This window comes from Lynx canadensis, chromosome C1 (assembly GCF_007474595.2).
Source record: "Lynx canadensis isolate LIC74 chromosome C1, mLynCan4.pri.v2, whole genome shotgun sequence".
Taxonomy (NCBI): domain Eukaryota; kingdom Metazoa; phylum Chordata; class Mammalia; order Carnivora; family Felidae; genus Lynx; species Lynx canadensis.
Genome location: NC_044310.1, coordinates 72,800,870 through 72,872,958, shown reverse-complemented (window position 1 = coordinate 72,872,958; position 72,089 = coordinate 72,800,870). Strand labels below are relative to the sequence as shown.

The 72,089-nt window shown below is 38.1% G+C and overlaps 1 protein-coding gene across 3 annotated transcripts; it reads right to left on the bottom strand.

Moving 5' to 3' along the window:
* Window positions 1–26,990: 26,990 nt before the first annotated feature.
* Window positions 26,991–66,060, bottom strand: SH3GLB1 (SH3 domain containing GRB2 like, endophilin B1). 3 transcript variants are annotated; one of them, XM_030327321.1, is made up of 9 exons: window positions 58,002–58,034; window positions 55,163–55,304; window positions 52,385–52,513; window positions 50,117–50,250; window positions 48,673–48,765; window positions 39,226–39,315; window positions 38,738–38,838; window positions 32,045–32,270; window positions 26,991–31,678 (listed from the first exon to the last, which is right to left on the bottom strand). In XM_030327321.1, the coding sequence occupies exons 1-9, from the start codon at window positions 58,017–58,019 to the stop codon at window positions 31,571–31,573; spliced, it is 1,041 nt and encodes a 346-aa protein (XP_030183181.1). In that variant the 5' UTR covers window positions 58,020–58,034; the 3' UTR covers window positions 26,991–31,570. The 3 variants fall into 3 exon arrangements, with proteins under 3 accessions (XP_030183181.1, XP_030183182.1, XP_030183180.1); XM_030327320.1 differs by lacking the exon at window positions 58,002–58,034 and adding an exon at window positions 65,802–66,060 and having other exon boundaries at window positions 31,053–31,678; XM_030327322.1 differs by lacking the exons at window positions 55,163–55,304; window positions 58,002–58,034 and adding an exon at window positions 65,802–65,885.
* Window positions 66,061–72,089: the final 6,029 nt, after the last annotated feature.

Sequence of the window (72,089 nt, the reverse complement as noted above, 5' to 3'; positions counted from 1 at the left end):
GTTTAGATTAATTCTAAGCAGTTAAAAATATCACAAAGATAGATGGATTAATGAAGAGTTCACTGGATTTTTACTTCTAGTGTAGTGCTATTCAACTGAAAAAAGAAAGGTATAGAGACACAGAAGGCATGACAATCAAATTTTTAGGTGACAAAAACCTGGAGGGGTGACTAAAAGTGTGGATGTCTGAATAAGTACTCTTAAAAAGTTCTGACATATCAGAATCAATTAAGTCCAAGTTGAACCTTCACTTAGTTTCAGAATAATTAATTAAGCAAGTGTACTGTTGAACAACCTCTGATTTATGTTTTGTTTTTTTTTTTTTTGTTTTTTAACAGTAAGGTTGTTTTAGTCAACCACAGACTCATCATGAGCCAGGAGCACAATGTGGTTGCTACAAGCATGAATGCAGCTGGAGGATTTAATAATAGATGTAGCACATCTGGAACAAGGGAACTTATGACACCACAGTCTACTGTTCAGGTCTAGTCTTGCTCAGAAAGAATGGTGTGTGGTTTGGAGTACCACATTACTTAGGGATATATTCATAAGTTCCCTGTTCTTCCGTAAAGTATGTCTTTCGTTTTTTGGTAAATAGGCTGTTGAAAATGCATTGAAAATTATTATAATCACCCAAACAGAAGAAGTTTTAAATAATGACCCAGACTTAAGAGATGAAAGCCAGAATACTCATGGATAGAGTTTAGTCTTCCTGGATTTTCCTGGATCTCATCATTACATTCCATAGATTTCACCATTCTGTTCTTGAATTGCCTCCATAACACAACATCCTCTTTCTTTAAACTCTTCTCTAGTTCGTGATTGCCCCACTGACAAAGACTCTCTCCTTGACTAAACTTTAGTTAGGCCCCTCTTAGTCCTCCTTTCTGCTAGGCCTTGTCTTTGGGCCCTGTCTTCAGCCTGCCTACGCCAGTTGTAGAAAGAATCCTGTTGAGTCTATCTAGCAAGAATCCCCCTACCCTTGATTTCTCCTCTTAGTAATTTTCCATCCACCATGTCCCTCACCCCCTTGACTCTGAATCCCTAGCTGCCTTTACCACATTCAGAGTTGAGGCTCTCCCCTACTGTGAGAGTCCTGACACCTATCACAAGAGGCCTGAATAAAGTCTTCCTTATCATATAAAGTCTTCCTCTTTCTCTTCCCTTTCTCCTTGATAATTCATCTACTCCTGTGGTTTACAACTTCTGACTTCTTTGATAACCTAGAAATCTATTGTTGCACCTGGTGCTTTGAATGCCAGTGCTGTGTCCAACTGTTGAGGGAAAAAGGATAAGAGAGTACAAATGCGTTTAGTAGTGTTTTACCTATGTGATCTTACTTAATGCCCACAATATCCCTGTTTCGTGTGAGTAGTTGTATACCTATTTTTCAGATGTGGACAATGAAGCTCAGAGAGCCTGAAGTCAGACTTTTGTAGAATGACAAGTTGGTAATTTGCACCTTGGCCTTCTGGCTCCTATTCTAGGACTTTTTTCACCATAGCACAGAAGCGGCGCTCACCCAGAGTCGGGTTTATGCTCACCCCAGGCAGGGCTCAAGCTCACCCGAAGCGGGGATCAAAATGAGGAACAGTGAGATCATGGCCTGAGCTGGAGTCTGATGCTTAACTAACTGAACCACCCAGGCATCCCACAGTTCTTTCTTTTTGAAGCTAACAGTCTAGAAGGCGAGATGATAAAAAGGCAGATGACAGAGCCAGGTTACAAGGACTTGATCTACTATGGGATGAGCAGTTTACCTTAGATACTTGAGGAGGCAGTATCTGACACTGGTGGGGTCACCTCTCCTGACACTTGGTGGGGTCTTGGAGGAGAAGTAGAAATTTGACTAATATAGCTGTGCCTTTTATTTCACTTTGCACATTTATATGTGTTATCTTCCTCCCCACCTCATGTATGTGCGCAGTAGGCCCTCAAATTGTTGAATGCAAACTTTGAACAGGACTATGGCTGTAATGCAATCAAATATCCACACTTAATTCTTACATGAAAATCTCAGTACATCAAACAGATGGTTTTTCATTACTTGTATCAGAATACTTATCAGTAGAACATGTTGCTTCTTTATTTTGTAAGGGAAGAAATCACGTAGCAGGGAAGTTTAGTTACTTGTGGAAGGTCACACGGCATTCAATGTCAAAAACTCCGTGTTGGATCTGTTCTTTGGGCTCCCAATCCCTGGTGCTCACCATTGTAGCAATCAACATCCGAATGTTCCCATCTCTTCAAAGAACAGCTGGAGATAGAGCCTGAGCAAGAATAGACATGTATTTTATCACTGTGGGTGAGAGAAGGGTCCACAAAAGCACATTCAGTATAGAAATGCTAATAACTTATTAGGATCTCAAAATTTAGGCAATTTCTTACCACCTGGACATTAATGGCTGCAATCAGTTATCCACCTTGGTCTGACCCTGGGAAAACCTGCCAAGTGCTGTCCCACCCTACAGAAACCACTTTGCTGGCAAGAAGAGAAGGGCCATTTTTTGTCACTGAATTCATAGAGGGGGAAGCAGTTCATTCTAATAGTTCTGGAATCTGAAGTTTCATAAAAGGCACCGTATCTCTCTGACTTTCTCATATGTCTTCATCTGTTCCATTGACTCTCTTTGATGGAATATACCAGCAGGTGCTGCAAAGTGCTTTTTAATACTTTAGTAAACAGTTGAGAGAGAAGCCTCATTACAGATAAAGTGAGGAGTGAAGTTGGACAGCCCATTTATCTTACTTGAAATGAAATAAGTGCCATTGTTCAATTAGGCTAAAATAAAATCTCTCATGTTTCTTTCCTAATGTCTTGTTTGGGGCAGAGGTGTGTGGGGGTGGGGGGAAGTAAGCGGCAGGATGAGTAAGCTTCTGAAATATTGCCCAAGATGTGACAACAGAAAAATATCCTCTTTTGAGGAGGGGCGATGGGCATGGGGGCAGGGGAACAACAGCCTCAGCAGCTGCTCCCGCAGAAGTTGCTTTGCACTGATTTCTGCTGGCATGTCCAATTAGGAAGCAGGGGCATGACACAGCTAGGGACCCATCAGAGAGAGCTAGCTCAAGTCCTTCTTCACTGATGGAACTTTAATTAGCATGTCTCAGAGAGGAAAAGGGAGGAGGGAGATAGATGGCAAAGGAATATCGCTGGGGGTTTTAGGAAGGGGAGTTTGAAGAGTCAGCTTGATCCCTACCAAAAATGTAGGAAGATTGCATATCTGCTCTTATCCTTTAGCCATTAATCATAGCCAATGTTTTTGCTGATTTTTAAGGGGATGGAAGGGGGAAAGTGTTGAGCTGAAGGGTGGGGTGTAGGTGTTGGGAAAGCATGGTGGTTGTGGAGGAGAGAAAGAAAGCTTGTCTTGTCACGGTAGTTTGCACCTGGCTCTTTCTCAGCTGCTGTTCTGGTTAAGAGAATGCTTTCATTTGTTTTCTCCCTGTGGATACACATGCTTGTTTTCAAGAAATGTGGGAAAATCCCGTTTTTGCTCCCAGACTGTTCATCTGGTAGAAGGCTATGATCTTTGCTAGGAGATATCTTTCCCCCTGACTTTTTCTACTTTGCCTGAACCAAATCAAATTTAGTGTAAGGTATCTGATACACTGGGGGGAGAGAAAAGGCAGCGAGAATGAAAGCCAAAGTTCTGGCTCATTCGTTTGAGGTTTCAGACCTAGGTAGAAATATCCCCTCCTGCTCTCAATAGTAATCTTGTTTTATATGTGATATCCAGGGTGATAAGTCCTTGTATTCTACTCTTTCTGCTATGGCTCCAGTATTTTTCAAATATTTTTATCTACATGGAAAATACAAACTATTCACCTATTTCTTCAAAACTTTTTTTGTTAGCCTAAGAGACTCATGCATGAAAGTATTGCCAAATGGTGTTTTGATTCAGTTCCTGATTAAGTTCTTAAAATAAGAGGATTTCACTTCCTCAAACTTTCCTCTACTTCAAAAGGCAACCATGTGCCTCTAGTTGGAAGGATAGCAGCCTCCTGGTCAACTGGCCCTCAGGATGCTGAAAACCAAAGAACTATCACAATACTAAAATCTGGGCTCAGGAGTACCTGCTTGTCCTGGAAGCTCCAGGACAGTGTCCTAGAGCTGCCTCTCTTAAGGCCTCAGGAAAGAGAAAATGCTTCAGAAATCATTTAGAATACTTAACTCATCATATATAATAGAGCAGAACGAAAAATCTGGATTTGGTTTATGGAATGGTAAAGAAGCAATACCTTGTTCAATCCTTGTTATTAGGATAGATTAGTTTAGAGATTAATTTACCGGGAATGTGCCATGAAACAACACTAAGAGGCAACTGTGAAGTTCTTCATACAGTTATCAGCTTCTGAAGGGAGAAGTCAAATCAGATGCTTGTTCAGGGTGGGTCGAACTGGCAAGAACCAGGCAACACCCAGAGAGCAGAACCAAGTGACCAATGCCCAATGTCTCTTGAAAACCACTTTTAAATTTTAGGAAACTTTACAGTCTTTGGGAAGGCAGATATGGTAGCATTGCAGTTATAAATTGCAATTGTTTGTATGAACCTCAGCCTCCTATAATCTGAGCTCCTTGAGAGTAGACATCCTGTTTCTTTCATTTATTCAGTAGGCACAGAGAGTGTAACAAACATGGCTGAGCTGAACTGAACTGAAGTCAGTGGATGGCTGGACATGTCCCACTGTTGTAGACTATAGCGAACACAGTAGTTTCTACTTTCTAGCAAATTCAGTAAGAAACCTTCACAAAATAGGAGGCTGAAAATCCCCCTGGAACAAGAAGCATATTTCCCCAGAAATATTCCTATCACTACAGAAGGGTGTGTGGTCTATGTTGGAGGCAGGGGAAGTTCCTCAAGCTTTTCCATAGCTGCATCAAGGAACTTCAAATTCATAAGTTATTTGACCATCATTCATAAGTAAGATAATCCAACTCCAAATTCAGTTTCTGCATTCACCAACCCGCCCTTAAATTTCCATTGTGGGTTTCCTGATAACTTTTAACCAAGAAGGGGATGCCCCAGCCAGGACTTTCTTTTCAGACAGGACAAGAGAAGCCACAAAAAGTTTTCACAGTGTCTTCATTCAAGATATTTAAACCTCCTTTCAGAATAAAAATGAAAAGAAGTCACAGTTAATGGGCAACAAAAAATGGAGGACTGAGTGTATAACCACGAAAGGGTTTTCTGAAACCAAAATGTGGATCATAAAGTTGGCAAACTCAATACTCCAATGCAACCAAGCCCGTGTGTCAAATTAGACTTTGGGTCTCCTCTTGGGACTTCAGGATGGTGCCTTACAACCCAGGGAATGCCCACCCACTGGAGGAGAACAAATGAGTTCTTAACAAATTAAGGGGCCCTTAAGTTTAAGTTAATAAATTTCTAGATCTTCAATTTCCAACTGTACTCTTTTCTAAATTTGACCTGCCAAGTCTGTGTTCTGCTGATTCTTCCCACCTCTTATTTTAAATTACCTTTTTACAAATGAAAGACAAACCTTTTACCCATCTTAAGTCTTATAATTGCCCCAGAGTATCAAAGAAGAGGACAATTCCAAGATACCTTGCTCCAGAGGGGAGTCCTGTAAGTGCCAGCAGGACTTATTGAAAGGAGAAGTCCCTTATTTCATCTGAGAGGCGAACTCTTGGCAAGGCTCTGAGGGCTTGCTTATCTACCCATTCATCCATCCATCCATCCCTCCTCTAGTTAAAATTCAAAAGTGAGACAGCTATCACGGCACTGAGCTTTAACATGCTTATTTGAATTGAAAAGTAAAGTAAGACTTTCTGACAGAAAGTGATTCTGTTTGGGACGGTTGGTTTGGCAATGAGAACTGGGTTTGCTAATATATATGGTAGATATTGTCTATAAATTAACTGAATTAAGTATGAAGCTCCAAGATTTTGACCAAAAAAACATATTCAGAGCACATAGACATCATAGAATATGATAGAATATGTTGGAAGTTAAACATATGATGAACATTTCTCAATGTCAGCTCAAAATCATGGAGGGTCACATAGATTATTTTTCAAAGATTGTAACGGAATGTGCAAGGAAATTTGAAGACAGCTGCTCTGGGGTTTCAGCAGGGACTAGGTTAAGCTAGATCAATCGGAAGAGGTTCATTGAAGTGGATTGGTTTGGGTGTTAGCTAGGATGGTTCAAAGTAAAAAGGCAGGGTAAGGATACCTGGTCATTTGTTCAATGTTGACAGCACATGCAAGGACTTCGAGGTTATGCCAAATGTGTCCAGTGGCAGGATGATAATATGACTGGTGTCACTTCAGGGCAGGAACCAATGGGATGGAAGGGACAAATACTTGGGCCACCTGTCTCAGCCTGGAAAAATTTAATATCATTCTTGCTGGGGAGTAGTAGGGGAGTAGATTGGACAGGTGAATGAGAAATAGGGCAGGTTAGAAAAGGTGTTGAAAACCCCATGAAGGACTTTTGTAAAAATGTTTTTATTTATTTTTTAAGAGAGAGAGAGCAAGTGGGGGAGGGGCAGAGAGACAGGACCAGAGGATCTGAAGTGGGCTCTGCACTGATGGGCTGACAGCTGCGAGCCCGATGTGGGGCTCCAACCCACAAACCATGAGATCATGACCCGAGCTGAAGTCTGACGCTCAACTCACTGAGCCACCCAGGCGCCCTGAAAAACCCATGAAGGATTTTAAACCACATGAACAAAGCAGGATTTACTCAGTCTTAGTCCCTCAACTTTTCTAAGCAGGGCATGTTGCTCTTCGGGATTCCCATAAAATTATTTCCATTTTCTGTTAGAGGAGGTCTCTCATGTCATGGCAATTGTTTGGTTACAGGTTGGTCTCCTCCATTATTAGTCTGTGAACTCTTCAATAACATTGGTTATGCCTCATATATCTTTGTAACCCCAAGGCCCAGCACGTCTTCCCTCAAGTGATAGGATCTTATAAACTTTTTCATAAATAAAATAATAAACAAAGGAAGTCCAAAAGGAAGGCAAAAAGGGATGAGATAGGAAAAGAGGCCCAATATGCCATATAGTCCTGTATACCAGGGACTGTGTGCTAGTTCTCCAAAGTCCTCCCAGCTGAAGGGAAATCCTTTCTCCTCTGACCAGCTGTTTTGCTCTGTCTGTAGCTTTGCACTTTCAGGTTGGTGTATTATCACTAATTTGTCATTATTATGTTGTTAGGTGTATGAAATTTGATATAACTCACACATTGGTAGCGTGCAGTAGTAAAAAAAGCAACACTTCAAGGAAATACCTAGGTTTAAAAAAAATGTTTTTTTCCTTGAAGCCTTGGATCACAGCAGCTGACAGAGAACATCTGAAAGTGCAACCCGAGAAACATAATTTGTCTCTTTTTTTTATCTAGTTCTTAAATTATTTTCACCCTAAAATCTGTCCTATCTATGGAATCCTTCATAATGGACACTACAAGTTGCAAACTCAATACCCATTCCTTGCTTTCTTGCTAAGAAAACCCTAATTTCCTTTTCAGGCATCTACTCTTTTCCTATATGACTTCTGGAACTGCGTCCCCAGCTCCTAGGATAGATCCTACAGATCTAAGCTAATTATGATAATCTCATTTCCCCTGCTAGTGATTGGTTTAGAAATGACCAGAGAAAGTGAAAACAGAAGTGTCCTTGTACAGTGGGAATTTCTGCAGAAAGGCCCAAATCTCTTTAGCCTAAATACAATTTAAGGGAAGGAAGAAGATTCCCTTTAGGGCATTGACCAGACATTAGGTAAAAGCAGAGATTTTTTTTTTTTTTTTTAAGCTGGTGAGGTCAGCAAGGATCTTAATTTATTTCTCATGGTTTGCTTAGACAAGATAATGCACTTAGTACTGCTTGGTCGGTCTCAAATGCTTGGCCAGCTCTCAAAGAGCATTTGATTTGGGGAAAGGATAGAACAGGGCATTCCCAGCCAGCCTTATCAGGACCAGACAGTACTCAGAACTGCAGCCTCAATTGTGTGTGTGCCCTTTTGTGAAACCTTTAAAAGGCTGGATCTGCTTACAGAGCCATTAACTACGGGGTCCCAAAAGTCACCTTACAGGGATGGCTGAGCATCCCTCTCCTAAATGCATAGCAGTCATCAAGCTGGAGCCTTTCACTCTTAACCATTGCCAACCCACAACATACTTAACAGATGCAGGGAAACTCACCAAATCTGTGTGGAAATAAAAATTTCTATTTATTCTGTTAACATACCATTAACTGACCCTAAAATGGGATGGTCACAGGGGGCAACTTGGAGGAAGTAGGATTTTGATTCATTCATTTCCTCATAAATTCAGCCTTTCTCAACTAGGGTTCCCCTTTTGAACTATAGCACACAAACAGTGATTTGAGTGACTGTTTTCTCATTCTAAGAATGGTACAAAGCTAGCGCCATTCATGAGGCATGGGAGAATAAATTAGTTCATGCAGTGGATGGGACATTAGGGCTTAATTCTCTCATGGAACCACAGTTCATTTATTCATTATATTTATTGAATGTTTACTATGTGCCAGATACTCTTATAGGTACTGGTTATACAGCAATGAACAAAACAAAGTCCCTGTTTCATGGAGCTTACACACACACACACACACACACACACACACACACACACACACACTCTGTATGTATATAAATAATATGTATGCTATATGCTTGGGTCTTGAAGAAAAGAATGGAATTTGGATAGTGGAAGGGAAGGGGGAGCCATTCAATATGATCTAGGAAGTCCAGACCATCTGGAAAAGGATCCAGTACCTGGATGGTTTCTGCTCTGGTCATTTCCACCAACAGGAAGGGCTAAAAGGGCAGGCTCTCCCCATCTCTGACTGCCAACCATCATAATCTCTAAGCATATGCCTCTTTGTCCATGGGGCCATGGTCAAGCTCCACTTTTGCGGGGCTGACAGTACAGGAGCCAGATGTCACTTAGGTTATGACCAGGAATTTGGTAATAAGGTTGGGCATCTTGAGTCACCAGAAAAGTAGACACCAGAAAAGTACATGGTGTGATTTAGGGATCCTGAAGTCATCCTTCTCACAAATTCTTTCTCCAGAGCTTGCTAAGGAGCTCCAGATGCTACCCTTACTTTCTCCGTTAGCCTAGGGCAGAATTTCCTGAACTTTCTCAGTTTATGGTACATTTATTTCTTTTTCATGGTTCTCCTAGGTCAAAAGAAAGATCTAACAGTTTTATTTATTAAGTAGTTAAAACCAAATACTGTAACTTAGTTTGTAGTAGTTCCTGCAGAGTCTGGCAAATGTCTCTATGTTTCCCTCCAAAATTTAAAATATCCCACAGTACCCCAGTGAGTTCACTGTGGAAAGCTTGGCACATGTTTGTGGTTGTAGACTCGATGCACTGAAAGTCCCTGTTAAGATATAAGTCATCTATCAACCCTGAAAGCCAAATGTGTGTCTCTGGTTTGTTGGAGAGTGGTCTGAGCCTAAAGAGATGGAACACATGATGGTTCAATTTGGATGGAGGGAAAAAGACGTAAAGGCCAGGATATAAAGTGCTATGGGAGTCAGACCTGTGGGGGGGGGGGGGAAAGGCTGCCTGCCAGGAGGAGAAAGAGAAAGCAGTGAGAGTCCCACATGGGGAGCCTGCAGAGCCATAGGAAGTGAAGGCAAGGAGGAGGGTCATGAAGTAGATGCAAATTATCTACTGCTAGTACACACTGCAGCCCCCAGTATGGACCCAGTCAAGTGAGAGCCTCTTCTAGGTGTGAGAAGTCACTCTGAAGGGCTGGCTCACCCTCTTCAGATGGACCTGCGCTTTAGTGTTCCTGAAATTCCGAAGTTGCCCCTCTTGGCCATACCTCTCCCACTCCTATATGGACTTCCAGGACAGGTAGGAGATATCATCTTGACATCCCACTCACTTTGTTTCTACAGGTGAACATTTACCAGGCTCTACCTTGAGAAAATGCTCAGGTGTGAGGGATGAATGAAATGCAATTTCTAATTTTATGAGCTTAGAGTTCCAGCATCCATCTGGAAGACCTTTGGATCTTCCCTGTCTTCTTCCCTTTTGGCTGGGAGTATTTAGATTCATCAGGTGTTAGAAAAGTATGGGTCTCTTGACTAGCTCTGTTGCACATATTCTCTTTGAATTTTACCAATTAATTTCCAGATTCCATAGGGAAAATCTAAGAGAGAACTACCAAATTCCAAAGGCTCTAAAATGACAATTCCAAGATGCACCCAATATTTATGTATCTCTAAGAAAGAAAAAAGTGTTCTTAATTATGGTTGTGAGATTTTATTGATTTTAAGATATAACTTGTCTTTAGAAATGTTAAAATGTTAAAGAGAAGGTGTGTCTCAGAGAAGAGAAAATATAGTAACATTGATTAAGCATCTGTCATGGTTAGGGACTGAGCTAGACACTGTTTATATATTATCTCATTTAATACCTGTTTTCTGCAGGTAGAGACTACATGACCAATCTGAATAAGTAAGGCATATTCAGATGGGTTTTTTGTTTTTTTGTTTTTTTTTTTTTTTTGCTATGTTACTAATAACTTGATCTCTTAATTTAAGTTTCTCAGAAAGTCAAGCATTTAGATAGGAATCTAGTTATTTGGGAAGTGATTCCAAAAATTCCCTGAGGGACCATGGAGAGTGCACAGGGAGAAGGAAAAAGTCAATCAGGTGTGCATTATCAAAACCACCGATTTTGGCTACAGGGGCTGAACTCTGCAGGGACCATTGAGGCCTACAGAAAGGCTTCCAGAATTGTCTCTCCATCATAAAGGAGGTTGGGGCATCTGTCCAATGGATCCTATTTCCCTTTGGCTGAAAGTTCTCCCTGGGGGCTTTAACTACCCCCATGTCCTGGAGAACACGTGTGCCGGTTGAGTGGGTTCTTCCTGTGTTTTTAGAGAAACGCTTGAAATGGAAGAACAGAGAAAGGCAGGGGTACACTTCAGGTGAAACTGTGATAGCTGCAAGCTGTAGCTGAGAGGATATGATGCTATGAAGATACTTTGCCATCACTTGCAACCTTGAGTTCTGACTAATCTTATAGTTTAGGATGAGTCAAGGGGCTGAGCTCCACACAGTACTGTGTAGTCTTGGGCAGGACCGTTCACATATCTGGGCCTCAGCTTCCTCCTCTGTTGAATGAGGGCGGTGGACCACACCAATTTTGAGGAGCCCCTTAATCGATATTCTATCATTTGACCTCAATCTTCTATTTACCATGATTATACTATTATTAGTTTCAGCATTGGCCACCTTCCTATCTACCTCCTCTCTTTGTTAGATATCTCCTTGAAGGCCACCCAGATGGTAAGGGATGAGACTGGAATTTATATGCAGCGTTGTCTGGTATAGACTATACAGTCTGAATCAACGTTAAAATCAATGCTGAATCAACATTAAAATATAGAACTCAAGTTACATTTTCCTCTTTCTTTAATCCATTCATTCATTCAATAAAATTTTATTTGATGCCTACCATGTATCAGTCACCAAGCCAGGCTCTGGTACACAGCAGCAAACAAAAAGACAAAGTCCCTATCCTTTTGAAATTTATATTCTAATGGAGAAGGACATATAATAAACAATTAAACATTTAAGTACTGAGGGGAAGATAAGTGCTATGAAGAAGAAAAAAATAGGCTAAGGAGATAGAAAGTGGTGGGGTACTCTTTTCTATAGGATGAAGGTTATTTGCCAGCAAAGTCTTCATTGATAACCTTAATTGGTGTGGTAGATGTGGCATGTCAACCCTTACAACTTTTCTCTTACCGCAGTTGAAGACCCCTCCCCAGTCTTTCCTACCCTTACCCTCTATTTCTAGCTGGAGCCTTGTATGGCGGGTTGCATTTTCCAAAGATGGCTATAACAAGCTCTTTTGCTCTGCGTGCTCTTCTTATAATGTGACTTTTAAACTCCTTTCATCAGGAGGTAGATACTATGCTCTTCCCTTTGAATTTGAGTGGGTTTATGACATTAGAATAAGTGATGTTATTAAAATTCTGAGGCTAACTCATTGAAGGTAATGCAGCAAGCAGGGACTCAAACAGGTATTTGCATACTCATGTTCATACCAGGATTATTTGCAAGAGCTGAGAGGTGACATTTAGGTTGAGATTGGAAGGATAAGAAGGCAATTGTCTTCTACTGGAAGAATACAGTGAAGAGTAATCCAGGCATAGGAGACAGCACTTGTGAAGGTTTTGAAGCCCAAAGAACTTGCCGTGTATAATATACTTAATACATGTGTGTTTGCCTGGGCCTGCTCAGAGCTGTAGGTGTGGTCCAGGTTATTCCACAAGTCTCTCATCCTGTTTGAACTAATGTTAGCAGGGTAGGCTCTTCTCTGGTGCTGGCAGAAGCCCAAGAAGGCAAGCCCAATTGTGTAAACACATTACAAGCCACTGTTTACATGATTTAAGCATCCCATTGGACCAAGCAGGTCACATGACCAAGTCCAGCATCATTGGGGGATCCATGGAAGAGAGGGAAAAGGGGTACATCCTGTTTTGGGGACAATCCTCTACATTTGTCAAATTCCCTGTATCCTTACCTATTATGAATATTGCCTGGGCTCCCCCTTTTGATCTATGAATGCTAATAATTTTGTAGATTGTGCTGACACCAACTAGACTGTTCTTCCTGACACTTCCAGGTAGGTCATGCCCCCTCTCCGGGCCCCTCCAACCATCCATCACGGCTCATGCCAATGCCTTGTTTGATTTTCCATCCTCATCAGTCTGCCCCTCTCTGCAGCATTTAACTGTCTGTACCAGCTGCATCCGGCTATGACAAGAAAATCTGATGAAAATGTAGGGTGCTGGCAAAAATCATTTCATGTAGATAAATTAAAATAAAATCGCCTAGGCTGATTAAAACCCTGAAGAAGAATTGAATTGGAACAGGGTAATAAAACTCACTTATCTTAGAGAGATGCCATGAAAATTAGCTAGTCAGTATTCATGATTTGAACACAAAAGAAAAATTGTTATTGATTTACATATAATGTCTCTGTTCTGTCTTCCAAAAGCCTCTTCAACTAATATATAATGGGATGGCAAAACCAAATGTTAAGCTTAGGACCCATTCATCATGGCTTTCTTTTTTTGTTTTTTGTTTTTTTTTTCCTTTTTTTTTTTTTTTTAATTTGGTCAATCAAAGAATACCATTAGCAGAGGCAAAGATAGCAGCTCTCTCGGCGGTGGGTGGAAAAAGCAAAGAGAGCTGGCTCTGGACCTAGACATCTTAAAGAACTGCAGAGTAGATCGTAAAACACCATTACATTAATAAAGTATGGTTCATTAGATTTTTGATGAAAAACTTCAAGAGGCATCTGTTTTCCCCTCTCTGTTCTCGCCCCACCCCCCATCACCATTAGAGGCCATTTTGGAGTAAATTATGGCCTGTTCTCAAGCCTGATTATTCCGGGCCTGCTTGGCTTGGCTGCTTTCTTTTTCCTGCCAACCAGCATCCCTCCATCTCACAGCTTCTTAGCCCTAACCTCTGAGTGCACAGAAGCAGAAATAAAGAGGAGGGACTCATGCCAATTCATTATGCCTCTTGGTGGTGGTGCTGGTAAGAGGTTTGCTGGGAAAAGAGATTGGAATTATGGCCCTCATTAACTGAGGCAATGGAAGGCGGGCCCTGCCCTGCTGTTCAGCACTACATCACAGTTTAGGGGTAAAATCTCCTTCCTTCCAAGCTTGTCTTAGCAATGTCTATTGAGAAGAACTTTCCAGCAGGTTTTGTTTTTTTTTCAGAGTCAAATGATATTATGCCATGATAATGGTTATAATTATCAGAAGACATGTTCAGTTAGGCACTGTGCAGAGTATTTCCAGTGTATCATCTCATTTAATGCCCATAAAGACCCTAGAGGTGAGAACTGTTACGGTGCTTATTTTACAGAGCAATAACCAACTTGCCGGAGACCGTGGCCCAGAGCAGCAGTAGAAACTGTGAAGAAAAGAGAAAACTGTTCTCCACTACAAGCAGCTTCATCGTCTCTTATGGCTGTCCCACTGACACCCTCTGTCCCCGAGGTGCAGAAGCTTGTGTGGGTGTAACACTCTTTCCCACCTTTGTGGAGGGATTCACCAGAGCTCCTTCCCAGCCACTCCCCACCTGCTTGCTTGTGAGATTTCCCTGTGCACATCATGGCCTCTGCCTGCATGATAGAGCCTCCATGGTTTTCTCCCCAACCCTCAGACAGCAAACAAAGGCTCACTGTGGTAATACAGCACACTTGTTAGTCATTCTGGTTTTGGATCCAGACTCCTGGGCTCCATTCTTGCCTCTATTACTGATCCCCTCTGTGACCTTGGGAAGTCAGTTAGCTTCTCTGTGCCTCAGTTTGCTAAGGCTAATAATCATGCTTACTGTCTACAGCTGTTGTGAAGGTCAAATGCACATAGTTTCAAGCACTTGGCAAATGCTCAATAAATACTAGCTATTATTATGTCTTACTACATACTGTCCTAGGACTAAAGAGGCATGAAAAAAAACCCCACTGGGCTCAGATAAATTTAGGGGTCTTCAGTAACCTTACATTTTTATGGACTGCTCTAGGTATTAATACTATTTTAGGCATATTTTTGGTTAAATAGATTTTGGTGCACTGACTCGGGGGCCTTGTTACCATTTATGACATATCAATGTGCTCTGAGTTTGAGCAACTAACTTTCAAGGACCCTTGGGAAAGTTCGCTTACTGGGATGAGCTGAGTAGACTGGAGAAGAAGCACTCATTTCCTACACTAATGATAAGGCTAGGAAGGGAGGGTCCCTGATTAGGAGAGGAGCGTTCCCAACCTGCTGAACATTCCAAAGTGGTGGGCACCACAATGGGTTAAGAAACAAGAGGAAAGAGAAACCATTTCTTGGAATAGCATCCACCGGGCAGGAACCATCAAACTGTGGTTGAGTATTATGTTTAGCTGCATTTGAGAAGCTGCACTCTATCTTGTTCATAGAATAAGTGTCTGCTCCTACCCATTTTAAATATTGGTTAGGCTTAATGGTATAATAGTTCATTTGGGGGGAACCCTCAGTGTAGAAACTGAATGCGAGGCTTTTGGAATTAGGGAGACTTGGGTCAAATCCCAGGCTTCCTACTCTACCTGCTGGGTGGTTTAAAAGCTTTTTATTTCCCCTTTTGTAAAACAGAGATAAGAGTGGTACCCACCTCACACGTTGTTAGAATGAGATAATGGGTGTAAGTCACCTGTGCCTGGCATGCAGGAAGCACTTAAATCATTGCAGCTATTATTATTTCATTGTTTTCTTAAGTTGCAAGGTTTCTGTTGATAGGACATTTGGAGAGAGGAAGTTGGGAAGGGGGTAGGGAAGACCAGCAAAGGAATCCCTGTCCACTACCTGCTCATGACTGTGGTTCCTGTGATCGGCGATGTGAAGCCACCTCAAATGAAGCAAGTGACCCCAGATGGGAGGAGATCTCTCCAGCACAGCCAGATCGGTTTCTAAAATAGACACCTGGCTGCTAAGGGCTTGACAAGTTTCCGGGTCACCACCAGTGTTTGTCCACTACTAATCCAAGGAGAATTTTTTTGTATTATTGCATTGGAATGTATGCACTGTTGGTGGATCTATGTTCTCTAATCTAGGGAAATACAGGTGTGACCAGTGGCCTCTCCAACTCTGAAGTAGTGAGCAGACAGCTGTGCCATGTCTGCAACCCCTGAAGTGTGGCACTATCATAGTAGCAAAGTCACTATTCCATCAAAACAACACACGAAGTTATCCAACCCATCTAATAATTTGCATACTAATTATTTTGCTATATGCTAGTGAAGCAGATATGGTAAGCTATTTATAAAAATCACCATACTTCTGTTGAAACCAAAACCAAAGAATAAAATGAAAAACAGCCTTGAAAATTCCCCAAGCAGATAAAACCAGCGTAGTTCTACAAGCAAAGCTTCATTTAGCTTACTTTGTAAGACAAACTTTACCTGGGTTATTTCCTGCTTATGCCTCTGAAAATCATAAAAAAAGCTTAAACCATCTCCAGGGTTAATAAGAGGTAACCACTAACCAATTCCCTATCATTTAAGAAAATTCTAGGGACACCTGGGTGGCTCAGTCAGTTAAGTGTCCTACTTGATCTTGGCTCAGGTCATGAACTCACGGTTCATGAGTTCGAGTTCTGTGTCTGGCTCTGTGAGGCAGAGCCTGCTTGGAATTCTCTCTGCCTCTTTCTCTATTCCTACCCCACTCATGTGTACTTTTTCTCTCTCTCAGAATAAGTAAACAAACTTAAAAAAATTAAAAGCCAACAAAATAAAAAGGAAAAGAAAATTCTAATATAACTAATCACGTGAAGAATAAAAGTCCCTTCTTCCTCACTATATATGCTGCTTTATAGTAATATACCTTTCAGCCTCATTCCATGTTTTGGTTTGTGTTCCTCTGGTTTGCAAACTGCCTTTTTGTTGTGTGGGCACACTAAACTTTTACTACTTACTTCCTCAGTGATTAACTGGCTTTACTACTGTTATTTCTGAACTTTTGACACTTCCCATGATTTCCATATGGACCAGTCATATTTTTAGTTGTTCTCTTTGCTAATTGCCTGGTACCTCTCTGCTCAGGGTCACTATTGACATAGTTTTCCACCTTCTAGAAGTCATGCCTTCTGCTACTACTGCTATTCTTCCTTTGTCCTCCCAGGAGGTATTCCTGTCCCCCCTCCCAGTGAGCTCCTGGGTCTTAGCAGCCCTCCTAGATCAGCTGTCTGGGAGCTGGAGGGCTAGAGTTTGCAGAAATTCGGCTTAAAATCAGCCACAATGGGCATCATGTTGGGAGTGAGAGAAAAAGTGGAAATGGGCTGAGAAGAAAGACCTAGAGCACCGGCCTGGTGCTTAACAGTACTCTTCCCCCCACCCCCACCCCCTCGCCCCCAAGTAAAGGATGGAGGGCTAGCTAGCAATATGGAGGGAGAGGAAAGAGGGGCTACAGTTTAAGGAATGTACCATCTCTGGAGACTCCGGGACCTTGAAGTAAGCACAGCAGGTTCACACTTAATGTCTCTAGTGAAGCTTCAGTGTTCTCATCTGCAGACTGAGGACAACAAGGTCTCCCTCACAGTGTTGGTTCAAGAGTGAAGGCAGAGAATGTGTGTGAAGCACTCCATACAGTGACCAGCATCCTGTAAATGCCGATGAATGGCACCTGCTGTTTTTTGTAATGGCGTCCTCTTGTCTTGCCCAATAGAGCATATAAGCCCCTCCGTGGAAAATAAGACTCTGGCTAGAAAGAATACTAACGATTATATAGATCTGTTATCTTGATAAAAGACAAATTTTTAGAACATATTCCATTATGGCTAAATTTTGGAATAAAACTACTTTAATCCATGGGCCCTTTCCCCTGTTCTGATTATATTCTGAGTATTTCACTTGCTCGCCAAATTTCTCACTAGTAATGGCCTATTTATTTGACAGAGTCAGTAAAGTGGTATTACATTTCAGCTTATTTTAACAAGTTAGAGTAATATGGGGGGGGCTGTCATTGCTCCTTTTTTTTTTTTTTTAACTGTTTCTGCAGTAAGTCAGCTTTAAAGTGAAAGACAAAAAGGCAGTTTCAGTCTCTGCTTTATTTACATCAGTGTTTCTCAAATGTGCCCATCAGAATCACCTGGAGAGCTCTTGAAACACAAGATGGCTAGATCTCACCTGCAGAGATTCTGAGGACTGTGCTTTGAGAACTACTGATTAAACCCAGGCTGATTTCTTTGCCCTTTTAGCTGTGCTGGTTAATGAAAGATCCCCACTTGGCTTGATGAACTTTGTAGATACTTTTTTCATTGGTTAAGAATCAAGAAAAAAAATTTTTTCTGCTCTAAGAAAAGTTACTAGACCAGGAGGACGGCAGGGAATAATAGGTCATTGACCATATTTGGGGACACATATAAAAAAAGGTTTTGGGCGACTGACTGGCTCAGTCAGTGGAGCTTGCTACTCTTGATCTTGGGGGTGAGACGTCAAGCCCCACATTGGGTGTAGTGATTACTTAAAAAATAAAATCTTTAGGGGCACCTGGGTGGCTCAGTCGGTTAAGCGTCCGACTTAGGCTCAGGTCATGATCTCGTGGTTTGTGGGTTCAAGCCCCGCATTGGGCTCTGTGCTGACAGCTCGGAGCCTGGAGCCTGCCTCAGATTCTGTGTCTCCTTCTCTCTCTGCCCCTCTCCAACTTGTGCTCTGTCTCTCTATGTCTCTCAAAAGATAAATAAATGTAAAAAAATATTTTTTTTAAATAAAATGTTTAAAAAATTAAAAATAAAAATAAAAATGGTGTCTACCTTACACACTGATTAAGAGCTTGGGTTTTGGGGTGGGAAGACAAGAATGAGACCCAGCTCTGCCACTGTCTGTTTCTGTGGCTCCCCAAACTTTGTTTCCTTTGTCTGTAAAATGGGGTCAAGGATAGCTTGTTGCCGGGTTTAAAGCAGGAAATGCACATAAACAATTCAATAAGTATTAGCAATGTTTTTCAAAGGAAAGTAAAAACTCAACAATGCCCAAGACTGTTGAGTGCTACTGTTCATGACGTGAAGGCTAGTTAGACTCTGTCCATGTGGAGAGGGATTTCCAAAGGAATCTCTCTCAAGTTGTCATTCAGTCTTTTCTAGAAAATTCACACTAAAGAGTTTTGTTCTCTAAAATTAAATATTAATAAAACAGCCCCATTGATTATCTGCCCATAGGTTGTGTGTGCTGTTTAAGTTAATTAATAAATTGGGGGTTAGCATCAGTTACTACTAAAACATGAACAGCTTTGCCTTTTTTAGAATATCTTAGGATGCAAGAGCTAGGATGGTAGAGATCACCAGCCTCAATACTTTTATTTTACAGATAAGAAACCTCTGGGTCAGGCGGGTTAAGTGAATAATTTGCTGGAGGATACAGAACCACAAATTTAATTGTTACTGGACTTGCTATCTAAATGCTCTCAGAAGGAATGGCTAATGATGAACTATTCTAAAACCACAAGTATTTTAGTCTCTTGCAATATGTAATTGGTTTATATCCACACACCCTAAGTAGAAGGTAAATCCATTTAGTTTCGCAGGGTGACATGAAACAAATTTATCTGGAGACATTTCTCGGGAAGTTACAGGGAATAAAGCTAGTCATTTTATGATTGCATCATTGCAACTGTTTCATAACCACAACATCCAACAGGTAACATACGCTTTCAAACACCTCGGGTCAAAACGTCATGGGTCCTGGGTGTATTCTATGAATAAGAACATTGGAGCTTCAATGTCCCCCTTTTCCATTCACGTAATTACACACTGGACTGTTTTCTGAGAAAAATCTTGACCCTTTCTCCAGTTGCTCCTTTTTGCATAGACGGAATGATGTTCTGTACTTTCAGTTGGTGAATTTTTGGTAAAAATAAGTTCAACTCATTTTCTACACAAGTGGTTAATGTATAGGGATTTGTGCTCCCTTTCTTCATCAGAGACCTTAACTTCAAACGTTCAGCTGCCAAATCCTTATAAAAAGTTGGGTAATGAAAAAACTATATGGAACTTTGTGTGAAGGGTGTGTAGTTCATTACTTTAGAAATTCTGATAGCGATGATAATAATAATAGTAATAATAATAGACATTGTTACGTATTTACCATATGCCGATTACCATGCGCCATGAGTCGAGCTTTTTCGTGCACTGTTTTATTTGATCCTTAGAATCAGCGGTTCTCCAACTTCAGCATGCACCAAATCACCCGAGGGCTTGTTAGAACACAGATTGTTTCTGATTCATTTGGAGTCTGAGAATTTGCATTTCTAATAAATTCCTAGGTGATGCTGATGCTCTTGGTTTGGGGACTGTGTTTTGAGAACTACTGCTTGCTATTCACCTAGGAGGTAGGGATTTCAATCTGTATTTTACAGATGAAGAAACAAGAATTGAAGTTATGTAACATGCTCTACACACAGCTAATAACGGGCAGAGGTGGGATTTGAAAATTTGCCTCTTTGATTCCAAAGTCTATATATAGTCTTAATTTCTGTGCTAGGTGGTTTTGCAAGAAGACATTCTGTCTAGGAAGAATAGTATAGGACTCTACTGCTCCCAATACTGAGGTTCAAATACAGGCACACTTCGGACATTTCGCAGGTTTGGTTCCAGACCACTGTAATAAAGCAAATATTGCAATAAAGCAAGTTAAATGAATTTTTTTTGTTTCCCAGTGCATATAAAAGTTACGTTTACACTATACTGCAGTCTATTAAGTGTGCAATAGCATTGTGCTAAAAAATGTACTTACTTTAGGGGCGCCTGGGTGGCTCAGTCAGTTAAGCATCTGACTTCTGCTCAGGTTATGATCTCATGGTTCATGAGTTCGAGCTCTGTGCTGGGCTCTGTGCTGACAGCTAAGAGCCTGGAGCCTGCTTTGGATTCTGTGTCTTCCTCTCTCTGTTCCTCCCCGCTCACACTCTGTCTCTCTCTCTCTCAAAAATAAATAAAGATTAACCAAATGTACTTACTTTAATTAAAAAGTACTTTATTGCTAAAAAATGCTTGCCATCATCTGAACTTTCAACAAATCATCTCGCCTCGATGTTGATGGCTGCTGACTGATCAGGGTGATGGTTGCTGAACGCTGGGGTGACTGTGGTGATATCTGAAAATTAGTGAATTTGCCACATCGACTGAGCCCTCTTTTCAAGAATAAGTTTTCTGTGGCACACGGTGCTGCTTGATAGCATTTTAGCACAGTAGAACTTGTTTCCAAATTAGAGTCAGCTCTCTCAACCCCTGATGCTGCTTCATCAACTAAGTTGATGTCATATTCTACATCCTTTGTTGTCATTCCAACAGTCTTCACAGCACCTACACTGGGAGCAGATTCCATCTCAGGAAACCACTGTTTTTGCTCATCCGTAAGAAGCAACTCCTCGTCTTAGTTTTGATCATGAGATTGCAGCCATTCAGTCACATGTTCAGGCTCCACTTCCCATTCTAGCTCTCTTGCTGTTTCCACCACACTTGCTGTTACTTCCTCTACTGAAGTCCTGAGCCCCTCCAAGTCATCCATGAGGGCTGGAATCTTCTTCCAAACTTCTTTTCATGTTGATATAGGGAAGTTTCCCCATTAATCACGGATAGTATTAATGACATCTAGAATGGTGAATCCTGTCCAGAAAGTTTTCCATTTACTTTGCCCAGATGCAACAGAGGAATCACTGTCTGTGCCAGTGATAGCCTCATGAAATATATTTCTTAAGTGATGAGATTTGAAAGTTGAGATGACTCCTTGATCCATGGGCTGCCGAATGGATGTTGTGTTAGCAGACATTAAAAACAACATTAATCTTGGGGCGCCTGGGTGGCTCAGTCTGTTGAGCATCCGACTTTGACTCAGGTCATGATCTCACGGCTAGTGAGTTTGAGCCCCACGTTGGGCTCTGTGCTGACAGCTCAGAGCCTGGAGCCTGTTTCGGATTCTGTGTCTCCCTCTCTCTCTGCCCCTCCCCTGATCAGGCTCTGCCTGTCAGTCTCTCTCTCTCTCTCTCTCAAAATAAATTAAGTGTTAAAAGAATAAAAACAAAAAACAAAAAACAACATTGATCTTATTGTCCTTCTCCATCTTGTAGGTGACTAGGTACATTGTTAATGAGCAGAGATATTTTGAAAGGAATCTTTTGTTCTGAGCAGTAGATCTCAACAGTGGGCTTAAAATATTCAGTAAACTATGTTGTAAACAGATGTGCCCTCATCCAGGCTGTTGTTCCATTTCTACAGCATAGGCAGAAGAGATTTAGTGTAATTCTTAAGGGCCTTAGGATTTTCGGAATGGTACATGAGGCTGGGCTTCAACCTAAAGTCCTCAGCTTCATTAGCTCCTAACAGCAGCATCAGCCATTTCTTTGAATTTCAAAGCCATGTATTGGCCTCTCCTCTCTAGTGATGAAAGTCCCAGATGGCGTCTTCTTCCAATAGAAGGCTGTTTTGCCTATATTGAAAATCTGTTGTTTGGTGTAGCCGCCTGCATGAATTTTCTTAGCTGGATCTTCTGGATAACTTACTGCAGCTTCTCCATCAGCACTTCTTGCATCACCTTGCACTTTCTGTTACAGAGACAGCTTCTTTCCTTAAACCTCATAAACCAACCTCTGCTAGCGTCAAACTTTTCTCCTATAGCGTCTCCACCTCTCCCCACCTTCACAGAAAGGAAGAGAGTTAAGGCCTTGCTTTGGATCAGTCATGCTTTGGCTTAGCAGAATGTTGTGGCTGGTTGGATCCTTCATCCAGACCGCTCCATCTTTCTCCATATCAGCAATAAGCCTGTTGGGTTTTTTTGTTTGTTTGTTTCCTTTTTTAAAACATTTATGTGTTCTCTGGAGGAACACTTTTGATTACTTTCAAGAACTTTTCCTTTACATTCACAACTTGGCTAAGTGGCACAAAAGTCCTGGCTTTAAGCCGGCACTGGCTTTCAGTATGCCTTCCTCACTAAGCTTAATCATTTCTAGCTTTCGATTCAAAGTGAGAGATGTGTGACTCTGCCTTTCACTTGAACACTTAGAGGCCGATATAGGGTTTTTAGTTGGCTTAATTTTAATATTATGTGTCTCAGGGAATAGGGAGGCCTGAGGAGAGGGAGAAAGACAGGAGTGGCTCATTGGTAGAGAAGTCAAAACAAACGCAACATTTACTATTTAAGTTCCCCATCTTATAAGAGCGCGACTCACGGTGCCCCAAACCAATGACAATAGTAACATCAAAGATCACTGATCACAGATTGATTGCTGCCAGAGGGGAGGGTGGTGTTGGGACAAGCAAAATGGGTGAAGGGGAGTGGGAGACACAGGTTTCCAGTTACAGAATGAATAAGTCACAAGAATAAAAGGCACAGCATAGAGAATATAGTCAGTAATATTGTAATAATTCTATAACAGTGACAGGTGGTAACAACACTTGTGGTGAGCGTAGCATAACTTATGAACCTGTTGAGTCACTACGTTGACCCCTGAAACTAATACAGCATTGTGTGTCAACTATACCCAAATTGAAAACTTTTCTAAAAAGTAAAAAAAAAAAAAAAAAAAATCACTGATTACAGGTTACCGTAACAATTTATAATAGTAACGAAAAAGGTTGGAAATATTGCAAGACTACCAAACTATGACACAGAGACAAGATGAGAACAGATGTTGGTAAAATGGCACTGATAGACTTGTTCGATGCAGGATTGCTGCAGACCTTCAATCTGTAAAAAAATGCAATGCCTGTGAAGCATACTAAAGGGAAGTACGAATGAAGGTCTGCCTGGAGGCTGGTGAGCAGCCCTCCTCCCCCAAAGGCTATGGGATGAAGGGGAGTCTTGTTCCAGGTGGACACTGCAAAGTGTACGATCGTGGGATTTGTCTCCACCAGCCATCCTCATTGGGGCTTGTTCCCAAAAGATTTGGCTGCATGTGGAAACTGAAAGAACTCTTTAGCTTAGGGAGCTGTGCTTTGAGAGGCCCTCAGTTGAGCATCATAAGGAGGAAGAAATGGCTTATTGTGCATGGTGCTCTGATTTCTACCTCTAAGGGAGCAGTAAACCTGGCATGGGGCGCCGTAGTTGGCACTGAAAAAGGGGGTGCTGGATTAGGGTTAACAAGATGCATGGGTGACTGGGTAAGACCTGTATTGCTAAGGTAGTGCATCCCCATGAGTTATACAGGGGAAGGGAAAAGTTCGGTCATGTAACAGCTATAATACTTCGAGTCATGATGAGCAACTTTATTGCTTGCAATGAAATTGTATTAATTAAAACAGCATTCCTTGCTCAATTCTGTAGACTGTTACATCAGAGGCCAAGGGTGACCTTCCAGTTTTGCCACTGTAACCCCTGCATCATTGGCTGCAGCTGCAATTTTTGAGGCAACTGGAATGGGGGGTGTGCAAGATGGGGTGGAGGGCCTAGGCTGTCCTAGAATGAGGCAGGAAGCTGGTCCCTGAATCCTTTCTGCACTAGCAGGTAGAAAGGAGAAGATTGATCTGTGGTCTTTAAGTGTCCCTGGAGATTGTGAGAAATATGTAGGGAAGGGGAGTCCTTGACAGGTGAAAGCTGGGAGTCATTGTATTTCAGGATGTTAAATGAATCTTGTGTGCTCATTTATACTCCCAGGTTGAGGAAACCTACAAAATAGCAGATATGTAACATTTAATTCCTGAATTAGGGCAAGAGCTCTGGCCTCTTTTTTTTTTAACTCTGCTTTGGTGCTTGATATTGTCTTTGGTGCCACCCCAATGAGTGGCCTTTGGAGCACCAGCATGTTTCTATAGGTGGATCATTGATATGAAGTTCAATCATACTTCCTTCTTTTTTTGGTTGCTAAAATCTGAGTCAGATTTGCCACTCAGGAATAGAAATTGACCAAAATCAATCATACATTTTATTTTTCCTATTTGACCATTTTTCTTTTATACATTTACCTTTTTCCTGTTATGTGGTATACAGTCTCCTAACCATCTAATCTTTCTGAAAGAAGGGAGAGGGAGTATGCACAGAAATAGAAAAAAAAAGTAGGATGAAAAAAGAGGTAAAGGAGAGGAGACAAGAAGGAAAGTTAACCCATTTTACAGAGGACATTTACATGGAAAAGCTAATGACCTAAATTGCCCAATCTTCACTTAATTGAGATGACTAATCCTAAATTTAACTTGAAGTATCTAACCAGCAAAAAAAGTCCTAATAAATTATAGTTTTGCAAAATACAAGTTAGTGATGGCAATTGTTTAAAGTGGATCAGAATCAACAGGAAGTAGTAACAATAGATTCTGGAGTTTATGCTCAAAGAAAAGTAGGCATCATTTTCTATATTGGTGTGCAAAAGGAGAAATGTTTCTTAGGGCAAACATACATTTAATAGCACCAAGTCTGAATCATTAATAGATCTTTTGTAGAAATTAGAATGCTGGAAGCAGCTTCGGGGGTGCTGGAACTCAGCTTTGGGTGAGCTAGGAGTTAGGGGACACAAGGTCCCTGTCCTTGAGCTCAGCTATGTTGGCAAATAATTGCAATTCAAGGCAATAAATGCTATAGGTGAGTTACACATATAGATATATGGATAATTAATTCTGCCTAAGGGAGTCCAGAATATCTTCGTAGAGGAGGTAGCCTTTGAGCTTGCTCTTAACAAATGAGGGTCTTCAGGCAGACCGAACAGAAGAAACTACACAGAAGGCAAGCAGCCATCAGAATATGTGGTTGCTGGGGATTACCCAGTATTTCAGACACTGTCACTAGAATGTGAGACAGGGCAGAAACATGTGCGCTGAACCCCCCAGTGCATCAGGCTTCCAAATATTTGCTGTAATAATAGCCCATTTTCTTTTACCTTATAATTATTTAACTTCTGCTTTGTTCTCACAAACCTGAAGCCTCCTCTGTAGGCTTTCTTACTTACATCCCTCTTTCGTTCTCTTATTACTCAGTTTTTATTGGCTGAGTAGCTCCCAGTTATAATCAACAGACTAGAGGCTAATTTAAACTTACTGGGGTTCATCCAAATGTGACGAGTTGGTTTCTGGGGTTTTGTCTGCTATGATTACTGTAGCTGTTAACCCTGAGACATCTATCTTTTGGAAATACTGCTGAGCAACTTTTAGAATTTAGATACATCTCCAAATTTCTTCCATTATGGATGGATCAATTCTCTGTCCTCTAGTTCTGGAGATGCTATTGGGACTTAGCAAATTACTGTTACCTGTATATTGAGCTGAGCCCTTTGTGCCAGGTTCTCAGACTAGTGTGGGGCAGTTTCCATTAGAAGTCTGGCATGGTCGGCCTGTCCAGCTCACCATTTTAGAATAATCTGATCACCACTTTGTTATGGCCATAAAAGCATAGCAGTTGAAATCTTCTATGTTACCCCTTGACCGAGAGTTTTATTCTGGTTAGGTACTTGAATGCCTAAGTGTGCAAAAATTAGACAGCTTTTTAAAGAACTAGATTTTGTAGGTATAGCGGGATATACCAGGCAATATCCATTTATCACGACAGCTTCCAGGAAGATTTTATTCGGCAACAGCCGTGATATTCACTCTACTGAGGTTGGTAACAGCAACTGCCCTAACACACTCAGCTGGAAAGCGTAATAAATTATTATCTATTGGGTGCCAGGCACTTTGTAACATGGTACTCCTTTCAACCCTACAAGAAAGGTTTATGTTACTCTCATTCTAGAGTTGAGCAAAAAGGCTCAAGGAGGAAAGTCAGTGTTCTGCTTACCTTCCAAAGTTTTTACTTCTCTTTTTATAGCTAAGCTTTTTAAAACCAACTACAAGCCTGCATTAGAATGCAGAGGGGCCCCATTACAGGGGTGCCTGGGTGGTTCAGTCGGTTTAGGGTCTGACTCTTGATTTTAGCTGAGGTCATGATCTCCTGGTTCATGGAATCGAGCCCCGAGTCGGGCTCTGCACTGTCAGAGCCTGCTTCGGATTCTCTCTCTGCACCCTGCCCCCCGTGTCTCTCTCTCTCTCTCTCTCAAAATAAACAATAATAAAAAAAATTACCACAAGGTTCCACTCAAGAGTGTTCTCTTACCGTTTCACCACAGTCAGAAAGGTGATTGTGTTTCCAGGAGATTGAATTAAAGGAGCAAGCTAGTACTACAAACATTCCCAAAGGATTACAAAACACATCATAGAAAGTAGAACAGTAAATGACGTCACATTGGAATAATTTAAGACTGATCTTGTCTTAATTTTGCAGGGTCATTTTACCTTCCTCTTACACTTCAGTTTTAAACTGAAGGCCCTAAGAATCTTTAGTTGGAAGCCCTCCAAAAAGAAACAGTATTCTTTTATGTACTACTGATAGAAGTGTAAATTGGTGTTTTCTAGGGGGCAAAGTGGCAGTAACAAAAGCTTTTAAAAACTGGCATATTCTCTCCACTAGCAATTCCAAGTATTCATCTTAAAGAAATATTAAGAACACATAAAAGATTTAGCAACACAATGTTCTTTAGAGCAGTTTATTAGTGAAAAATTGGAAACAGCCTAAAAGTCAACAATAGTTTAATAAAATGTGGCACATACGATGGCATACTGTGCAGCCATTAAAAAAGATGTAGAAATAGATTCAACACAGCAGGATAGTTATGGTATTGTCAAGTGAAGAAAAGTTACAAAACAGTACGTACAACTTGATTCCAATTAAAAAAAAATGTATAAATGCACAAAAGAGTCTGGAAGGCTATATACCTCAATAACAGTCCTCCCGGATAGTGGGATGATAGGTGATTTTTATCTTTCAAACTAAATTTTCATTTTTTTTCCCTTTTTACCAACACATCTATGACTTGTATTATTAAAAAAGCATTAACAATTCTCAAAAAGTCTCCTGTGAAGTAGGAATGAGAGTGGAGCTTAGTAACCTGAGGCACAGGGATGTAAACATTAGTCTGAAACTGCTTTAATGGCTTGTCAGGGTGCTTTGATGTCCAACTGTCACTGTGTTTAAGTGGAAATGTGGGTGGTCGTAGAGCTTACCCTTCTTCAGACTAAGGGATTCATTCCTAAGAAACCTTCCACAGCAACCAAGAACTGGCATTCCAAGCAAGATTTCCCTTGCACACACTAAGCATACCTTTATCTCACCCACTTGTAACAGAGCCCAGCAAGGTGCCTCTACCCTTGAGAACAGTGCTGGGTGACAGTACAGAAGGCAGGGAAAAATTCTCAAGTGATGTCAAAGAGTACCTGAAGGTGAAAGGCAAGTTTTTTGTTCTACTGAGGTGGTTCTCAAACTCACCAAAACAGATTGCGGGGCCTTACCCCCTGGGTTTAATTCAGTGGATCTCAGATAAGGCTTACGAATTGCCTTTCCCCCCCTTTCATTTGACAAGTATTTAATGAGTACATAAAACATGCTAGGTCTTGTATTGTTGGAAATTTGTGATCAAAAGAATTATAGCCTCTATCTCAGAGAGCCTATATTGTAGATTGACAGATATATATTAAATAAATTATAAAAGTAACTCTCTATATAATTAAAATTATGATAGTGCTAGAATAAAGACAATTTGTCTTAAAACTATTTTTTAAAAATGTTACATGAAAGAACTAAGAGCAGTTCTATAGCCCCTTCAAGACAAAAAATTAAGTACAAACAAAGAAAGTACTTGGAAATACGAATTAGCATTTTAGACAAGTCCCTAGGTGATGCTGATATTGCATCTTAGGGTCTCACACTGAGAACCACTGCACCCTAACTGAGTAGACTTTCTAATTAGGATAATGTGGGAGGAAGGGCACAAGGTAACAGCCATTTAATCATCTGGGGGAGGGGCTGAGGCAAAGCTAGCTAGCTATTATGGCTCCTTACTCAGGCTTCAAGTGTTACATACTAGGCAACACAGATCTCAAAATTTTAAGCATTTGGGAGGCAGGGAAGAGATTTTTGAGGAATCCTGTCAACAAAGCATGGAGGTGAGCTGAGCCTCTGGGTAAACGGAGCTGTTGCTTCTTGTCCTGCACTTGTCACCTCTCCCACAGTATCTCAGAAAGGTGCTCCTGTATCAGCTCCTCCATTCACATTCTGTTCTTTTGTCCTAGTGGGTAACAGCAGACTGTGTGGATGGACTCGAACCCACTGGTGACCCTAGCCTCAGGTTTCTTATTTCTCCTGTTACTCAGAATGAGGCACATTCCCATTTCTGGGATCTAATGTTCTAATGTATCAGTTTTTCTGATTTAGCACCATAAAAAAAGATTTAACACCATGACCTTTCAGGTTAGATTACTTTGAGAACAGATGTAGAGGCAATCCAGTAATTTTTTTCAGTCTGTAAAAGAGCCTACAATTATTTCCAAGTTTATTACATCATTCGTATGTGCATCTTTCACGTTACTATACCTTTAAGCTCTGGGCCACAGAGCTTATTTAAATAATTTTAAATTGCACCATAAATTATTAGGCTTCCCAAGCTTTTCTTCTATGCCTAAGAAACTTTATGGGCTTTTACCTGAGTAAAAATCAAACTTATGACTTCATAAGTCAAAGCCAAAACCAAAAACCCACAAAAAACAAAACCAAAAAAAACCTCCCAAACCACCAAACAAAACCCCTTTAACATAAAAAGCAATGAACATGAGAACAAGCCCATATATTATGGTGGATTTGTGGTAGACAAAGGCACTAGAAGCCTTTGGACCTTAACATTGTTGAAGGTTACTAACATTATTGGATTACTAGAGTCAACATTCATTTGATGGAAAACAAAAGGTTCTGATAAAACTTATGCTCTGGTGAGGTTAAACCTAGATCTAGGTGTGATTTAAAGGGGGTAGAGGATACAGGTAAGTAGAACAGAGCTTGGATACAAAAGGTATCTCTGGTACACAGTCATAAACAAGGCCTATAGTCTGGATTGGTCAGGAAGCTATGGGGGCTAACAAAGGGAAACTGGTATTTACAGAATGTTTCTACTATGTGTCAAACTTTTCCCTAAAAAAGACTTACCATACAAGTTAACATTTGCTATATAATCCTCACAATAACCTTAAGGTGGCATAACTATTATCCCTATTTTACTAAAAAGGAAGCAACAGTTTATATAATATTGAAGCTCAAAGAGCACAGGATATGAGGAAGACTGGGTCTGAACTCAGGGTGGTTTCACTCCAGTATGCATACTTTTTCTCCTTGACTACTCTACTTCTCATAAACTTCACTTCCAGTTGCTGTTTAAGTTGACCTAGATTTTTTCTATGATCTCCTAAATCCTAAACCTGGACTGATGTAACATAAAAGATGGTACTCTCGGCTGGCTACAGACTTCCCTTCTGGGGAAAGAAAAAGTTCACTCACTTGGCTGGTGCTATAGCTAACTAACCAGCTTGAACACCTGTTAGGGTTACGAGTATGGTGATTCACAGTGTGAATCAAAGTGTCTTTGTACAATTATAAAATTGTAGAGGAATGTGTCTCAGAACAGAAATAAAAGGGTAACAACTACTGTTAAAGTTTGGACTGTGGGCTAAATTATTATCAACATGTTGACAAAGTTCTGATTAGGAGCTCTTAAATAAATTTGAAAATACTTTTTGTGTTATGTGTTCATTTTTTAAAGTACCAAAAAGTGTTTTAATGCATTAACATTCCCTGAAGAAATGAACTACATTTTTGCACTTCACGAGTAAGCCAGACTGAACTCCTTTCAATTGTCAGAACGTGTCACATTCTCTTGGCTCGAGGCTCTTTTTCCCTCTGCCTCGAACACTTCCCCTCCATACCATCTCCCACTCCCCAAATCCAAATTAAGTGACTCAAAAGGTCTCAAACACAACACCCTGCATTCCTTCTATCATGACATGGATTCTGTTATATGGCAACTGCCTATTTATTTACTTAAGGTCTGCAGGGGGAAGGACTGTGCATCTTGTTCAGGGTAGTATCCCCAGCTGATCAGCAGAGTGCCTGGCCCTCAAACAAATGTTTGATGAATGAACGAATGAGAATGAATGCAGAAGTCCTAATATGGAAACAATCTGCTGATTCATAGCAATGCTCCAAACAGCAATTTTCTGACTGTAAGTGTGTTTCACAACCGGAGATCCTGATCAACATAACCTAAGTTCATTAATAAATATTCAAAATTTCATTAGTAAATTGAGTAACCAAAAATGTATTGTTTGTATGCAATTTTCCTCTATAATGAGTGTAGTTGCACTAATCAATATTTTGATAAGAATTTGTTGTTCCATAAGAACACATTCTCTTTACTGAAATACGTTCTTAACAGATCCAGTTCTGATTATGCATTAAATTGTGCCAATTAAACAATCTTAAAAACATTGTTTAGCAAATTGAACTTGTTCCAGATGTTTTAGAACCTTAACAAAATATATACCAGAGAAATATGGTAATCCTTTTCAAGGATTTCAAGGACTAGTTGTTCTTAAATTTAAAAGAAATCATTCAGTAGTGTTTAATAACCCCCCCCCCCCCCCCCCCCACCAAACCTCCAAAATAAACCAATGAGATACAATATTGAAATCACTCCATTTCTGTTGGAAAACAAGGTAAACATGGTAGATTAACTGCATTTCTGTTTATGGAAACATTCAGAAATACTATATTTTTCACAAAAGAGGCTTACACCCTAGAGCTCTTTTAAAACCAACAGTTTAAAACAAATTTTAATTTTATTCTTTGGCTATTAAATTATACCTAATAAATGAGTCACTGATATCAATTCACAATAAATTTATTTTACATAAAAGAAAAAGCTTGCCATTAATGAAAAAAATTCAGTAGAAAACAGTTCTTCTGCTTTAAGTTGGAGCTCAAAAGTAGAAGCTGCTTATTAGTGAAACTCAGTAGAAAGGGAATTTTGTAAGAAAACATTCTTGGCATGAAAGCACTAACATAAATTCTGTAATGAAATATTTACCATGCAATTTCACTGGCAGAAAGGCTGGTTTCTGATGGCTGGTATTTCTTTTCAGTCTCCTAAGAACATTAACATGGAAGATACTTAAACCTGCTTTATTCAGAGTTAATTGTATATAAATACTGGTGTCATGATGGGTAATCTTTCCATAGTCCACCTATTTAATTGAGCAGTTCTAAGTAGGTAATTGGCACCCTGCCCTTCTGATTTCCCCTTTCCCCCATTAGCCAGTCTGAATCCATTCCAACGACACTGAACACAGTGATCACCTACAAAATAAAATAGTTCCAGTTATTAACTATGTTAGAAAATAAACATTTGTAACTTGTTTAAGCTATTCATTATCAAAGTTCTTTAAACATTATTAATTTTGCTGAAAGATAAAGGATTTTATTAGAGGCAGTTTTAGAAATTTTCTAGTTATTTAGCAGTTAAAAACTTTAAATCTGTGCTATTCTATTAAAGAATAGTAGTTAAAATTTTTATAAAATGTTGATATAACCATCTTAAATCTATGAAAGCATTCATGATAAACTATTTCCCAAGAAGTAATAAAGAATTTGCGTTTTATTATAATACTAGAAGGTATGTCAATCTATGATACAGTTTTCTTCTTAAACCCATATATTACTCACCTCATCTGCCAGAAGTGATAATTCACTACTGTTTGCAGCATCATAATCATACAGAACCCTGGCCTTCCTGCTGCCACTGCACTCCTTAAGGTCAATGAGATTGGAAGGGGAGGTGATTACCAGACCACTTGTTGAAGTCAAGGCAGAAGAACCAATCACATTTGATGAAGCAGATGGTGCAGGTGCCACAGAAGTCTGATTGTTGTTACAATAATTAGATGGAAAACTGTTGGAAAAAAATGGCCAATTATCAATTTCCAAGTGACTATAGCTTCTGAATACCGCCACTTGGTGGCAGTGTTTACTTTCTACCAACTTCCACTTTGGCTAAAGATTTACAGATGTAATATTTTAATAGCAAAGTACCCTAACTAACTTATGCCTCTTAGGCCATAGAGAGGAAGACACAGAATCTGAAGCAGGCTCCAGGCTCTGAACTGTCAGCACAGAGCCTGATGTGGAACTTGAACTCATGAACCGCGAGATCATGACCTGAGCCAAAGTTGGACGCTTAACCGACTGAGCCCCCCAAGCGCCCCATGCAGGTGGTTTTCAAATATAAGTACTTGGAAGTTTTTTTCAAAGCTGTCTTTAAAATTATAAACTTGAAGTTTAAAAACAACCCCCCCCCCAAAAAAAACATGCTATTTCCAGAAAAAAATGAGTTTATCCTTAAAAACTTCTACTAGTATGTTTTATTAATCTTTTCTTGCCTTTATGAATTGTTAAATAAAAATATCAACGAATAACACTTCTGTACTAGATACCACCACAAGAGTGAAGTCTTCTCAAGTTAATTCTTTGAGAAATATTTGAATAACCAAACTCTTTTTATAAAACTGGTCCAATCACACTTTCCTATTCATTCAAATGACAAATATTTATGGAAAATCTACATGTCCAACATCACTACCACAAGCTAAAGACACAAGGATGAAACAACACCCTTCCTTTATGGACATATACACAAGGGAAGGACATGGACATACAAATACTATGTTATGAGTAATAATTACCATAATGAAGACTCGATGGGAGAATAGGGCAAATTTCACAAGCTCATTCTGTCTTGTATTTTTTGTAGGGGAAAAATAGTGAAGTTTTATTAGAAACTAGTGAAATCTAGGGATGCCTCGGTGGCTCAGTTGGTTAAGCGTCCAACTTCAGCTCAGGTAATGATCTCACGGTTCGTGAGTTCAAGCCCCGCGTTGGGCTCTGTGCTGACAGCTCAGAGCCTGGAGCCTGCTTCGGATTCTGAGTCTCCCTCTCTCTCTGCCCCTCCCCTGCTCACACTCTTGTCTCTCTCTCGAAAAAATAAAACATTAAAAAAAAATTTTTTTTTAAAAAGAAGTTAGTGAAATTTCTGTGACAAATGTGCTTGTAAATATTTTAAAGATAATTAAAATTTTCAATTTAGTGTAAAGCTACTGTTTCTCCAATACTACATGGAAAAGAGCAGCAAATGGCTGGCCTATATTCATTCTCATCCAGCCATTTCTAAGGTTGAAAATTTCCTATGAAAATTCATATTTAAATTTTAATAAATACAAAAGGTCTCATCTGGTAAGGTGGGTGAAATTCATCCCTAAATAAAACACAACTTCCTTCTTCTCTTTATGACCACTGTGCCATCTGGAAATCAGTCAGCCAACAATACAATTCTCGTTAGTCTCATAACCTCTTCTCTAAACCTTCCTTCACCCTCTTATGCTTGTCTTTATTTTTCATACTTATTGAGTCTACAAGTGGATGGAGTAGGAGTTGTATGGTCCTCATTACCATTTCTACACTCTTCTACACTACCATTTCTACAATCTCACCCAATCTTGGAATTTCAGGTTATTTGACTCTTTACTACCCATCATCTCTTGTTGCCATCATCTATGGATGTTTCATTCCCTTCTCCATTTCTACAAGATTTTAGTTCCTGGCTCACAGATACTGTATCTCACTTGGTGATTATAATATCCATAGAGACAATTCTTCCAACACTTTGCCTTTTCAGATCCATGGTATCTTCTCTTTCTGTACCTGATCCTGTAGTTCAGCCACCCATTTCTACTGCCTCATCTAGACCTCATTAATTCCAAAAACTATAACCCTTGCAATAATAATTTCCAACATCCCATTGTCTGACCATCATCCTTTTTTTTTCCCCAGTACTCTCCAACAAGTCTATAGTGGATCTATGGTCCTACTAATATGCCCTTCATGGCCATGGTAATTACTATAATCACTCCCTTGCATATGTCTTCATCTCCTATATTCCTCACTTTAAATTACTCATTTGGTAAAAATCATGAACCTACTCCATGTTATTTACTGTTGAGAGGAGAAAAGTACAAAACCATGTTGTCTGGCCTTGCCCTCAATTTATGAGTAGGAACCTCAAGTGGGTCCACAATGCTGCTTAGCAATTGCCATACATTTCTCTAAGTCCATTCACTTTCCATTCTTCTAACATTTCATACACTTTCATCCATCCTCAAAATTCTAGCAATTTCTCCTCTAACCTTATACTCAGTTGATGAGTTGTTTCCTTTTTCACAGAGAGGAAAGAGAACAATCAGGACACATCTACGTGTTTGTGGTCATCTCTCCTCTTACTACAGATGAGCTGTCTATGCTTCTATGGCTAATTTCTCCACCTGTGCACAAAATCTCATTTTTACCTCTCAAGGATATCATGCTAGCAATTCTTCCTTTTCCCATGCTATCTTATTTCTCTATGTGCTGTATCATTCTCAACAGCTTGCAAACATGCTCTGATTTCTCCTATCTTAAAAACAAAAATCTGCGAGACACACTTTCTCCTCCAGCTACTACTTCATTTTTCTGTTCCTCCTTACACTAGAACTCCTTCGAAAGATTTATCTAAACTTACCATCATAGTCCCTCCTCTTCTGTTCTCTTACACTGTAGACATGATCTGGCCCTATTGTTCTACCAAAACTACTCTTGTCAAGGTCAGCAAGGACTTCAATGTTCTAATCCAATGGTCTATTGACTTTCCTCACTTCACTTGACATATCTAGTGATCACAGTGGATCCTTTCCCTCCACTTTCCTGTACCTTCCTCACTTGACTTCCAGGCCACACTCTTGGTTTATATCTTACCTTACTGTTCATTCCTTACCGCCACTTCCTTAGCTGTGCTGGAGTACTTCAGGGTTTAGCCCTTAGCCCTCTTCTTTTCTCTGCCTATATTTACTACCTTTCATCTAGTCTGAGACTTAAACATCCCTGATATGCTGACCACTCTCTAACTTGTATCTCTAATTTAGCTCCCAAACTCCAGACCTGCATATCCTAAAACTGGGCCATCTCCACTTAGATGTTTAATAGACATTTCAAACTTCATTATGTCTAAAATTGGGCTTCTGGTGTAAAACTGGGGTGATCTACCACCCCAACCACCTCCTCCTGTGACATTCCCCATTTTAATTAACTACAGCTCCCTTCTTTCAGTTGCACAGGCCAAACACCTGCAATAATTCTTAACTCCTCTGAGCCCTGTGTAAATGAAGTCTGTCAGCAAATCCTGCTGGTTCTACCTCTAAAATGTACCCAGGGTTTGATCATTTCTATCACATCTATCACATTCACCATGATCCAAGCCACCATCATCTTCTGACTGGCTAGGCTAAAAGTTTGCAATCAGCTCCAAACAGTTCTGTGTGCTTCCACTCATGCCCTCTAGCATCTATCTTTAACAGAGCAGTAAGAATAGTCCTATTAGACGCTAGTTGAATCTGTCACTCTTCAGGGCAAAACCCTCAAAGGCTTCTCACCTCTGAATAAAGGCCAAAGCCCCATGTGTCCCAGCTTCCCGTTTTCGTTTTCTCCCGTTTTCTCGATTCATCTCCAGCCGAGCCCTCCTCACTGTTGCTTGAACATTACAGCTATGTTCCTGCTTCAGGGTTTTGTACTTGCTGTACCCTCTCCTGGAGCAATTTTTCTCAGATGCCTGCATGGTTTGCTTCCTCTCATCTTTCAGGTCTGTCTTCTCTAACTAGTGCAAACCTTTACCCCTAACCAAGGCACTTCTCCACTTATTTTTCTTCACAGCATTTATCACCCTCTAATGTAGTATGTAATTCACAGCCATATCGATTTTCTACTTCCCTCTGCCCCCAAAATAGATGTAGGTTCAACGAAGACAGGGATTTGCTCTGTTTTGTTTACGCTGTATCCTTCATGCCTGGAATAGTGCATTTTTAAAAATTAAAAGCAAATGTTTCTCTGATAGATAATAGGGTTTTAATGACAAAAAGAACTAATTTCTAATTCAGGTTTTACTATAAAGTTAGGAACACATTTCTTAGCATCTCTTGCTCAGTGAACTCAGTTCCTCAGCAGTGGTTAAATATACACATTTCTGAAGATTAAAAACAAAAAAAAAACCTCTCTTTCCCCACATAAGTGTGTTTATACACACGTGTTTTTAAAGCCTCTAACTATGGAATTTTACTTTCAAATTTACTAGTATAATTAACCTTTGTTCACCACTGACCTCTACCTATGTCACTTTGGGGGAATTAATGGTAAAAAGAAAAACACCCAACCCCCATCCCTCCAACCAAACAACAACAAAAACCCTGAAAGACCATTTTTACCTTCTAAGAACTTTTATTGATATTTTAAAAACTATAGACTTTCTGCTACTGTAGCTTGATGTATTAAAACCTTCTAATTATTTAAAAGTAAAATACATTTGCTAGCCTTGTGACTAGTGCTTCTGTTTCCTCATCTGTAAAATGTGGATAATGGTACCCACCCTCACAGGTATGAGGACTGTAACATTACATATGAGGTGTCTAGAGGAGTGCCTGGGGACAACTAGAGCCCTTCCTAAATGACTACTGTTTTCAGTTACTACTACTGCTACTAACACTGCTCTTATAACCTGGTTCTACTTCTCAGAAATAGCTTCTGAATTAGCATGGAATTGGATGATTTGTCAAGTTCTGCAACTGAATACTTCTATACACTCTTAAAAAGTATAACCTGCAACATTAAAGACTTTAAACTCTCTCCCCCTCCCCCACTCTCTATCACTGGTCCTTACCAGTAATCTAATTCTTTGAGGGCAGGCTTTCTTCCCCAGAACAGCAGCACTCAGTTCACGGTAATGTCTGAGCTTACCCTAAAGTGCAATAACTAGCATTTTGTTTGGATGGAAGAGTTCCAAGCATTTGTATGGCTTTAAGCAGAGTGCAAGTATAGATGGTAACAACAGCAACCCTTCTGCTGTATCAGGACACAGTGAAAAGAAAGTACTAAGGCTTCTTGGGCTTAAAATAGTTGTAACGATGTGGGGATAAAGTGGTGTTCTGCTTTCAGGTATTTAACACCACTAACAAAACTTTAAATATACAGAAGTGTAAATCTTCTGTAAATCCTATTGGAATAACCAATGGTATCAGACCACGATTCATTTTTAAGATCTAAAATTGGTTTTGTGGATGTGCCTAATATTATTCTAAGCCCAGTTTTAAAGGATTATGCAGAAAAGAATATTGAATCCACTTAAAAAAACCCCACCTTATTCCTAAAATTATCTTCTCTTGATATTTTTTCCTTCAAATATTATGTATCACCCACTCCCTGCTTTAATGGTTTCTCACTATATAAATCTTAAACTCCTTACTATTACTTACTTTACAGGACATTGGTGACATGACCCTGCTTCACTCACCTAGCCTCATCTACCATCCCATTCCTTAACTCAAACACCATGTACACTCTAGCCAGAACGAACTACTGTCAGTTCCCTGAACTTGCCATACTACTCTTTTTCCCTGGCCTTTTTACATGCGTGTTCTTCCTTTGTCTGAATATTTGTTGTCCCTGCCCCTTTCTTCATCTAAATTATTTCCACTAAAATAATTTCATTTGTGAAACTTTGCTAGACCCACCTGAGTCACAGTTAGACGTCCCTTGCAGGAACCTACACTTCTACCTTTCCACTTGCCATCTGGCCCATCCCCCAATGGCCTTTATTTCTAGCTAGACTTTAAATACCTAGGTATTTCCATCTAGACCTTGTAGAGACCATGTTTGTCCTATACATCATTTTATTTCCAGTGTAACCTTACAATGTGAACTCCATAAGGGTAAGCAATTTTGCCTGTTCTGTGTGCTGATATAATCCTAGAGTACAGAACAGTGCTTGGTATATGGCAAGTGTTCAATAAATATCTGATGAATGAATGACTGAGCTATGCATGTTATACATTATCACTTTGCTTTAAAGTATATTAAAATATGATTTTTAATAATAACATCAATGGGCTTGAGGTCTTACAGACTATTCCAAAACTTTTTTTTTTTTTTTTTTTTTTTTTTTTTTTTAAGCAGTGAACAAGTGAGTAACGAATAAGTATAAATTAGCTAGCTGATCTCTAAGGGCAAATACGTGTCAATGTAACTAGTTAATCTTCCTCAACTAATTGCAAAGGTATTCCACAGAAAAGTGAACTTCAAACACTTTTGGTGCCAGGAGAGTTCAAAATGTTTTTGCTACCTCACAAGTCTGACAATTACTTTCCTTAAGAAAAAAAAAATCTGATTTTAAGCAAGCTAACACAAGCCTTTAATTCTTTGAATCTTCACCTCTATCATTAGTTCATATGCAAAAATCTGAATTTCTTCTCTTATCAGGAGTTTTATGTGTGAAAAGGAAATTACCACCTTCCTAGTTGTTTCTGGAGGTCTAACATGTACTGGTAACATTGTGCATAATAAGTCATCTGGGCTTCCACAAAGTCATTCAGACAGCGGAGATGATGGGCCTGTAAAGGAAAGTTACAGTTACTTCTCAGTTCTATAATCTACTTAAAAGTGTTAAATTCCAAGGGGCAAGAAAGCACGACATATACTCATGGCAAAACACCAGTAACTAGCATTCTACTACAAGGCTTATTGAGACTGACCTCGGTCAGCAGTGTAAGAACAAAACGTGTAGCCAATAAAGGCCAACAAATGATGATAGTGGGAGAACTAGGTGATGAAGTATAAACAAAAATTTAAGATATTTCTCCATGTATCTTGGAAAGTGCCACAATTTAAATTTTCCTTGATAAGTGACTGAAAAAGAAGTTCAGTTTTCCCCCCTCAAAGTGCCTTAGGACCATCAAAGTCTTCTGTTTCAAACAAACTTACAGTTAATGAACACTCACGTGCGTACTGCTGATTCCCTCTAACAGAAGTCTTGTAATCTCTGCTTGACGATCAAATTCACTTTGGGTTATTCTCAATTCCTGTTCAGACTTAAATTGGAATATAGTTTTAGAATTTTGCTTAATGACTTAGTCCGTTTTATGTACATTTGTTTAGACAGTTTACAAATCTCTCAGGTAAACCCTGAATGATGAGCTGGCAATGCTCTCATTCTGCTTTGAGTTTAAACTGTTCCCTGAACTCTACACCTCAGCTTTTCTATATTATTCAATCTAGATAGAATGTATTCCTTACCATTAATTGACTCAAAAAAATCTATTAATGTCAAAGCTTAATGACATACACATAAAAGCCTAGAAACACTACTATGGGACAGTCAATATACTGTCATGTATTTTGTCATGTCAATATAAAAGGTCATAACATTTTATAAAATCTTAAGAATATTAGTTTATATGTATATTTGAAAAAATTCTCAATTATTACTATAGGTAATTTATTTTGAAGTTAAAGATAGACTTTAATCTCAAATGAAAAAACTTAAGAGTAAAGCCGTAAGATTTTAATCTCTCTCTTTTTTTTAATGTTTGTTTACTTTTGAGAGAGAGCACGTGAGGGAGGATGGGATAGAGAGGGAGACAGAGGATCAGGAGCAGGCTCTGAGCTGAGAACGCAGAGCCTGATGTGGGACTTGATCTCATGACCTCAAACTCATGACATCATGATCGGAGCTGAAGTCAGACGCTTAACAGACTGAGCCACTCAGGTGCCCTAGATTTTAACCTCTTATGTTTAGTTATCAAACATACTGTTTCTAGACATATAGTTCTTAGGTTCCTTAAGAAGGAACTCTTTTTGCATAAGGGGTGACTTTTTAGTTTTCTTTCTAAACTTTGCATTTTATATGGCTTAAGCATCACTATTATCTACAAGATGTACTAGGGTTTTTCTGCAAGTTATGGGTGACCTTTAATCAGTAGTGTGCTGATAAACTGGCTGGGGTTGGGGGAGTTCTAATGTGCTGATTTTCATGGTGCAAATACTCCAACCACACATCATTTCAAGCTACCAAGGTGAAGTCACTGACCTCATGGCTGGAAAGAGGTGTATATAATAGCACTCCACTACTACTAGGTTCAACCCTCTCATATAGGTTCAGCGCTGGGACAAAATAGTTCACTAAAAAATCAACTCAATAAAAGTAGTAAATACTCAATAAAAAACATCTTAAACCTTTAGCCAGAGTTGGTTGGTAGTAAGTGAGGAGGAGAAAAATAAAATCTCACATCTCACTCAAAATACTCAGCTTATCCCACACAGGGAATCATCATTGGTGAGAATATCATTAATACTGTTATGTTATACTACCTCTCCAGGATAAATAGCTCCCCCCACCTATCCAAGTAATATTTCTAAGACTGTAGTAAGTATAAAAACTAGGTCTAAACTTTTTCCTTGCACATCCCATCTTCCTCTCCGTCAACGTTTGGTGGCAATAGTTAACCTAGTGAACCAGTCAACAAGGAAGCAAAATAATCAGTTGCTATAATCATTTTCATCCCACTGGTAACAGACCTGGCAGAGTGACTAAGAAGTGACCACTAGATTGGATTTATGGAAATGAGCTTGAATTACTCAATAATTCAAAAGTTAAAATTAAATTTTACTTGGCTGAAACCAGAATGCATGGTGCTTTGATAACAGAGCTGAAGTTACAAGTTTCATCTAGAAGCCAGTATGAAGCAGAAAAAAGTCCCAGGAGAAGGAAAGAATCAATCAATATTCTTCCTAAGTAAAGAGTTAAGGAAAACCAATCACTTCAGAGTTACATTTGCATTATTTATTGTTCTGCTTGCTTGAATACAGAACGGTTTTAAGAAGTTACCATAATAAACCCAAAATAAATGAAATTCAGAAGTAAACAAGACTAGTGAAAGTACAATTTGATTTAATGGCTTTTAGTAGAAAGGGCAGAAAAGCTTACTAAATAGCAATATTTCTATACAAGGTGTAAACAAGTAAGCTAGATAATAGATTAAGGGACTGGAAAGTCTGAGTATGAAGTGGAAGTGTTTTAGTTAAGGACACTGAGTAAAAAAAGTTATAAAATGATCTCACAAAGGATAAGAGATCAGTCTTCCGTGTTTGAGCAAAACTGAATGATTTCATTATGAAGAAAGGCACCATGTTACAAAGCCTAGGAAGTCATTCTTTGAACAATTCAGACTTTGTATTTAGAAAAGGTAAATGACAGGAAGGAAATGAATCCCATTTTTTGAACAAGTTTCAGTATACGCCTGGGGTAGCTGCAGTCAGATGTCCCAAACCATCTCTACTGCTGACACATATAATGATCATAATAATTAATATAAAAGGCTGAGGTATCTAAAATAGGTTTGGCATCATTTACTTAGGAAGAGAATGATCCCTATTAGAAAGACAGATAAAAAGGGTTTAAAGAAACAACTGTCTTTCTTTAAACATTTAAGGGTTTTTATTCTGTCCTCCAGAAGACCTCATTCCCTGACGAATTTTACAATTAAGACAAAGAGTTCTAGGGGAAAGACCTTTTCCTGCCAGAGTATATGACAGCATAACTTGGGTTAGGGAAGCAAGAAGAACTCTTTTAGGATGTAACTTGGAAAAAGGGCAAGAATTTGTTGATCTGTGATATCAGGACTGGGTAACTAGAAGTTAGAAATTTGGTGGTTATGCTTTTGAGGCATTTGCTGTGAAATTTTGTTCAGTGTTATTTTTTTCTATAGGCTTAAATCTTAAAACATTTGAAGATATGAAGTTTTAAAATTATATATTTTTTAAATTATAAAAATGACAGAAGTGAGTATGGAAGAAAAAAATCTCCCTAAATCCATTTTGATATATTTTCTTAAGTTACACACACACACACACACACACTATAAATATTTGTTTCATGGGCTTCTTCCCATTGTATATATCACATATTTCCCAAACTTACAGAGACTGCAGTATCAGAGATTTTTTGGTGTATCTGTTTGCTAACCAGAGTGGAAGAGACCTTGGTTTCATTGTTCAACTTATATTCTCTTCCATGTTACTTTGCCCTCTTTTCATGCTAGAGGTTCAGAAACAACCAGAGGCCATGGCAGAAACATAACTAAGCTGACAAATGGATTTCACAATAGAGGATGGAAGAAGTCAAGCATTTCATACTGAATTTCCAATTCATAGAGTCAAAACCCCATAACCTATTCAGGGAACAGACTGTATAGTCAGCATTCCTATAAAGTCAAAAAATAAAAAGTTAAAGTTTGAAAAAAAAAAATAGGGGCCACAGTTACCACCGGCCCTTAATCTCCAGCACTGTCCTCATCTGGAGGTCAAATTTTGGTAGGCATGAACATGAGGAGTAAATAAAAAATGCTTCTGAAGACCTTAAGTAGCATTTGAAACAAATCTGCCTAAAGTCATAATTTTATTCCTTACATTCTTGCTTATTATTTTATTTCCCAGCCTAGATAAAATGAGAAATGGAAATACAGAAAGAGGGCCTACTAGTAGCAGTAGCAGTCATGTGGGGCTTCTAAGTGACAGTCCAACACTGAGGGAGGAGACAACATACTTCAAAAACAAACAACAGATCTAATTGTTATACAGTACAATAATGTACATTTATAATAGTGACCCTAACTGTAAATGAAATTAAATACATGCTATCCTATATTTACCTAATGGAGCAGTAAAATACTATTTTAAAACTGTTTTCAACTAAAGTGACAGAAGACTTAGCTCTGGTGCTGGAGGAACAAGCTTTGGTTACCTAGGAAACTCATTTGTGTGACATATGATATATTCAATCTCTGAATATACAAGACATGGCGTAAACTATATTTTACATAATTGTCACGTAAGTAAACCAAGTATTTAAACTGTTTCCTGGCAAGCACTGTAAATATTACTACTTAATGTAGCATGTATCTAGTATTTATCAGAGTGTGTGCACAGTACATCTCTGTAATATTCTTCTACTGCTCTGTGGAGCTACTACTAGCCAAAGAGATCTGAGCTTTCTATAATAATTTTCAGATTTTATAAGTAACAAAGATATAGTAACAAAGACTGTCACTGGCCCTATCCTATTCGCTGTTGTCCAAGAAATATTTACTGAATGAATGACAATTAAATTCTTGTTTCATAATTCTGTAGTTTAATAATTTACTTACTTTTGTCACTTCCTCTGCCCAAATCTAGCCAGCATTAAAAATTAGAGAAAAATATACAGCATGAAAGAAAGTTGGAATTTAACATTTTCTACAACTTAGTATAGAAAAATGTAATTATTTTAAATTCAAAGGGCATACTCTCCTTTTCCGGAGTCACATTAACACAATAGTGAATCAGTATAGTTTAATATACTGTGAAAGTATGCCTTCATATGTATCAATACTGTTAATTTTTGAATCTTATACTAATTTTATAAATTAATAAGAGTAATAGTTTTCCAAAATTGGGACTATTTAGCCCCTCTTAGTTGTAGTTTTCTAATCTGTAAAATGAGAGGTTTGGACTAAGTAATTTCTAATTTCTCATTTAGGTCTAAAATTCTAGAATTTTGGGAAACTAAAATAAAGCAAGGATAAATAGACAGTGAACATTGATATAGCCACTGGTAGAGCACATTATACTTGAGAAATAGTTTAAAATTACCAGAGTTAAACACATATAAGTAGATGACATCAGTAGTAACACAAATGCCTAATAAATGGAACATAGTCTTGCTAACTGTTTAGGATACTTTTACCTAAAATAAAAGAAAACCTATGATCTATAGACAATTACCAATGACTGAAATAGTCTAACACTTTCATTCACCTACAAATAGGACAATGGAAATAAATGAATGCATTCTCTTGCTATCTAAGGAAGGCCCTGATTTAGCCAGGGCTTTGGTGATCATAGTAGTTTAAACAACAAAAATGTATTTTAAATATTGTTTACATAAACTTTCCGATTACACGGACATTTTCCCCCCTTCAGCTCAATGCTAATGGAATAAAAACAGCTGACTGTGAATTTATTATAAACTGTACTACAGATTCCATGTCACTTCTATGGAAGTAATTTATCTAGCAGTATAATGCCAAACACCACATCTATAAATCTTTATTGGCTAATGTTTATGAGTTTTGGGGCTATATTCAGATTTTATGAATTTCCATTTTGTTAAAAATTAAAAATTACTAACATCTCAAAAATTTCCTCAAGCCAGACTCAACATATATAGAACAATCCTCATTCCCAATTCTTACCCAAGGCTATTAATTAATATCCTGAAGCTTTCCAAAGTAAATTAGCAATGGATAGGGAATGGGCCTTGCTACTATAAAAATACCCAAAATATCAGGGGGAGGTGGAGTGTCTTGGCCTGAAACTGAAGAAATTAATTCAATGTTGAGTTTGGGTGAAAGTTAAGGTAAACATCAAAGATACTAAGAAACAAAGTAAATCTGTATACCTTACCCTTTTCTCTAAGTAAATTTTGTTAATTTTCTTTGCTAAAAGTAAAAATGCAAAGTGCCAGCCAAATTAATGTCTTAATTACTAGGTATAAAAGGCACTATATATTTATATATAAATTCATATTTTAAAACCTGAATTTGGCATAGATAATAATATTTGGCAATTAGAACACAATTTCTTTTCTTCAAGTTCCAATATTACTTCAGCTAGTACTCCCTGTGATTTTTGCTGGACTAATGAATTCATGGCTTCGACTACTTTAGACTTTTACATGCAGATAATAGCAAGAGAAGGCACTTTACTGAGGATGTAGAAAACACAGTAGGCCAACAAACCTTCAGCCATTTTACATGCAGGAAGTTGAGCATGTAAGAGAAATTTACCATAATGTTATCTCCTTCAAGGCGAGCTGAGTTTAGTTGCTTAAGTGCATAGGTAAGAGACAAAGAACACATTATACCAATGAACACAGTGAAACAAGTTACTTCTTCACAATAAAGAACACACAAACAAGTATTAAGAGAGCTGAAAAATGGTCTTCTACTTAAAAAAAACCCACAATAAACTATATTGCTCTATGGAATGTCACATAGTGGTGCCTATTCAAAATTTTCTAAAAGATACAAATTTTTAAAGACAAAAAACATGGTTGATGCTTGATTTTAAATTAGAATCATTTAAGGAAACATCACTTTAAAAACTGCTGCAGTTACCTATAATTTTTACTAAATTTTCAGCTATGAAAGCCCTTCTGCCTACCCACAATTTTCCTATTCAAAGATCATTTCTATTTTATGAATATATGATGCCTTTAACCACATTTTCTTTTCAGTCAGCCTCAGCCAGGTCTTGGCATACCCTAAGGAAATATGAAAGGCAGGTCAATCCTTATATTTTTAATAAGCTTTAAATTCTCATATGTGTACATTAAGGTTAAAGTAATATGATGGTGCTCAGTTTACAGATTGAAGATTTAGACATCTGTGGAAATAAATGCTTAAGCAGGCAGAGGGACATTCATAATACTGTGTTATTTGAAGATGTATTTTCTGTATTTGTATACCTAAAAGTGAGGTCTAAACCTCGAAATACTAGCTTTGAAACCAGATGATTTTTTTCTTCCCATTAACAGTAGTCTAAAATAATTTTAAAAAATTTATATAGAACTAAATAAAGCTATTTAGTGCCTTATATAAAGTGCCTTATAATTTAAATGCAGAAATTTTATTTGCCTTTGCTACTTATGATGTAAGTTTTAGAATATTTTCAAAACTGTGTTTCTGTTCATTATAAAACATTCAAGTAGGTTTTCTTTCTGCTCAACTGGTATATTTTTGAGAAAAGCTTTTGATGTTGCGTTACCATTCTTCAACATGCTAACTAATAAAATACAAGTTAGTAAAGTAGCAATACTGTATACAGGCATAAATATTTCACTGATAGGGCTAACATCATCAAAAAGTTCAATCTAGTGTACTATATTGTGAACTGAGGGCAGCAGAAATTTTGCATTATTTATCTCTGAACTCCTCAGCAGAGCATGTTATACAAAATAAGCATTTGATAAATATAGAATTGAAAAAGAGGTCACAAGAAGCCAGTAAACAAGCTAAAAAAAAAAGTCTTCAGGTACACAGGTCCCAAACCTTACTTGCAGAGAAATAACTACTCACAAAACAATACATGGAGATTTATAAAGTGAAATCAAAGAAATTCTGAGATTAGAATAACCTCTTCAAGCTGCCAACTAGGAATGAGGAAATGGGTCAAAGAAGGAAAAAAACCCCGCAAATTCCTAGTGGTTTCTATTTTTCTGTATTCTTCAAGTAAACAGAAGAGAAATACAGAAAACAAACCCCACCAGAGATCACAAAATATAGGCATGCCTCAAGGTTTTATGCAATAACAAACTAATAGGATTTTTCCTTTCTAAAGTATTTCAGACTTACTGCTATAAAGTTGGAAGAAAAAGGAGTTGGTTATCTAGGGGAAAAGAACACAACTAAAATCAGGAAATGTGAATTTCTGTTTGGACTAACATTTTAAATATTTGGCTATAGTTAAATTTGTTTTACGTAATATATAAATTCTAGAAAAGTTGTATAAAAATAAAATTGTTCAATAAAGTCATTTGTATACTCTTTGGTATTTTAAATGTAATTTCTCATGGAAAAAATTCTGCCCTCAACAATACTCAGTAAAGAAAAATTGCCAAGATCTTTTCTGGATACATCAAAAGGAAACATCTCTCAAAGTTTGTTTACTATTATATTTAGTTCTTACAAACTTTAATAGCAATGGCAAAATAATTTTGAATAACTAAAGGACCTTTACAGTGTTAAATCTATGAGTTTTCTGGAACTTTTTCAGGTAAAAAAGTAGACACAGTCATTATCCCGTAATAGTGCTTGTGTAAGCACTACAAAATAAAGTTTTGTACTGACACTTGACAACGGTATTCTTCTCATTCCACAATCATTATTGGGCACATGTAGGCATTTTGAATAAAGAGATTTTGTTCTGGTTCAAACACTTATTTCCAAATGATCCTTATTTATCTTAACATTTTTTTTCCTGATTATGACATTAGTATCTTAAAAAAATCAATTTACACTTTACCACATAAATCTTTTATTAGCAACTAGAAACCAATCCTAATTTAGAGTCTCTTGCCACCTACAATGTTCATTTTTAAAGTTCTTATTCTGCAAAAAGCCTGTTTTGGGAAGTTAGGGTGTTCTTGATGATGACATCATAATAAATTCTGAGGTGAAATAGCCAGTGAATTTGGATTCAATGTTCTGTCAAAGATAGCTCTCCAGCAGTAACTAATACAGTGTCTTCCAAAGAGGAGCTGTCTAGAAAAAAATTTTTCTAGAAAAAAATTTATTCAGCTCATATAAGGTTTTGGGGTAATTTCATAAGACATCACAACCCAAAACCAATTTTACCAGTTTTAAATTTCACTGTAAACCAAATGTCAACCTCTTCTTTCCCAAAACAAGAGAGCCACAGTCAACTTCTGCCAGCACTGTGGTTTATGTTCCTTAAGGCAATGGTTCTTGATGAGGACAGTGGTAGTTGAATTGGAATCAGAAGGCAGGGGGAATGTCATGCCTCTTAACAAAACATATCCCTTAATATATGTTAAGAATTTGTTAGCCTTCTCTAATAAATTCAGACCGGTTTACATTGTACTATCGTAAAGGCATAAATCTCAAATCTGATTGACGTCTCCAATCTTTGGAATGGAAATATAAACGGTATAAATACTAGATTAAATAAGCTTATAAATAAAATCTTTCAATAAAGTTATAAATATATACATACATAAATCATTAAATTACTACATTTAATATAAACCCACTCTATTTAAAAAGACTAAACTGAGGTTGATTTTATGAAAAATATACCAGAACTTATGTATCCAAATGAGTTTCCTCCCCTGCAAAATAGTCACCTGGGAGTCCATGCTGCCACTGTTTGAATGGTTTTGGAATTCTTGGTGACAACTCCTTTAGCCAGTTTGACTCACATGTGAAAAGGAGTCCAGTTTAATTTTTACGTCACACACAAGCAATCTCAAATTTGATTCTTTCTAATCTTAATTACTATTTGTTTTTCTATTTCAAAGATAATAACCCTATCTCCAAAAGAATATTTTCTAACATTACTGATGATATTTAAAGAACATGATACAGCTTTAGGAGCTCTCACAATTTTTATTTTTTAGCAACAGGTATATTGCTGAAATAATACTACCTGTTGATATAACTATTCTGCATTGATTTGGATGCATTAAGCTCTGGTAAGTTTGTTTAAAAACACTAAAAGTCATAGTCTAGTCTTCATAATTAACTATAGCTTGCATGGTACAGGAGTAAAATATTTTACAAATTTTAAAGTTATCAACCTAGAATGTTTTTCTATTAAAAAATACTACTTACTGAGGCTCTAGTTTCTGCAGCTTTTGCCTTTTTTAGTCTGGTTTTCGCAGCATCCAAATCCAGTCTCTTATTTTGTAATAGTTTCCTTTCTTTCTATAAATATAGAAAAGAAAAAAAAGGCTAATGATGCTAACGTCCAGTAAAAAGCATACACATTTAAAGTATTATTCTCCATTAAATATATGAATCATCTGCTAAAGATCTAGAATTACAAAATTGACTATGAAGTGACACTTGATTCCTTTTTCTCATGGTTTTCAATTTTAAAATAATGGAGACATTCTAGATGCTTGAAAAATCTGGGAAAGATGGCAGGTGATGGCAGAAACAAACGAATATTAATTTTAATATTTTGTGGTTTTGCTCTCCAGGAAATGTTTTGCTCTATCTTCTTGGTTGTCACAATTGGGGGTGTGGGTGTGTTACTGAGTAGAAGCCAGGATGCTGCTAAATATCCTACAATGCAGTATGGCTCCCACAACAAAGAATTACTTGACTCAAAATGTCAGTACTGTCCAGGATGAGAATGTTTCGAACAGACTATCTAGGAAATACCTATGATAAAGGAGATATGGGCCTAGGGCAAAGTTTCTTGATACCTTAAGTGATCTGCTTATGAACTATGCAGGTTCACTTAATGTGCCATAGCAGTGAATGCAGTTCTACTACTCCAAAGTGGAATTCCAGATTTCATATATCAAATTTCATCCTATTGACAATTTAATCTTTTAAATCATCTTTCAACTTGGTAGCTTTTCTTTTGTCTCAGGTGAAATACTTTTTACCCAAATTCATTGTAAACATACTGAGTTTCTGAAATAAATTGTAATAAGAAATCTGCAAATTAAAGTTTAAAGTAGTATTTACAATAAAGAATAATCTTGCAAAAATCTTAGGAAAAAAATCCACCTAGATCTCCACTCTCCATCACTGAAACAAACAAACAAAAAATAATACTAGGCTTGGGAAGGTGATATTTATTTCTTTGGCAATAAAACATAGCTGTGTGAAGAGAAGATAGATAAGAGGCTTCTAGGGATGCAAAAAACAGGAAGTCGAACAACCAGAAATATAGCTTCCAATAATTAGGTTTTTTGCTTCCAGTTTAAATGAATAGTTACATGTCTATACTATCGTGATATTTTGTACCATATTTTTATAATAATTCCAGGAACTTCTCTACAAATTTTAATGCTGGTAATGGACAAGAATTGATGTAAAGTAATCTCAATAACACTACAGAGACACAAAAATAGAGTACATATCTTTAAGAGTCCTTTATTTTGGTTAGGTTTGTGTTCTGCTGGATATGCACCTAGCTAGATTATTTAAATTTTCTAATCTGCTACATCTACATGATCAATAAGAGGGTAAATTATTCATTAAAAACTGGAATTATATATCTTAATATTGTACTAAAAAAAGGGAACATTTTCCAACTCACAGCAATTGTTTTGTAATCTCCTTCTATAAAGTTTCTTAAAGGAGTGAGAAAATTTAAGGCTGATGTTTGAATCAGCTCTCTGTCTGCTGTTCCAATTCGTTTTTGTGTTTCTCCACATTTAATAAGGGCATTACCTGCAAAGGAAAAAAGTGTTGTTTGGTTTTTTGTGTTTTTTTTTTCTTTTTTTACCATTTTCTGGTAATGTCAGAAAATAAAATCAGCAATTTGATCTGCTTTAAAGTTAGTTGTCACTTCTTTACTTAAGTAAAAAATAAAATAGAATTAACTGTAGTTAGTTTTATTTTAAAAGGTAAATTTAAGACTATAAATATCTAAATAAAAATGACAAAGGTGAAGTCCTTACCATACCATAGTTAATTGTACCAATTCAACCAATGGAACACAAGAGAATAAATATACTAAAAAGTATTTATGGTCATAGCTCAAACAGTGGAGGTATGTTTAGAAAAGCATTAATGCTTAAAATATTTTAATAAGTCAAAATTTGTCTTCTGTTTCTATATTAATGCATGGGCCTCAAGTATCTCTAAATAATAGTATAAATTTGCATCTTAGGTTAAAGAAAAAGCCATGTTTTGTAACACATATACCTTAATGTTTAAATAGGACAAGTACAGTGGAAAATCGAGCAAATGAAAGGGAACCACAAGACCAAGGTTCTACTCCCAGGTCTACCTCTAATAAATTTTAATTCTATGGATCTTGATTCCTCCATGTTAGCATGAGATCAGATCTGACTGGCAAGGAGGATAATATAACACAGTAGTTAAGAGAGCCATGTCTGGATACATATCTCCATTTGAATTATTAGATGTAGGATTATGGATGAATTATGTAATCTAAGACTCAGTTTCTTTGTCTTCAAAATGGAGATAATTTATATTGTAAGTAGGATATAACTGAAGATTTACAGAAATAATATGTTGTGCAGTGTTAAGCCCAATGCCTGAAATACTCAATTGTTAGCTACTATCAATTACTAATAAATAGATTCACAAAGTCCAATTCCAATGATCAGGGTAGAGTGATTAATAGAATTACTATGGGTAAAAACAAACTAAGTGGATTAAAAAAGGAAAAAATGTTCCTTTTGAATGTTCATGTCCCACTAGGCCTTCAGCTTGATGAAGGTAAGGGCTGGATGCCCTTTATGATCCCCAGCATCTAATTGCATCTGACACAAGCAGGCACAAAAAAATCTGTTTAATGTGTAAAATTTTTGTAAAATAGTTAAAATTTAGAAATAGAACTATAAAAATTTTAAGCATTTTCAGACTTCTGAAAGAAGTACATTTTGAAAACCACAATGTAAAAGTTTCAGTTGCATATCTAACAGTCAATGGATTAATGCCATTCATTATACAGTATTTAGGATATTTCCTTCTGACATAAAGGTAACTACTAAAACTTTAAGTTCATTTTGCTCCAGAATTTAGTAACTATTTTATAAATCAGTACTATATGAGGAAAATCATTTACCTACCATTTCATACCCACATAAAGACCAATTTCTTGCAGAAGTCTTAATAAAGAGAATTTTTAGCCATGAACAATAGGAAAAGATGCTATAGAAATCTGAAATAGTCTTATATTCTGAGAAAATTAGATTTGAGGGATAATGAGCTTCAGAGTTATACATTTAAAAAGTCAGTACAGCAACCAGCAAAGCTGACATAACTATAAAGCATGATGATAGAAAATTTGAATTACATGAAGAAAATAGAATGAAATGTAATCCAAACATGTAATCCAAATAGTTATCCAGAGATAACCATTGTTAACATTTATGTGGTACCAACATCATTGTGTAATGAAAGCACTAGTGATGTGTTCAAACACTACGTGCCAGGCATTTTATTATAGAAATCAATAAGCTCTCAAGAAAGCTTTAAAGAAATCATCTAGAGAAGACATATGTAAACAAAATTACAATATATCAAAAGAAGTACTGGAACAAAGGTTGCAAGGTTCAATGGCAGTACCAGTAAGGAATTAATTCATTCAACTTTTTAGATCTAAAAAGATTAATGTGAATTCTCAGAATAATATATACTAAAAACATTACATTGAATTGCACATATTTACTGGTCACCTGTATTTCTCACTTTATCTGAAATTTAAACATAAAAAATTTGAAGTTAAAATTGAGTCTACTAATATTTGGCAAATGTTAATGATGTCTCTAAGTAGTAAAAAAATCTAAAAGGAAAGTTATTAACTTAGCAGATCTTTTTGCCTTTTGCTTACCATAAGCTGTTCCTGGGCCAAACTCAGTCCCTGCATCAATCATATATTGTCCCAAAAGTTCTGGGTTGTTTATACGACTTGGAGCTTTTCTATCCAGTTTCTCATAAACAAATTCTTCTATCCTGGCATCTAGGAGAAAGGTTTAAAACTATCAATGATTTCAAAAAAGCAAAACTACTTAAAAGACTTATTGTTGTTTTTTTCCCCTCTGAGCCATTTATCACTCTGTAAAATAAACATGAAGTTAGCATGCTTCTAAGTACATATCTTAACAGAATTTTTAATTTTTATGTTGCAGTATTATATAGCTCAAAGAAACTTATACTTTAAAAATATGGTAAAATATTTTGGCACAAAAATACTTAAAGTAAAACTATTATACGATGAGTATTCTATGAGATTTTAAAAGAGTTGGTTATTCACTTAATACCTAATGAAGTTGCCTTTGTCCCACTCATACAGTCTAATTTTTAACTTTGAATACATGTTCATTTCAATTTCAAAACCAGGGATTTCCAGCTATGAAAATATAGAGATAAGGCACCTATAAGAACTAAAGAGTCACATACTTCTAATACCCTTTACATGCTTTTGCTTGCTCGCATGCTTTCTCTCTTTCCTACAATCTAAATATAGGCATGGGAATTTAAGGAATAGAACAATCTAGGCATGGAACAGCCACAGACAGAGATTAGCAATATGGTATCTTGGCTTAATTTTATTTAATTTTGCTTAAAGTACAAGATATATCTCTCAGCATGTATTCACATTAACATTAAGGTTAAAATACAAAATAGGTTAAAAGCAATAATAGAAGGCTAGTGTACATGGAAAGGAAAAAAAAATCAGTAAAATCTGAATATAAACACTTGGTTAGTGTAATGTACAAGACATTCACACCTATACTGTCACCCAATAGTGAGGTATTTTAGAGACAAATGAGAAAAAGTCAGTTTCTAGAAATAATGATGAACTATGAATCAAACTTACAATCCAAAGAGAAGCTAAAATAAATAGGTCCCTTCTAAGCAACTCAGATAATTCCTCCACAAGTGGAAGCTTCACACAGTGCACTGAAAATTTAAAAAATGAACTAAACCAATAAAACAAGCACTTCAGGAGCCAGCATAAGCATTAATTATAATACATAAAATAGGCTGCTGGAATAATACTTGCTTTTGTGGTAGACTCTGGAGCAGCGTCAGAAGTTTTTAAGCAGGACTTTTAAAACCTTTAAATTGGTTAAAACCCTAATGAGTCAGTCCAAAACATAACCATTTAAAAGATGTTAACTACATTTCAGAATTTCATTTTCTGACTGTGAGAGGGATTCTTAGCTTTGTTGCATTTCTATCTATTTGGTCAAAAGTTCAAAGTTGAATCCTATGTTGATTTCATTCAGTTAATAAAACATTTGGTATGTTTAAACTAAATGTTCATTTCATTAGGGCATCAATGGACCATAATAAAATCTTAAAAAAATCTGCGGGCAATTCTGCTGTAATGCAATAAATATTTCTGAAAAACTCTAGGTTCTGGAAAATTGTACCCCCAAATTAACAGGGTTTAGAGTAAAATGAAGTTTGTGCCTGACCACTCATAATCTATGTAACTTTATAGTCAGAGCACAAACAAAAAACCCAATTTTTGTTTACTACTTCAGACTTAAAACACTAATGTAAAATTGTACTATATGAGCCACTGTAACTTTATGCTGATGAAATTCCCGTTTGCCAGTTGTGTATGAGTTTGTCTGCCATTCAGAAAAACATATAGAATAGACTACTTATGTGAGGAGCTCTGGACAGAGCAAGGAACAAAAGACAAAATATCTACTACTTTTTTAAGATGCCATGGTATATAAGTAGCCTTAAATGAGTAAGAAATACCACTTGGTGTTCAAAGACCACAGGCTTCAAAGTGTGAAAGGCCTGTTTCAGAAGGTCACCACAGTTCAAGTAAAATGTACAAAATTACTAATATTTTGTGTAGTGCTTCAGGTTCACAGAATAGCAATAAAGTTTAAACCTTGGAAGTTAGTACCTAAAAGTAAGCTTATGGAATTTCACAACATGGTCACAATACTGGGGCAAAGGGGAATGAAAACATTTGCTGCTTTGTTCTTCACTGTTGTATAAAGCTCACAGTGAAAAGACTGGGTGTCAATACACCAAATTCAAGTTCAATTTTCACTTCTAACTGGCTAAGCTACACTGTATAAAATGCTAACTTGTGATTTGCAATTAATAAACAATTGTTGTACACCTTATCTGAAAGATTACTGAGATTGGTGATCTGAAACCTTAGAGTTGTCTGAAAGTCAAATGGAATAATTTATGTAAAAATATAAAACTTAACATAAACATAAATAATTGGTAACTAAGTTTTCACATAATTTTTCCTTAATTATTTAGGGACAATTCCCCTGTATATATATAAAAAAAAAAAAAGGTTAATTTTTTTTCACAGCCTTCCTAACTCTTAAAATTAAAAGTCACTCCCTGAAATTGAGTTTTCAAGAGGATTCTACGAAGGCATGAAAAACACGATGTTAGTCCAGTTGTCAGAGGGTACACAAAGAGGTGTTTAGCACCCTCTTCTTCACCAAAAGCACAACACACAAACCCATAGACCCTAAAGCCACAAACCAAAAACTTCTGTTTTCTAAAAGCTATCAAAACCTTTTTTGTTTGTTTGTTTATATTAAAAAAACCCCTACTAACAGTACCCTTTAATGAGATTAGTCAATAAGGTAGACAAAGGTAAAAAGTTTCTTACTTGGATTTGGCTGCAATAACACTTCAGTTTGTTTCATTATTTTTTCTGTCCATATTTTGGTACATTCAGCTTTGCTAAGAAGATTCTCTAAGTGAGCATCCAATTCTGTCTTCTCTGCCTGGCCAAGCTTTTCTTCTGTGAACTGTTATTAATTATAAAAAAAATTAAATATACCTCAAACACATTTCAGGAACCTATATCAGTAATTAAAAACTCAAATCCAGACACTCCCAAACATACAAATAATTGTTTGCAAACCATTGCACTGAGTGCTTTTTTGCCCCTATAGAAATTTATCCATACCTCTTAATCTGGACCCTCTCTTAAGATTAACGTATATCCTCAGTTCTGCTAAAAATGTATGGTGTGAATTCCAGAGAAAATCTAGCATACTGCCTGGTATATAAGTATTTCTTACATATAAAGATAGGATAGCATAGTGGTAAGGAGTAAGAATTTTGAGTCCATTGTGCTGAATTCAGATTCTGGCTGCACTGCTAATTGTGTGACCTGAGCAAGCTTCTGAATTTTTTCTTAGGTATCTACTATCATAAAAGAGAGATGATACATATCGTACAGTGCTTTGAGAATTAAGTAAGAGTATGTACGTAAATCACTTTGTTCAGTGTCTGGTAATTATTATTTTGAATTTAAAAAGGGCTGCTTATGTTAACGTGGCTTTGTATTAATGGCACTTTAATCACCTCCAGTTAAATATGCTTTAATGGGATGTTCTGGGAAACTACCATTTGTTTCTTCAGGATATGTTACAACAATTGATCTATAGACTAACTTTTGGGGCATATCTTATTCATACTGTGGAGGCAGGTTTTAAAGATCATAAAATGTAGTTAAATATAGTCAGCATATCAATTTTTACTATCTTGAATGTGGTGGTTTTTGAGGAAAAGCAGCACTGCCCATTCAAGAACAAAGAGGTAAAAAGATTTCCATGTGCATTTTATGGGCACTTCTGAAGACTTTCAATTGAACACTAGCAGTGACGGACTTGGGGGGGGGGGGGAAAGAAGTGATGACTCAGGCTGTTTACCATGCAAAATTTTCTTCTAGAATATGTGGCTTTCTCTCATCCTAACACAGGCATATCACTAGCACTAATTCTATACTCATTAGTCATGACTCACTTCTGGGTAACAATGTAATGTTTACTATGCTTTTTTCCCCCTTTTCATCTCTTAAAATATCTTCTGCTACTTCATTTTTCTGAGTTTTATTATCTGTTTCTTTCAGCATCCTTTTTATTGGTCTAATACTTTGTTGATTATCAGTTAACATTTTTAGCTGAAAGGTCCTCTAGAATGTTATTCTTAGAGTCTGGTGTTAACTCCCCACTGAAGGCCTTGTTCAGGGGCTAGAAATAAAAGCTTCAATAGCTTTTGTAAAGCCTTATGTCTTTTTGAGACTGGCTTATAGACAAGCCCTGACCCAGTGAGTGCAACTGAAAATAGCAGTTCCAAAGCTACTGCCTAAGCCCACAACCTTGCAATGTACTATAACTGAGGATAGGAATAGGAGTTGCATTGGGCAAAAGGTCAAAACCCTGATGCCATGGTCAGTTGGGTAACTACTATAATTTCACTCTTAAGAGTGAACTCTGGTATTCTCTCTACAAATCCCTAAAGATTCTAGGCTACAGATCTCCTACAGAGGTTAGAATTTTACATGTTCGAGGTCTACCTCTAATGGTTAAATAGGTTATCTCCCAGATAAAGCAACCAATAGGAGGCAAACAAAGGAGGAAATACATCCAGGTTAACATGATCTATGAAGGCTGATCTACCAATAGAGAAAAATTCTTAACTTAGCACCTTAATAAGTATATGTATTTCTTTATTGCATTCATTCCTTCAACAAATATTTTTAAGTACCTTAATATGTGCCATGCACTATTCTAAGCACATGGGTTTAAGTAGCCAGAACAAAGTTTCTGCTCTTAGAAGCTTACATTTTAATAGAACAGACAATAAACAAGTAAACAATTCGATAATAAGGATACAAAAAGACAATGGATATAGGACCGAAAAAGTTGGTCCTATTATTTTTTGAGTGACTGAACAATTAAATGAGTGAATTAATGAATTTGAGTGTAGAAGAAGGAAGAATTCATTCTGCAGGGAAAGGGAGAAGCAGGAGAATCAGGGAAGGCTTCAAAGGGAGAGGAATATGCAACCTGGGCCTGGAATGGGGAACAGGAGTTTGAAAGGTGTGAGATGTGGGTGGTTAGAGAAACAGCTTCTCTGAACAGGTAACAACTGATCTAAGAGCAAATGATAAGAAATGGGCTATGTAAAGATCTAAGGGAAGGGTATAAAGTCCTTTCATGACTGATCTTCCAGTTGCATTTCTAGAAGATTCATTAGCACCGCCTTTATACACGTTAGTTTTTTATAGAAGTCCTTAACAGGGAAGTCAGATGCCCAACCAACTGAGCGACCCAGGCGCCCCTGTTAAGGACTTCTATAAAAAACTAACATGTATAAAGGCGGTGCTAATGAATCTTCTAGAAAATACTTCCGTATTTTTAACAGTGTCAGGGCTTAAGATAAATTAGAAAATGCCATATACCAAGCTGTGCATTTTTTACCAAATACTAAAAAAACCTAAAACCCAAAACCAAAATAAACTCTTATAACACATAGATAAGAATCACAACTGTAGTGGTGAACATTTTGCCTAACGTGTCAGTGTTGCGATTCAATCTCACATCTGTTTAAATCACAGTCTCTTTATCCTGTAAGACTTCCAGTAAATAGTTGCTGATTTTAAAAAATTAGTATTTTCTTCTACCATTATATGAATATATTCTGTTTTTCCTTGCCTCTGTGTCTTTGTTCATAGCACTCTGGTCAGCTGTATCCTATAGTGCACCTCTGCTTCTTACATGATATTCAATAACCATCAACTTAAGGTTAACTTTAATCCTATCTAGAATGAGCAAAAAAAAAAAAAAAAAAAAAAAAAAGAAGAAAGGTGCCAGTACAGAAACACACTGCAAATGTTATATATTCAGGTTGAAATTATACATTTATATTTTATTACTCAAACTTATAATTGTAAAAGACACAGTATCTCCCATGACTTTACTGTGGGGGTTTAAGGATTTTTTTTCTATCATTAATCAGCAAGTATGACATACTAAGTTAACAATATAGTATATTTAATACATACATTTTTCTCTAAAATATTTTAAAGAAAGCTTACAGAAAATGAGCTACATCAGCTAAATTTAGGCGTTTTAAATTGTTAATAAAGATATTTATGGGGTATATATTTTCTTCTATTGTAAGTGAGATAAAGAATCAGCATATGACACAGTTCTTTTGCCATCAAGGATTTTATGATCTTAAGAATGCTGGTTAAACACAAACATGAAATTATAATAATGGCACCCTTCTGAGACAGACAGAAGACCTTTTCTTTCCAAAAAAACCCAAAGAAAACACAAAATTCCTGGGGCGCCTGGGTGGCTCGGTCGGTTAGGCGTCCAACTTTGGCTCAGGTCATGATCTCACAGATTGTGGGTTCAAGCCTTGTGCTGAGCTCTGTGCTGATAGCTCAGAGCCTAGAACGTGCTTTGTATTCTGTCTCTCTCTCTCTCTGTCCCTCTTCAGCTCACTCTCTTTCAAGATAAATAAATATTAAAAAAAAAATCCTTTCCCTAATTACAAAAAATTTAAAATTTTACTTTAAAAAGTTTTTGTTTTCGGGGTGCGTGGGTGGCTCAGTTGGTTAGGCATCTGACTTCGGCTCAGGTCATGATCTCACGGTCTGTGAGTTCGAGCCCCGCGTCGGGCTCTGTGCTGACAGCTCGGAGCCTGGAGCCTGCTTCAGATTCTGTGTCTCCCTCTCTCTCTGACCCTCCCCCATTCATGCTCTGTCTCTCTGTCTCAAAAATTTAAACAGAAATGTTTAAATAAACATTAAAAAATAAAAAAATTTTGTTTTCAGCATATTTAAGTCCAAAATCACTACTAAGTTTGTAGTCTTCTGAGGATAACCAGTTGTTAGTTAAGAACAATAGTTGAGGGGGACCTGGGTGGCTCAATAGGCCAAGCGTCTGGCTCTTGATTTCAGCTCAGGTCATGATGGTGAAATCTGGTCCAACAACAGGCTCAGTGCTGAACATGGAGCCTGCTTAAGGTTCTCTCTCTCCTTCTCCCTCTGGCCCTCCCCCACACACATTCTCTCTCTCAAAACAAAACAAAACACAACAAAAAACACCCACAAAAAAACCCCTATAGTTTGATTTTAAGCATTTTAATGAACTTTTAGCAGTACCATTTAATAAAAACTTTCGTGAAAACAACCTACAATGAAAGTCAGAATATGTCCTGTAAGTCCAAATCCAATGTTCTCTAAAATGTAATTTGACGTACAATTCTTTCATAATGATTTCATTAGGAATATAGTAAAATGACACGAGAACCGAAAGCTTAATAATCCCCTTCTCTTTACATATTTTCTTTACACATTTCTTTAAGGAAAGGACTGTCTTTGAGTCAGCCACATTATGCCAGACACTGTGATCCTTTCTTTACTACAGGATAGGCATCTGGCCTACAGGATTCTATGCCATGCTTTACTACAAAGATAAAAGCACAAGCAAAAAGACTGTATGATGAAAGACATCTATTTAGTATGAACTCTAACCATCAATTATTTGAGTGGGTAAAGTAACATTTTAAAAGTTATCTAAACTTCTTAGGGTAAAATGTATAGCACAAATTCTGAATATAATGAATTCGTAAATTGTAAAATTAGATCCTTCTCAACTTATTCTCAATTTTGGCTGCTCTTTGGAATTACCTGGACAATCTTTCAAAAACAATGATGCCAAATCCAACCACAAGGATTCTTCTTTAACTAGACTGAGATGCAGCCTGTAAAGATTTCTGAGGTAATTCTAAGTGCAACTAAGACTGAGAACTACTGTTCTAAGCTCATAGGTGATTATATTAACATCAGGTTAACCAACCATCTTCTATCAGTTAATTAACACCAACAGCACCAAAGGATGTGAAAAGTTTTGGGTAACACTAAATATGTAAAGTTTTTACACAATCAGAAAATGTATGGACTTTGAATGTGACGTTTTATTTAGTAGAATTTGAGAGAGATGGTGAAGTTGTTGCAGTTTATATTCTATAGAAGAAACAGGATTTCAAAAGGGCTTGGGTGAGTGGTCATGTTAGAATTCCATCCAGATAGGATCTCACAGAAGTTAGTTGAGGACAGCAGCATATTCATCTTTACCTCTAGGCTCAGACACACCATTGTTTGCTAAATTAAACTGGAGATGAAAGCCAAGCTTGCAACTAAATTTTAAAGACTTTTTTCCCCCCTCAGAAAATAGCTGGCATTCATGAAGTTTATACAGTAACTTCAGTAGGCAGTTCAAAGGAAATATTAGAAAATTAAACTCCTAAGCAATTTAAGTTGAAAATATTTTTTTAGAAACAATATGGTCTTATTTTAAAGATGGTGAGCAAAATTTTGCTTCAATATCAATTCTGAAGTAAAAATGTGTCCACTTGGAACATTTATCAAGTGAAGTAACAGAATAGTACTTCACAAAATGGATATTTACTACAAAGAATGAAATACTTAATTATGATAAATTGGGGTTAGCCTATGAAGTCTATGAGGGCAGAGACCAGGTCTCCTTTACTTTTGTACTTCAATGCCAAGCACCTAGAAGGTACTCAATAAATACAGGTTAAATTAAACAGTTTAAAATTTTAGACTGGCATTAGTCAACTTCAACTTCAGCAGATTTAATGTTAGAAAAACGCTAATAAAAATAACAAATTATTTAACATACTAAATGATTCAAAGAGTAAACTTTGAATATGGATATCCTGCCTGACTAAAATGACAGAAACTTTTTTCTTTCTTTCTTTTTGAGAGAGAGAGAGACAGAGAGCGAGCACGAGCAGGAGAGAGGGGCACAGGGAGTGAGAATCTTAAGCGGGCTCCGTGCTGAGTGGAGGTTCACGACCCTGGGATCACGAGCTGAGCTGAAATCAAAAGTCAGATGCTCAACCAACTGAACCACCCAGGTACCCCCTAAAATTATATAAATAAAAGAACGATGTTGGATATTGTGAGATGGGAATAAGAAACAGAGTTGATTCCTTAGGACATACAAACTTATAAAGATGTGAAAGCCATAGAGTAATAGAATTTTACAGCTCCAAGGACCTTCATTAGAAGAAAAAAAAAGCCAAATGATCATACAGAATTGAAAAATGACACAAGATTTCACATCAAGCTCTTGGGGTCTGAGATGGACTGAAGTTTCATGAGAGGGAAGGAAAAGACTACACAGAGAGAGGGTGGAGGGCACTGAAGAGGAATTTAAATGTATGAACAAAAGTCTACAGTTAGAAAAGTACAAGATATTTTGGAAATTAAAAAATAATTTGATAGGAATACAGTGTGTATACATGAGTGGAAAAAAAAGACAAGGCCAGAAAGGAGTATATAATACTCAACTAAGGAGTCTGGACTGAAAAGACAGATACTAAGACTAAATGGCTTTTAAGACCCTAATAAAGGAACAATTTATGGAGGATAAATTACCTGATGCTTTTGTATTCTATTATTTTGAGGGAGTTAAGAACAACAAAAGCACCCAAATGGAATAAATATTCCTACTGGTTTATACATTTTACCTTAATATTCTTTCAAAGTGGCAAGGCATATAAATATAGCCCAATGCAGTGCTTGAACTCAAACTGTTGTGATCACGACCTGAGCCGAAACAAACAGTTGGACCCTTAACCGACTGAGCCACCCCTGTGCTCCCATATATTTTATAAGAGAGTAGAGTGATGGAACCAATTTGTATGTTTAATAGTCTCTCTTTTTTAAAACAGGGAATGTTTACTTTTTAATCTGAAAACTTTTAACTACAATGAAAAAAAGATATGGCAGTTGGCCACCAAGAGCATGACCTATTCCTTAAGGTATAATTCGATTTGAATAGAAATTATTATTTAGAAATGTGAAAGCTGAATTCCATTCCTACTGTTTTTATTACTTATAATGAGTAACTGGCATAGCTCTTACCCTATTCTTAGCATGAAACTTGGCACTTGGCACTATACTGATGTCAACTCAATTTAGACTGGGAATTCAGTTATTAACTAAATAGCAAAATGACAAAGCAGTGTTTTTGTTGAAAATTACTACACAGCATTCCAAATTTCACATGTTGCATTTTGGAATCATCTTTTTCTTCTTACATAATTAAAAAAATAGTACTGTGTAAAAGGTCAAACATTCAAAAGTATAATAGTATATTGAAACTCAGCTTCATAACTGTGAACATTCTGCCATTGTTTCAACTACTCCCTTTTTCTCTTCTAGAATATTTTAAAGCAATCCTCAGATATAATATAGCTTCTACATAAATATTTCAGAATCTATTTCTAAGAAATACAGACTTAATAGAAAAAGATAATATTTAAGGAGTCTGTTCCTCCTGAAATTTTTCCCTTCTCAGTAAATCTCAAGCCAAAACCTCATAGTCATCCATAACACATCTTTCCCTCCTAGCCTCAAGCCAATTTGAGAAGCAATACTGAATAGGTTCTGAATCTTCCCTGCTATTACTGTCACCTAAGTCAATATCACCTTTTGCCTATCCTATGGCCACAGCTCCCTAACTGATAACCCTGGTAACCCAGAACCTCAGGGTCTTCATACTTTTTCCCTCTGCCTAAAATGCCTTTCCTCCACAAAATTGGAATGGTCACTTCCTTGAGGTCAAATTGGAACTGTATTTGGAACTTAGAAATCAACACCTAGAAGGAATTTCCCACTGCCTTAAGTATTATCTGCTTAAGTGTTATTGAAATGCTCAGATTGTATTAGATGATCTTTAAAGTCTCTCCAGTCTGCAACATTCTATATTCTGTATCTGCAAGGAATTTGATCCTGTTGGAAAGACTTGTCCTGATTCATATATCTATACAACCTGGCAAAAACCACCATCCCCGCCATTAACATATCACTTCTGGCCTTTTTCTTCATCACCACCTGATGTATTTACTAATTTGTCTTTTGCTAGATTATAAGCTCTACGAGAACAGGTATTTTGCTGATTTTATTCACCAGTGTATCACCAGAGTCCAAAATAGTAGTGTAAGACAGACACGGCAGTAGGCACTTAAGTATTTAGTACTGAGAATAATTTGATAGCTAACATTAGGACAGAATTTAAAAACTAAAGGATTTGAAGCAATGAGCAATTAAAATCCATCTGAAAAGTACATCTTTTGAGAGCTTTGCTAGATTTATTTTTTTATTATTTAAAAAAAAATTTTTTTAACGTTTATTTTTGAGACAGAGACAGAGCATGAACGGGGGAGGGGCAGAGAGAGAGGGAGACACAGAATCGGAAGCAGGCTCCAGGCTCTGAGCCATCAGCCCAGAGCCTGACGCGGGGCTCGAACTCACAGACCGCGAGACTGTGACCTGAGTTGAAGTCGGACGCTTAACCGACTGAGCCACCCAGGCGCCCACTAAATTTATTTTTTAAATCAAGTCTACTAACAATTTAAATCAAATTCTAAAAATCAACCAATCAATCAATCAAATTCTAGTACATGTGTCTTATTTAAGCACTGTGGATTCTATACCTGAAAATACATCTCTCTTTAAAAGGGTGGCAATACAACATCAAATCTCTGCTCGGCAAACAAAATCTTTGGGAATCAGCAATAAAAAATATTGAAGGCCTCCTTTCAGTCAACATTAAGTCTCACAAATCAAATCATTTCAGACTCTCAACCACTTACTCTCCTTGCACTTGTCTTTTAACTATCGGAAGTAGGCTAATTTAAATCAATAAATCATTTTAACCAATGTCTTTACAATATAGCATATGTTTTATTTTTAAAATGTTTATTTATTTTTGAGAGAGAGCAAGCAGGGAAGGGGCAGAGACAGAGGGGGGACAGAGGATCTGAAGCAGGCTTGGCGCTGACGGCAGAGCCCTATGAGGGGCTCGAACTCACCAAACCTGAGATCATGACCTGAGCTGAAGTCAGACGCTTAACCGAGCCATCCAGGCCAAATGAACCATCTATAGCTTATATTTTAATGAAGGAGGAGGAGATAAGGGTTAAGGCAGCTAGCTTATTACTCACCATGCAGATTTTGGAACTTAGAAATCAACACCTAGAAGGAATTTCCCACTGCCTTAAGTATTATCTGCTTAAGTGTTATTGAAATGCTCAGATTGTATTAGATGATCTTTAAAGTCTCTCCAGTCTGCAACATTCTATATTCTGTATCTGCAATGCCTACTCTGGAAGAGAGAAGCAGCTTTCAATGAGTAGTAGATCAGGCAGCACTTGGCTATTTACTAGCCATGCAAGTTAAACAAGTAACTTAACCTCTACGAGGCTGTTTCCTCATATATAAAAGGGGTTAACAGCATCTATCTGGCAAAGTTACAGAAAGGACAGTAGATAATCTGTCAAATGCCTTGCATATGTTTGACAGTTTTTTTCACAATATAGGCAGCTATTACCTAGCTTGACTTCTACCATTCTCTTGCCAAGAATAATGCAATGTAAGATCAACTGCACCAATGAAACTGGGGTAAAGGAGAAAAGTAATAAGGCAGTGCAACTGACTTACATTTCAGTATCAGTTTGGTATGTGTATTAGAAAATTATTTTTGTTTTCTCTTTACAAAAGGTAATGTTGTTGCTACTATGACTATGTCATTAATTTAAGCACCAGACTGTTTATAACTCATGTTGTGGTGAAATTTACATCTGTTCATAGATTTAACCGAGTTGACATAATGTGGGTGATAGCTGGGGAAAACTGTCCAAGTTCCCGAGTGCTGACACTTCCTTGACTGCGGAATGCCGCAAGACGGCTAAAATTCCCCCTTACAGTGTATTTGAAATATAACAACTCTGACAACACGCATAACGCGAATTTTCCCCTCCAGCGTCTCCTTGTCCTGCTGCCGATGCTCCTCATTTTGAGAACGAGGTGGGAACCCCCAAACTCCAGGCTTCCCAAGGCCTTGGCAGAGTATGGACGCCAACCGACGATCTCCATTTCGCCCGCGGACCGCCCTAAGCCCAGGGACCTTCCTTTCAGGGAGAGAGAGGGCTGGAAGGAACTGCGCTGGCAGCTCTTTCGGTTCAGTGGCAGGAAAAGGAAACTTCCTTCTTGGACTCGGCGAGGAGAGGGAGAGAGACGAAAGGAAAGGGTGGGGGTGGTGCAAGAAAGGCCCGTCTCTCTCGTTACCGCGCCGGGCTAGCAGGGCCTTTGCCCTCCCCGGGAGGGCGGCCACACCAGCCCTGGCGATGTGGGGCCAGAAAGGCGGGCGGTGCTGTCTCTCGGTCCGGAGCCGAATTCAAGGTGTCCTCCCCACCCCGCCTCGCTTCCGGGGAAGCGGCGGTTGAACTGGAAGGGGGCAGAAAACCGCCGCCGTGCCCGGAGGGGGCACCAGGCCGCGCCCATCATCCAGGCCTCCGGCCGCAGGCCTGCCAGCCGGTCCGTGTGGTCGGGTGCGGGGAGCGCCGCCGCCTGGCCCGGCCCCTCCTCGGCCCTCTCGGGCGCCACCCTTTCCCCCCCACCGCGGTACCTGCACAGCACGACTGAGGAAGGTTCCCGCGTCCGCCGCCAGCTTCTTCACGTTGAAGTCCATGATGTTCATCCTGGGCGGCGGCAGCCGGGCGGAGCTGCCGGCTGACTTAGCGGGGAGGCGCTGAGGCCGGGCTGGGGCACCGGGCGAGAGTGGCGGGGGCAGACGTGGTAGGTGGAGGGAGGCGGCGCCAGCCCCGCCGCAGCAGCTGTCGTTTCCGCGAGGGGGAAGCGAGAGGGTGGGGCGAGGGGAGAGAACGAGCGGGGCGGGCCGCGCGCCCCGGTGGCGGCGGGGGCGGCCGAGACGTCGGGCCTGCTCTGCCGAGTCTGGCGCTAGCGTCGGCGCTGGCGGCCGAAAGCTTGAAGGAGACTTATGGACTGGTAATGAGCTGTATGGGGCGGGGTCCCGGACGGAGGAAGCCCCGCCGGCCGCGGGGTGGAGCCTTTTCAGAGGTTGTCGCGGGAACAGCGACCCCTTCTGGATCGCCGCGGCGCAGTCGCGGGGCGCGCCGGAAGCTCGGCCAGCTCCACCGGAGGGAGGGGCATGTTAGCTCCCAGAAGTGAGTAGTGAGGCGTGGGGGCCCTGGTTTGCAGGTTAGCCGCTGAAAACTGAGAGCAGAGACATCCCCGTTTTGTTTCAAGGGAAAATATGAAAATTGTAGCACAGATGACGATATTATGAAATTACAACCAACAGATAACTCCTTAGCATCTTGTAGCAGCCACGCCCCGCTGATTCCTGACGCCTGGTGGCACTCGATTTACGTTTGCTGAGCAGGGCTGAGTTTAGAGTTCCCACTGAGTGTGTTGTTCATTAAGGATTATTGAGAATCTTCTGTGTGCCAGGACTGAATCAGGGACTGACATACCGTACTGAACAAAACTGTCCCTGGTCTCAAGGAGCTCTCAGTTGGGTTACTTGACAATCTTCGGGCCCTTCACCCCCACCAGAAGCTCCGTTAACTATTTGCTGCTGCGGGGGGATTTGAGTGCCTTAAGGCAGCAAACCCACGCTGGATTATTCGAGCAACACAAGCCGCCTACTGTGTGCAAAGTACGGTGATGGGGGATACAAAGTGCCAGGTGGGAGACACAAGGAAGTATAAAATGGTGAGTGAGATGGAATAACTCTTAACCCTTAACATTCAGTGTGGGGAATTTTAATAACAAATGAAAATATGAAGTGAAATCTGTTCAAAAGCCCATAATGCCAAGTAACTTCCAAAGCAGCTCTCACGATACGACCTATGCTTGAACTAAGTTAAAACAGGCGATAGCACAGAGGGAGAGACAGTATTTCAAGAATAAAACACTCCATGTTATTTTTTTTTGTCACTGTTTCCTTTTGTTACATTAGGGCTGGGAAAATACAGGCCCAGCAGGCAATGAAATGAGCTCATGTTTTACTGAAGCAGCAGAGAAGCAGTAGCTATTGTTAACGGCTGAAAGATTAGTTCCTGAAGACATAAAGAACAGCAGATTCATATAAATATTTGTATTCTTTTATTCTCTGTGGTGGTGACAGAAACAACCACTTCTTTCTAAGGTAACTCCAATAGAATGAGTCTCCAAGACCAAAATTGCTGCATGTATATTTCATCTCAACCTATTTTCCCAGAAATATGGAAAAGGAAATATGTAATCAGGAATCCTGTTTTTCATTTATTGTCTATTTTTGGTTTTTATGTGGAAATGCACTTTCTCTCTTTCCAGATGTCTGTCTTCACAATAAATGTTTGCCATCATTTATGTCCATTCTAGTTTAGAATCACAAAACTGTGTCCACCATTATAGGAAAAAACTCTGAATCCTGTCCTCAAACATGTAGATCTTCCTAACTTGAAAAATAAGTCACTTCTTTTTGTTGAGCCCTTTAGAGTTTTAATACTGTTTCTCTCGTTTCACAAATTCATAAGACTCGTGTGTTGCCTGTATTAACTTACTATCCATTTCCTGCCTGATTCAATGCAGTTGACTTCTATTTCTGTAACTATACCTAAACAGCATTCTTGAGGTTGCCTGTTCTGTTCATGATAAACTCATTGGCCTTTTCTCAGACTTCCACAGTGACTGTATTCAGTGCCTTCCCAGCAATACACCCCTTTCCAGGCCCTTATTGTTTGCTGGCTTTCCCAGTACCTCCTAGACTTTCCCATTCGACTCTGCTGGCACTTCTGATGGCTTTAATGCAGGTATTCCTTAAACTCAATGTTCAGCACTTTTTTTTGTTTTCTCTCTTTTTTAATGTTTATTTCTCTTTGAGAGAGAGAGAGACAGTGAGCACAAGCAGGGGAGGGACAGAAAGACATAGAATTCGAAGCAGGCTTCAGGCTCTTGAGCTGTCAGTGCAGAACCCACTACGGGGCCAAACCAATGAACTGGTGAGATCATGACCTGAGCTGAAGTTGGAAGCTTAAGCGACGGAGACACCCATGTGCCCCTGTTCTCTTTTCTTTGATTAGTTTCTTAATCCGTATTTATACCACCTCATTCTTTTATGCATTCATTCAGTAAATATTTTTTGGATATCTACTCTGTGCCGCATGGCGTTATTCTTGTGGCTAGGAATATAGCAGGCAACAAGACAGATAGCCCTTGCTCTCATGGGAGTTTATAAATAATTCCTAAGACAGAAATTGAATAAGTACAATGTGATGAAATGCCTAGGAGGAATCCAAAATGCTCTTAAACGTTCACTTCCAGCCTGTACTTAGTAACTTGAATTCTAATTTGGATGGTAGGTCTTTCTGTAAGGGTTCTAGATTACCTTTTAATGCTTTCTTTAATCTGTTCCTTATAGTAACTTCTTATTCCAATACAAAGTATTATGAAAGTGATGTTTTTAAGATCATACAAAGTGTTGAATACCTGAAATCTTCCCCCAAATTTTTGGCTTAAAAAATAAATAAAACCTTTATTAAAATGGTATTGTAGGTAGTATGATATGCATTTTAATTTTTTTTTTTTTGTTAGTGGCTGACAAGATGTTCATTACCTCATACCTAGACCAGTGACATCTAAAGTGGTGGTTTATATGTACCTCATTGGGGTGTGCAATATGATCCACTGGGGTGCTGAAAAAATATTGGAAGGTTGGTTTGTATTTTATCTAACAAATAGAAAAAAATTTGTTTCACTAAGTTTTTAAGAAAATATAGATTGACACTGGTGTTCTCACTTTACATTTACCAGATAGACACATGTCACAGATAGTAAATGAGGATCTTAAGAGAATAATGGGAACTTCTCAACTTGGAAGAGTTGAAATTAGTAATTTCCTTTGATTATTTGCATCAGCTTATGATAACATAATACAGTGTGGCTGATTAAGTGTATCTGTAAATTACATTATCTATCTAGTTTTAACTAAATAAACCTTCACAAAAATGGGCAAGTAGCCTAAAGAATTTCCCCCAAAGAAACCATCATTAAAAGTAAGGAAACAAGAAATGCCAGAATCAAGTATTTTGGGAAGGTTGTTGAAATATGGATTAAAAGATGATTTGCAAAGTAAAACACAGTCTGAAACTATAAAGTATAAAAGTTTGTGTAGGATTGGGTGAGAGTGAGAGGAAGGGGGTATTAGTAGGGTAAGAGAGGTGATAGTGATAATTAAGACTTCTTAGGCTGGCTTTTGATTGAATTTATCTGGAAGGATGAGGTTTGATGGTGGGGAGAGATGATCAGGCTTTTAATTTATAACATGTTTGCAGTGTGGCTAATCAATTGGGGAGGGGACAAAGACAGGTAGGAAGAACAATTAAGATTCTGTTATCAAAACTTTTCCTGTACTCTGCTATCTTGAAATCTTAAATTTAGAAATCTCATTTTGGCCAAAATTGCCTCTCATTTGGCCTCTCTGATTCCTTTACTCATTTAGTGTGTTCTTACTATCATCAAGGGCTGCAGTCCCATGACTCATTACTATTTACCGATTTTTAACTCTCTCCAGAACTCACAGTTCCCATCATCCTTCTGGTCCATCAGCCTACGTTCCCAGATGAATGTTTTCTCTGTTCATGCTCTCAAACTGTCAAGCGTTGTTAGGGGAAAATTGCACAACATTGTAGGTGGATGCTACTACCAATGCATGATTGCCTATTTCCATTGAACCTTTAATTGCCTAGAAATGCTTTTACTTCTTCCTAATCAACTCCTTTTCACTCTCTCTGCAGACCCTACTGCAAAACTTCACCACTCTCCTTAAGATTCCTACTTTATTCTCCTATACCCTTGCTCTCAGCCTTTGATACTTTTTCTTTACAGAGAAACTATATATCATAAAGCTATTTGGCAGCTCCTTCAATCAAATTCCCTTATTTCCACCTTTTATCCTTTCCACCCCCACCCTCTGCACACTCATCATTATTACCAAATGCTTCAAAGGAAAAGTATCCTAGGTGTTGTCTTCTGAGTCAAGCTATTGCCTCTTAATCTTGGCTGTGCATTGGCATCACCTGGAGAGTTTAAGCAACCACTGGTGCCTCATCCCCTCCCCCAGAATGTGGACTGGGCATTGGGATGTTTAGAAGCTCCTCCAGGTGATTCTAATGTGTGCCTGAGGTTGAGAATGAACCCATCATCCGATGGGAACGTGCTCCCCCCCAGTCTATCCTTTGCTAACAGGTAGATTCCATTTCTCTTACTGGATTGAGTCCTCAAGGGCAGAAACCATTTATTGTTAATTTTTATACTTTTATGGTCTACATTCCCAGCAACACAGTGGATTCTCCATTTGTTAAATGAATAAGCAAATCAAGATGTATACAGTTTTTTTTTATACCCCTCCTCTCCTATCTAAACATCCAACTACAGCGCTTAAATATTTCCAGCGCTGAGTTTCCTTTTCTTTAATGTTGTTTTTCTTCTTGGATTTCCTGTAATGGTAAATGGAATTATATGCACCAAGTCACCTAAGCTAAAAATCCCAGTCCCCTATGATTATTTCCTCTTCTTTATCACGTCCAACAGATCAGATCCTGACAATTTTTTTTCTGTGCACTATTTCTCATCTTCATCTTCCTTTTCTTTTTTTAAATTGAGGTATAATTGACATATATTACATTAGTTTCAAGTGTACAACATAATGGTTCACTATACACATTGCAAGATGATCACCACAGTAAGTCTAGTTAATATCCATCCATATCACCATATGTAAAGTTACAATTTTTTTTTCCTTCCCGCCCCCCAACATGTTACAAACTACAAGAGACTTTTAATGATAGAGAACTAACTGAGGGGTGATGGAGGGAGGTGGATGGGAGGGATGGGCTAGATGGGTGATGGGTATTAAGGAGGGAAGTTGTTGTGATGAGCACTAGGTGTTGTATGTGATGAATCACTGAATTCTACTCCTGAAGCCAATATTGCACTGTATGTTAACTAAAATTTACATTAAAAAAATAAAAAGGTAGTAAAAATTGTTTTTGTGTGGTGAAAACTTTTAAGATCTACTCTCTTGGCAACTTTCAAATATGCAGTATGGTATTACTAGCTATATTCACCATGCTGTACATTACATCCCCATTACTTATTTATTTTATAATTGGACATTTGTGCCTTTTGACCCCTTTCATCTGTTTCTTCCTTCGAGCCCCCCCTGGCAACCACCAGTCAGTTCCCTGTATCTGTGAGCTTGGGTTTTGCTGTTGTTGTTTTTAGATTTCACATATAAGTGAGATTATATAGTATTTGTCTTTCTCTGATTTATTTCACTTAGCATAAGAAGGCCATCTATGTTGTCACAAATGGCAAGATTTTATTCGCTTTATGGCTGAATAATATTCCACGGTGTGTGTGTGTGTGTGTGTGTGTGTGTGTTTGCATGTCACATGTCATATTTTCTTTATCCATTCATCCCCTGATGGACCCTTAGGTTATTTCCATATCTTCGCTATTGTAAATAATGCTGTAATGAAGGAACATGGGGGTGCAGATTTGAGTTAGTACTTCTTCTTCTTCTTCTTTTTTTTTTTTTTTTTTTTTGGTAAATACTCAGGAGTGGAGTTGCTGGATCATATAAGAGTTATATTTTTAAATTTTGGAGAATCTCCATACTATTTTCCAGAGTAGCTGCACCAGTTTACATACAAACCAGCAGTTCACAGTTGTTCTCTTTTATCAACATCCTTTCCAGCACTTGTTGTTTCCTGACTTGTGAAAATAGCCATTCTAACAGGTGTGAGGTAGCAGTTTTGATTTGCGTTTCCCTGATGATTAATGATGTTGAGCATCTTTTCATGTCCCTGTTGGCCATCAGTATGTTCTCTTTGGAAAAATGTCTACT

Coding starts and splice junctions, on each gene's coding strand:
- SH3GLB1 (XM_030327320.1), bottom strand. CDS start 65,873: ATGAACATCATGGACTTCAACGTGAAGAAGCTGGCGGCGGACGCGGGA. Junction 39,316..48,672: donor CTGCAGAAACTAGAGCCTCA/GTAAGTAGTATT, acceptor TTCCAATTTAAG/TCTGAACAGGAATTGAGAAT. Junction 31,679..32,044: donor TATCACTTCTGGCAGATGAG/GTGAGTAATATA, acceptor TTTATTTTGTAG/GTGATCACTGTGTTCAGTGT.